Raw genomic sequence first — 72,089 nt, 5'->3', positions numbered from 1 at the left:
CTTCTCAGAATTCAGGTAGAAGAGGTATTCAGTCCTTAGGGGGGAAAAAAAAAAAGTCCAAAACATGAAATTTAATGGAATCCAAAGGGTGACAGAGACATGACAGTGAGCGTGCAAAAATGAATGATATTGTCCCAGGCCAGGACTGAGGGACAATGGCCAAGAGCCAGCAAGGAGCCACGCACAGCCTTGCAGGGCTGCTGCACCTCTTCTGGATATGGAGAGGGCTCCAGAGCAGCCACACCAGTACTGGAGATGGCTGTGAAAAGTGTGATTTAAGTTCTGGTACTCATTCCCTTTGTTTACCAATTAAACGAGGTGCAACAGCAAGGCATCATAAAAATACCAATGCTGAGACTCCTAATTTTTCTCCCAAGCAGGCATCTGGATTACCACATGTCTCTGCAGAGTGCAAAGCCACGCTGCCTGTGTGTGGGGACTGGGTAATCCCAATACAACTGGCTAGTGACCAGGAATGATGCGGGAATGATTAGAAAACATCTGCTCCCCTGTCATATCCTGCGCTATCTGCATTCCATCTGCTTTGGCTGGACATAACTTTTAGTATAAATGTCTTGTGAATCTGTCCCTTCGGGAGTAATTTTATTTTTAAAAGGATATGACAAGTGATGGAGAGAAAACAGCTAAATAAATCTGTTGTGGTGATTGCATTCCATATTACTAGCACTTGAACACTTTTGAGGGAAGACAATTCTTTGTTTAGTTACTTTACTGAATGAAATTATTTCTTCTGCTTGGGGAACAAAAATTTATTTATGTCCAATAATGTAAAAGGTCATTCTTCACTGAGCCTATAAACTGGATCATTGTTTTGGCAGCAGCTGCTGCTAAACTATTAATGTCATTGGTAACATGAGGAAATATACAAATAGAAATGTCTTCAAAAAGCTAGAAGAACTAGACATGGATGTAAATTAACGTGTGTGAACATGTAATCTTGTCTCCTGCACTCTAGGATTTATGTCCCAGTGTGCTCTGTGTCCAAGGGCAGCAATTTGATGTGAAGCTGGCAGGTCTGTTGTTCAAGTGTCAGCAGACCCTTGTGCTGGATCCTAGTGCTGGTCCAAGCCAGCCTGAGCAGCACCCCAGGATGCCCACCTTACAGTTTTTCAAATCCAGGGACTCTAACTTGTGCCTGCAAGAGTCCAGGACTTCCCAAACCCAGTCCGTGGGTGGGTCAGGAGTGTGGGGAATAGGGATGGACTGACACCACTGCAAGGCAATTCAAGGTGAGACAGGGGAATAAGCAGGAGGGGAAGAAGGGAGGTTAGAGGGCTGGCCTGGCCATGCTTATGGAGGTCTGGCTCTAAGGATGGAGTGGGGACAGCCCACCAGACATCAGGGAATGAGAGGGCTGCAGTGCCTCTTATTTTCCCAGCACAGCAGCTCATCTGCTGTGAGAATTTTAGCAACAGGCTGTGTTAATCCCCTTAGCGCCCTTCCTTTCCCTATCCTCTCCAAAATCACGTGTTTGTAAAGGACAGGCCCTGCACTGATCAAGTACTTTCCTGCCTCCCTTGCTGGCAGGTATTTGGGCACAGACATAGCCATGTAAACTTCCAGATTTCAGATTTTTACTCTGAGTTATCTGACTAATATTACAGAATATTATTCTGAAATAAACTGCTAGACTGTGTTTCTTCTTCAGTCAGGGAGAGGAAGATGAATCTATTTCAGATGTCTGGACTTCAAAGTTTTCCTTTGAGAAGTCTGGGCTGAGCCAGGATATGTACCTTAGCCCAAGGTGATTTCTAAAGAGCAATCCAGAAAAGCCATGGGATGTCTTCACTGTTAACTCTTGCCTTAGCCTGCATTATGCCTTCACAGTCAGTTTTTCTTTTTCAAATTCAGACCAAAAATATAGGCAGGCTGAAATAGGTACTTTTTAGAAAAAAGCTAAGTGAGAATATAAAATGAATAGGGATATTCTGTCCTAAACCTCATATTCAATCCAAACCAAAATTTCCCATTTGATAAATTTTAAAATGAAATATTTTCAAATAAAAAAGTTAATTGCTATAGAAAAGTGAACAAGGAATATTGCCATATTTTCAAAATTTCTGACGTATTTTTTAATTGGAAACTTTTCCTCAGCAGAACAAAACCCCTGAAACAATTTTACTCCCTGTGTAAACCTAAAATTTCTGAATTTACCAGGTTCACTAAAAATCCACTACAGTTCAGCATCCATTTAGAAGCATGTAACTCCTGTCAGGTCTTCATTTCTCTTTTAAGTGTCACCATCTGACACACACACACACTCAGTGCTATTGAGAACTGAAATTCAAGAGACCTACTTCAGCAGCTTACAAGTGATTATCCCAGGCTATCTATGCTCTTCAGAAGTCACACTTCCTCAGCTCCCTATCTCCCCAGCTGGGCTCTGGTGAGCCCCTTCAAACATCAGCTACGGGCACAAGCAGCAGCCCCAGCTGCCTGTGCTCTCACAGACAAGAAAACTTTTCTGAATCAACTTTGCTCCTCTCCATGTTATCAGGAAACAGGAATGTTTGTGATTATGTCTGGTGAAAACTAGTGCTGGAGGAATAGTAAGGAGTAGGCAGTCTGGGTTTGTGGCAGATAAGCACAAGGAGTTGTACTGATTAACCAGTGTTTATCCAAGTTATTCCAACTTCTACAGTGAGCAAAATGAAGCTGCAAATCTCTCAAGCCCAAGCTTCCTCCAGAGGTTTGTGACTGGTCTGGAAATGCCACAAACTGAGTTTTGGCCAAAGGCTAAAACAATAAAATCCATATAAAAATATTCTCACAAACCTCAGACTTTGCAGTTCAGAGGAGCACGGATGCAAGTTAGAGGACCCTGGTGTGCTAACGCCAGCCCTGTGCAGGAAAGCAACAGTAGATACTGAGAAAATACAGAGGAGAGAAGACAGAAAAATGAGCATTTTGAACCTTAGTTGACTTACAGGAGTAATTTCAGAAGGGGAGAACTTCAGGCTTGCCAAATTGCCTGGGACATCTGCACCAATATCCCAGACTCAGTTATATTCAGAACCAGGTGCTCCTAAGGAAGAGAGAAACTGCCCACTGGGGAAGCTGCTTACTAATTTACTTTATTAGCAATTTTCTGCCAACATGTTTTATAACTTTCCCCAAACTCTTGTTTATGAAGCTGCATTAATATAATTGTGAATATTCCCATGGCTTTGAGGAGCATCCTATTTTCCTCTGAACCTTTGTAATCTCCAGGCATCATGCAACATGTGGAGAAGCCATTCCTTTAGATACATTAAAATGTTTGACTCAACTCCACAGAATATCTCTGCACATCCAGGATATTCCTGTTAGGAGACACAGAAACAGAAGCTTTGTGATGATCTGGCTTCTATACAGCCCTGATAGTCCTGTCTACTTCCACAACATTCCTAGTTTTTTATCTCCACTGTAAAGAAAGTCCCGTTATTTTCAGTATCTTCTGCCCAACATGTTTTCCTATGCTGCAATCTCTCTTCCTGCCTCTAATCACACTTCTGATTCCAGAGCTTCCTTTTGGGATGGTGTCCCCACTGATACATGTGATAGCTTTATGCTATTGACTGGATTATTCTCCATCCTATCAATAGTGCTGAAAGGAGCAATCCAACAGGCTGTGCACATCAAGCAGCCCATTCTTGGCACTGCCTTGGCACTATCTGCTTGATAGCTCTCCTTTCACCATAAGGAAATACTCTTTGGCCTAGTGCTTTTCTGGTGGAACTATATGAGATAGGAGTACGAAGCCAGTGCAGCAAACACCCTGACACAGATAAAATTATAAACTAAATGAGTGCTTTCTTCTTTGGTAGTCTTGCTGTGTTCAGAAATGGTTCAGAAGGGCTTGGAGGAGACCTCAGAGACTGGGCACTTATGAGGGAGTCACTTTTTGTAACAAGAGTAACTTGTTTTAAGGCCAGCTCTGTATCCACACAACAGCTTTGGTCAGGAATGTGGTTTTTTTTACTTATGGATAGATGTGCAACCTTCAATGTGAATGAGATTATATAAAAATAAAGATGTCTTACTTTGGCACAGTGTATGCCCAGATGTCTACTGGAATGAGCAATCCAGCTTGAAGGTGCATTTCTACAAGGAGTACAAAGTACAAAGTACAAAGTACAGCAGCTGTGTGATATGTGTACTACTTCCATGTTCCCTTAAAGCAACATTGCTGCGTGTAGACAATTCCTGTGCTAATAAAGGTTTGGTTTGTTTCTGTGTTTGGGAAGGCAATGATGGACAGATGGATTGATTGCATGATGTTTGCAGTTCAAACTAGATTTTGGCTTTGGACAACAATGAATGTGAGCTTCCTTTTCCCCTGAATCCTCTCTACCCTGTATTTCTTTATTTTTTTATTTTACTTCTTCATGAGTGGGTTTGTTGTTTTTTTTTTAAACTGAAATACAAAACCTGAAACTTTTTATTTAAAATGCTTTTTTTAAAACCCACTTATTTTTTCTTTCATTTCCATGAATCTTCTTGAAAAATGGAAGAGAGGAAGAAGATTGTAAAATTTCTTTACGAAACCAACTGGTATTCTTATGAAAAAAAATTACTTCTCCCTCCAGATCTCATGGAATATTTCAAAAGCAACAGGCAAGGCAGAGATGGGGGAGCTCTGAAATCTTTTCTGATTGTTTAGCAAAGGAAAGGGCAGGTCCCAGATCACCTCATCCATACATCGTCTCTGCACGAGTCATCCCTGACCTGAACCTCATCAAACACGGGGACCAGAGGTGGGAGCACAGACCCTACCAAAGCTGAGTGGTCTCACTTGCAAATCACTGCATAACTTAACCCTTGCCTTCTGGGGTGACCTGCCAGAAATATATGAATAAGTAAAATAAAATTATTTGCAAGGGAAGAAGGAATATCCAAGCAGAGTTTTGCAGTAAGGAAAATAACAATCCTAGACTGAGAATTGCCATGCTGAAATCAGGCAAAAAAAGGATGAGGTTAGAAACTGGAAGCAGCATTTGCTTTCTAGCCTTGGCCGCAGCTTTTGCTGTGGATGGTGAAAACCCTGTGAAGGCTGTTCCCAGTGCCTGGAAAGTGGGCAAGGCACATGTAGAGGGCAAGGGTTTCCCTGCTGCAGGCAACTGTCTCCTTTCAGGCGTGCAGGAAGCCAGGGGTCCCTGCATGGGCAGCCCCTGCCGGTGGGGTACAGTCTCCGTGCCAGATGAGAGAAGAGGGTTGCAGAAGTTTTGTGTCACCCACCCGTTCACTCCACTACCTTCGTCTGGCTCTGCTGGAGGGGAAGGCTGCCCTTGGGCACCACAGGGACCACAACTGCTTTAAAGTCTGGTAAAAGGTAACTGTGTCACCACCTGCTTGATTTCCCCAGGTTGTAAAATGATATGTAAACAGTGCAGATTATTTCCATCTGCTGGGGCTGTGGGGAGCAGGAGGCCTTTATGTTTTATTTACAAGCCTGTGTACTGAGGGAGAACCAAACGGCTGGAGAAGTTCTCCATGAATGGAGATGTTGCTTTGAGTTATAGCTCATTCCCAGACAGATCCGTGTCCATTCTCACAAAGACTGCTTTTTTGCCTGAAAAGTTTTTCCTATCAGAAAATGTGGTTTCAAGTGAAAGTAGTATTTGTGATGAAGTAAGAGGGACCCGGCCATAGTGACAGATGTTTTTCAATATTCCAGGGAGATGAAATGAAGCAAAAAGAAAACTTGCCTCCACTTGAGCTTTGGAGCAAAATAAAGTTATTTTGTTTCAAAACATTCATTTGAGATGGAAAAAGCTGCTCTCATCAGTTTTGCTGTTGTTTTTTTCATCTTTGTTGAGAATGTCTCAAAAAATGCTGTTTCCATATCCCTAACTCAATTCTGAAATTCTTTCCCTTTAAAATGGTTCAGTAATTTGGTCTGCTGGTTTTGTTCAAACAGGAAGCAAATTGTAAAGCAATTACATCTCCTGCAAGAGAACTGGTCGTCCCCTTGGTCACAGCTAGCAGAAGGACACGTAGGTGGGTGGCCCGGGCTCTAAGACCCTCCACCTCAAGCTCTGCTGGGGTGCAGCTCTTAGCCCTCAGACAGAAAAGCTAAGAAATACACCACGTGTTTCATTTAGAAGGTTCAAGACAGCCCGGCTCAAAAGTGCTCATGGTGCTTAGCTCTTGCTCCTTTTCACAATAGGAACCAAACCAAGCTTCAAGCCCAGATTCAGTCCCGAGCTTCATTTCAGAACTGTTTGGAATTGACAGTTTGGTTTAGACCTGAATCTAATTTGTAACCTCACCTGCTTCATCAGAAATGCCTGCACGTCCCTGCAGCCCCAAGGCAGTCCGCTCCTTTCTGTGGCCAGCTAGGAAATCAAACTCAAGACCTTGTCAGGGCTTGATGAATGGGCTTGCTATGTGAAAGATGAAAAAGAGAAGGATCTGGAAGCATGGAAGCTGACAGACAGATGGAAGTTAACACCTGGAGGATGTGGGCAGGACCCTTGGTAACAGGAAGAGTTCTGTCACCTTCACTCCTGGGTTGACTAAGAAAAACTGTTGGAGCAGGTGTTGCAGGGGGGAGAAGCTGTCAAGGCACTGTGGGGAAGAAGTGGAGCCAACTGCAAGGGAAAGGAGACGTTGCTGTGGCTTCTTTGCAAGGGAGCCCAGCCCAGCCCCAGCAGAGGAACCGCGTCTGGTGGGAGAGCTGCACAAGGGAAGAGAGGGAAAGATCACCCTGAGAGCAGAGATGGATTTATCCACTGGCACAAAATAACTCCCAGTAACTCCCAGCTTTGCTTCTGCTCTCTTGCAAGCATGTTATGAAGTCTGGAAGCTCATTGAGCAGCTTAGCAGAGCAGGACCTTGGTCTTCTTTTTCTGGGCACTGTGGGGTGGTGACATTAATGTCTGCTTCCACTATCAGCTGTGATCTTGATGAGAAATGCTGCCAGTGACACTGGTGGTACCCTGCCTTTCACCAGCCATGCAGCAGTCTGGATTGCCTGTGTTCCTTACTAGTAAAAATCCTTCTGCCCCCTAACCTCTGCTCTGAGGCTATGCACAGCTCCATGGGAGGCTCCCCGTTTTGGGAAGAGACTCTGAGGAAGGAGAGAGCAGTCAGACTTCTGGTGCCATCCCTCTCAATCTGCACCTTCATCCCCATCATTTACCTGCCTCTGCCCCTTTAATACAATGAATAGAGTGAAGGAAAGGATGGAAAGGAGGAGAAAGCAACCTGGAAGGGACCGGTATGTGTTGCTTGGTTGAGCTGGTTTCACTGATTAGTTGGCTTGAGCAGTTTGGATGTCTGTCCTATGCTGTGGGAAAGTCTGTTGTGGCAGATGGAGGATGCAGTGCTCTGCAGTTGTGTTTCATACCATTCATCAGAAGGGAGCCACTCTGGTCAAAGTAAGTGTTACTGCTGGGGGTAAAGCCCAAACCATTTGTGCCTTCCAGCTTCCATTGCCCATTTCACCTGTGACACTGGATTATCCAGATGAGGTGTATCCTGAATTAGAGAAGCCTTGAAATTAGTCTGCAGCCTCTTGTATGTGCTTTTCTTACCTGAACCCTTCCCCATTAAGCACCAGTTTGAAGTCATTGGTAAAAGGTGTTTCCAGCACGTTATTTCACGGGCACTCCAATGAATATTGGCCAACCACCAGAGCTGGCTGCTAAAGGAACTGTGGCTTGTTTTCACCTGCTCCTTTCACAACCAGAATAAAATGAGAAAATGATTGCTCTGAAAGAAGCAGGCAGTGAAAACAGATGCAAGGCTGAAGTGCTAACTCCTCTGTCAAGTTAATTGTCTGCCTCTTGCAACTCAGTGCAGCTCAGTTTTGAAAGCTCTTATAGAAATCCAATTATGTGTTGGCTGTGGAATTTTTATTGATAAATAACTTACCAGAGCAATGCAAACTGAGGAGCAGGGAGGGTGGTGAAGGGGTGTTATTCCTACAGAACGAGTGGGGCCAGGGGGGAAGCTTAAATTCATGATTGATTTTTAGGCTTTCCAAACTACTCCCATGTGGATTTCACTAGTAAACCCTGCCCTGGCAATAAGCCATCAGGAATAAAAGCAGACCCAAGAAAAAGAAAGATATGTGCAGATGCAAGCTTTATGCTGAGCTTACAGAGAGAACCTGCTTCCTTGTGCAGTGAGTTATTCACTTAACAGGCCCCTGGTTACAGGATTTCTTTATGGAGGGCAGTACTAGGCAAAGCTATTACAGCCTCATATCGAGCAACTGTGAGCACTATGGCTCAGTCTTCATTTTGTACACTTTTAAAAGTCAGCCTACCTTCCAAACAGCATAGCTGAAATCTGAACCTCATTTTAATTCTGAATTTTGCAGTTTAGTTTCAGTAAAGATGTTGAAATCAGTAGGAATTGTGGATGCTCTGGGAACATATGCTCATCTCTAGGCCAGCAATGGATGGCCTAGATGGGAAAGAAAGGAAGTTATCCTGGGAAGGAAAAGAAAAGGATTTCATTGTAGAAAGTATTCAGGCTGCCTAAGAAGAGTAAAAGAAAGACATCAAATTAAATCACCAACTAGAAATGAAAAAGTAAGCCTAACTCTCATCATTTTATACCAAATAAAAAGTCACAGAAGATATGGCAATTTGGCAATGACTGGGTTTTTTTGGCTTTTGCTCCATTTCAGAATGAAGGTTAAACATGCCTTCTGCCCACCTACCTAATACAAGAACCTGTGGACTGGCTGGAGGCTATGGCCACTCTGAGTTAATTTCAGAGGCAATAAGCCACATAAAAAACATGTGCACAGGTTCTCCTGAGCATATTTATTTTCATTCCTTTTTGTTTCAGCCCTAGGAGAGTGTCTTTTTCTGTGATGGAGTAGACCTTGCTGAGATCAATTTGCATGAAAGACCTAGCAGATTGGATGATCACTGGGAATTGATCCAGATTTGGAGAGTCTGCAAATGAATGCTGGAAATTTTTCAAACACATCCAGACTTTTTAGCTGCTTTCCCTTTTGGTCTGACTGGTGGGAGCTGAAGAATGACCTCCTTTGAAGGATTTCTGCATTTCTTCTTTCATATCTGGCATACAGACAGAAAATAAGTAGTGCATGAAAATTAAAAGTAAAAAAATAACAAGGTTTTCCCAAGTTCAAGGTCTGGATTTAGTGTGAACCATAACTGGGTCATGCCCTGGGCTATTTGCATCCAAGTACTAGCCTTGAATTCATTTGGTGTTGGGGCAAAGGTCTGGGCTAGTTCTGAGCACTGCATTTACATTTAGTCTAATGACATTCTCCTGGCCTCACTGGCCTCATTAATTCTGAATGTGACATTGTGTCACCCATGAGCTGACATAAACCAAGAAAACTCTTAAATGGGCAGTAAACAGAAGAAGTGGGCTTGGATTTCACGTGCTGATAGGAAAGTGAGGGTCACCGTACCTGAACCCCTCCCCAGTCACTCCTAAGCCCCTTTTTTCTTTCTTTTCAGCCCTTGCAGCAGTGTGCAGTGAGGAGGAGGAGGGAGGGGGTTCAGCAGAGGTGTGCTGCTGGCAATGGAGGCTCAGGCATCAGTGGGGAAGAGCTCTTGATGGGTGTCCACACTGCCAAGGGGGCATGTGCAGCCACCCAGCCAGAGGTGTCCACCACAGGGCCTGCCAGAGAGCCACCGAGGCCACCAAGGCTGAGGAAGGCCATGCAGCCACTGCAGCCCTGGGCTGTGGATAGCAAGGCTCTCTGAGGAATTCCTGTGGTTAGCACTCATCTTCTGATGAAGCACTTTGATGGATGTTTATTTCTTGCTTTTATGGATTTTTTTCCCCTTCTTCCAAGAAAGTGATTATCCAAATTCCATTAAAAATACTACTTACTTTGAAAGTTCCTTTCCACAATTTCTTCCTGGTGAGGAAATGGACACTGAGGACTAACCAAGCAGGGTTAGTTTCTCTGAGTGAGAGGTTAAACTCTCACTGCTATTTACCCTTTTCCATTTTCTTTTTTTTAAACAGAATTATAAGATGAAAAAAATGATAAGATGATATTCATCAAAATGGACAGGAAAAACAAAGCAAAAATTTTAAAACTAGGTTTGTGCATTTAAAAGATACATCATTTTTGTGCCTTGCTTAGCTCAGCCTTGACAGAAGCGGCATCTCTTTGAAGCACTCATATGCTTTAGCATTCTTACATTAAGGTATTTATCCTTCTAATATCTTTGTGAGGTAAGGACATCCCGTCATCCTTCTTTTACCCAGGAGGTAAAGGGAAGGTCTGCAGAAAGACCCTGGGAGGCATCCTGATGTGTACCAGTGGCTGTGGAGTGAGTGTGTGCTGGACACTTGTTGGCACTGGCGGATGACACCATCACAACCTGCTGTATAAACTCAGCAGCCAAAGTGCAGCTGCTGGCAGAGGATGGGCACAGTCCTGCCCAGTCCGCAGGACCACACTGCAAGAAACATGACATCCATCAAGCTGGGACAGGGTCATGACTTACTGTTGCAGTATCTCACAGGTCTCTATTCCCTCCCTAACTGGGAGTACTGTTTGGATGGTTATACCTCTGCTGAACTGCTTCAGGTTGCACAGCTCATAGAGCACCTCACAGTGATGGGAGGCTCAAGGATCGCTCTCTGATCCTTGAGTGCAGATGTGTTTAAGCAATAATCAGCCTTCTTCCAGAGAGGAGTTGTGTTTCTGAGCACCGAGGAAAGCAGAGAGTCCCTTGCAGCTCATACATCATCTCTCGTCCTGGAGGTGAGTTGAAGGCATTCATATGAGGGCACTCGCTCCTCAGGTTTGTAATGATTCCTGACAGCTCAGCAGTGAAATACTTTCCAGAGTGGGAGTACAGATGTGGGGTGATGTGGATCTAATTTCTCACATAGCCCCAGTCGTGTAAATATGTGGATTAAAATACACAGGGTGATGAAGAGCAGATTACACAAATAGGAGGCTTGTAAGAGGTTTGCCTGTAAGGAAAGCAAGTCTAATAAAAGTGATAGGCAGAACAAAGCTGGCTACATATCAGCCACAGGCAAGGTGATTCTTAGCTCTCCCCCTGTAGAGTATCTTGTGATCTTTCTAAATGAACCAGAGGAGTGTAAAACACCTCAGACCCATGAGAGGGTGCTGAGGCTGTTCAGCCAGCAGCTGAGGACCTGGCCATTGTCCTACTCACAAGTGAAAGGATCTTCTGTGAATGACCATTCCTGAAGACACACTCTGCCCTAACTAGAGCAGTTACACATGCTGGATGTCCTCATTAGAGCAAACTTCAGCCTCAGAAACAATCATTCGGGGAAACTGAGGAGGTTGGTGGTGAAGGGACTAATCCATCACAGGAGGAGCAAAGTGGTCCAGTTGTTCAGTCTTGATAAACAGTAAGTGGTGAGATCAGGAAGAGGATATTGACTGAGAGTATGGATGGAAAGTAAATGGAGAGAGACTGGGTTTTTGGCAGTTGGTTTAGGAAACTTAGGGAAGGAATGAGATAATTGATTTAGAATTAACTGAACTGTAATAGAACAGTAGAAAAGGAGGAAAAAAAGGATAATCAGTACAGAACCATTTGTTTTTTCTCAAATTATTTTACTGATTCAATTACCTTTTAGACAAGGAAGGTTCCTTTAGAAGGAAAAAGGAAAGTATTTTACTTCTAAAATAGCAAACTGGAATGCTGGAGTACTTTTGAAGTTTGTTTTGTTTTTTTCATCTGAAACCGTTGACTGGATTCAACCAAGCATTTGCCTAATTTCAATCCCCCTGTGCTTTGGTGGTGTTCATTGAAACAAAGATAGCTGTCACCCTCCAGCATTGAGCGACAGATGTGGAGTGGTTGTTGTCAACACAGTCACCCCAGAGAAGAAGAAATCACAGACAGTGGCTGGGAGTGACACAGCAGAGCCCTGGCTGTAACACATCATGTCCCAAACCAATTGGCATCAACTATACAAGAGCAGGTGTGTAAGTACACGTCATATGCTATAACTCACTCTACAGCTCCTCTCTTCCTTTCTCTGCACAACAGTCCGAAATGGAAGGACAGTGTCAGGGAGATTAAGAGCCTTCAGAACAATTATGGCGAACCTGTAATTGAGGAAGGACAAAGGAACTGAAGGAAAAGCTGGGAAGCAATGCTATTTAACACACATGCAGGGCAGGTCAGAGCTGGAACTAGAATACAGTCTGGTGGGCCGTACTGATATTGTGCCTGAATCTAATTCTTCTGGTGTGAACTGCGTGAGGATGATTAGACAAACTTTAGAAACAATAGCTGAGGTAATCTTAGCTAAAATATTGCAATAACTCAGTAGTTCTCTGCCCACACAGGGTTCTACTAGAAGGTGGTACTTGATCCTTATACAAATATAAGCTATCTTAGAGCCTAGTAAGTCCATTTGCTATCAGTTAAGTACATATAGGTTTGTAAAATATTGGCCCCCTATAGCATCTATTTACTTCTAAACTAAGTGAGCCTTTAAAAAAAAATCTTTCCTGGATAACACAGTTCTTCAAATGCCTTATCAGGTAGGGCCTAACTCAGAAATATGATCTCCCTCAAGCAACTCTGTTTTTTTCTACAGCTTTATGCAGTACTGTGAGGAAAAGCAATGATGGAGCATCAGAGATCAGCTAAAGAGCCCTTTTCAGCAATGGGGAGCCGTTTGCTGTTGGCTGACGTGATGCTCTCTGCCTGTTTCGCAGCAAAACCTGGTGGTGATTTGCAGTTCCCCAGCCCTGCTTTATTGAACCCAGTCCCAGGTGGCCTCCCCACATGGTGTGCTGTGTAATCCCCAGCCACAGCCTTGATGCAATGTCTCTCAAGAAAGAAAACTATGTGAAGTACTGAATGACTGGCATGAATGAGATGCAACTGATGATCCCAAGCAAGCCATTTCACTTTCCTTTTTTCAAAGGGAAGATACTGCAAAAATCAATGTTTCCTCAAAAGGCTTTGATCTTCACACAGATCCGTTTTCGAATGAGTAAAAGCCTTAATTTCCAGCAGACCTCTAGCACAGCTCTGCCTGGGCGTTTGCAGTGTCCTCTATCCTCCCATTGGAAGGGCTTATCTACTTCTCATATGTCCCCTCCAAGGACTGAACTCTCTCAAATTTCTTTGCAGTGCCATTTCTTGATTAATATTATGGGTAGCACTAGGTAAGGGCTGATTTACATGCCAAGATCGATAGCAGATTTAATAAAATTCTCTATGCTTTTTAGCCAGAACACCAGGGGTGCAATTTTATTGGCCTGTTAGGTTGCTGGCTGCCTTTTACACACAGCTTTTATGCACATGTAAAATGGATTATGTGTATGACTATATACACATACAAATATACATATACAAGGACATTTATGTGTGTGTCAATACACATATGACTTTTATACACACATTTCACTTAGGAAAAGTGTTTGGGATAATTATGGCTTCCTGTTTCTTTACAACTGAAGGGGCAGCAAGTGTTGAAGCATGCAGTGGTGCTTGCATGCAGTGCTTGCATTTACACACATACATGCATATTTCAGATCTGCTTCTTGAGTTGGTTCATTTTCTTAATATTGATAGCATGCCAGCTGGCTGAGTCAAGAACAAATGGAACTGAAGCTACAGGGTGACTTGAAAGCCAAAATGCCAGACAAAAATGCAGTTAAGTTCAGTTCCTGTGCTGCCTGCACCTCACTCTCCCACTCTGTCTCTTCATCTCCTACTCATGGTGCAGCACTTGCTAACTGCTACCACTGCTCTGCATTTGCCAGAGCTGTCATGGTCTCACTGCTGCATGGGTCGTAGCTATGCAAGAGGGAAGATGGAAGGGGATTTTTGAGTCTCTTCATCCCAGCTTGGGTGTTTGGAGATGTTTGTTGCAAGAAACAGAGGCACCTGGGCCTGTGCTGAAACGAGCACAGAGACCCAGACCTGACCAGGGACAATCACCACCACCTGAAGCTGGATGGAAATCTCTTTTTTCATATCTAAAATGCTGCTCACCTTGGTCTGCTGTGTCCTTTACTCTGCAGTGTTTAGTTCAGGCACCTTGAATGGATGCTTGCACTTGTGAAAACAAAGAGAAGGTCTGGTCTCCATTTTTGTTCCCAGGACCCAACCATCTGCCTTTCATTTGCCTACCTGTTTGCACCCGGGCTCTTTCTGGCATGGCAGCACTTGCAAGCAGGTGATATTGCAAATAAATTTTAGCAGAACAACCAGGCACAGTGTTGCAATGCTGCTCTTTTTTTGCTGCTTGGGGGGAGGAGGGGGAAGAGAAGCCATAGTAAATATTCCTTGATTTCCAGCAAGTAGGAAACGGACTGTCCCCAGATAATGGGTTGTGCTGAGTGTGCTAGTTCCTGATTCATATCAAACTTAACAACCTCTTCATAACATAAGCATATGGGTAGTTCTTTGAAGGGAATGAGAGGTGTTGTTCCAACCCACTGGAAATATGTAGTGAAGATTTTAAGAGCTTGATAACTGTGTAGTGACTCAGCAAAGCAAGGAGTCTGACCAGCTTACCTTGCCTTCCAGCCAGTTGAACTGACTGTCACTCCTGCAGCATGCCACATTTGCAAGCATCACCTCCCCTGGGCAGGGAGCGGTCCAAAAGGAGCTGATGGGTAAATCTGTCATGGGAGAAGTCACTTGGATCATAGCTGCAAACTGACCTCTCTGAAGCAGAGTGGTTTGGACTCTTCACCAAGGGACCTTTGGTGATTTGTGTCTTCAGAGCTCTGAAGAATTCTGTGATTCTGTGAAACTTTTGCCAGACAGCCCTGGATGTTCCTACCTGGTTCTGGGACAGCTTCCAGGAGAAGACATCTCTGAGGGGAGCACAAGCTTCCACTGCCCTGAAGCACTGGGGCGTGCTGGTCACTGAAGGGGTCATCCAACACTTCATTTCTGTAAGAAATTTCCTCAATTACTTGCTCAAACAATACTTTAAAGTGATTTGTTTATGCAAGTTTGGACAATACATTAGAAAAGCAGATCCCATCCTCTCTAGAAACTCCTGAGTAGAGCAAGTAAGGGTAATTAAAAGTGATGAGGCAATGCAGAGAGACACAGTCTGCTGATGATGCAGCCCCTGAGAAAGAGGGTGAGAGCAAACCGTTTTTATACATGCCACATGGCTTCTGCTATCCATCTAGGCAAATCCCATCCTCTCTGAAGTGAAAGTCTTCCCTAAATGCAATCCACCAGCATCTACCTAGAAATTCCTCTTTTCTGTTTTAAAACTCTCCCTTATTAAAGAACCAAAAAAAACCCCAACCAAAACAGAACAAAAAAAAAAAAAAAAAAAAAACAAACCAAACCAAACCAAAAAAAACCAGCAAAGCCACACAACCTCCCCCATCACAATCTTCCACACATTGGAATATTTTGCTGCACAATCTGCTGAGAACGATTCAGTGCCCAGAACTACTCCCAGTGCTGCAGAGAAGGGAGATGACATCTATCTGTCCCTGGAGACCAGGCACATCTCTAGGCTTGAGAAATAGCAAATCTTTAATGGTTTGTTTGGTTACTCATCATGGTGTATTAATGTGGGTTTGTCTCATTAGCCTTCTCTGCATTTTACTCTGCAGGTCCCAAAGGTTGTTCCTCTGTGGAAGGACATTTGCCAAAGTCTGAGCAACTGGGACTGCAGGATGAAAGCTACTAATAATCTAATTTAATTCCTCCGAAAGCAAATGTTCAAAGAGTTAGGATCCACAGGTCCTAAGTAACAAGTAAAACAAAGTGATGAAAAATCCAAGGGGAGGATACTTGGCCAAGTTCTAGTCTTGGTTATACAGTATAATCCAAAATAAGTCCACAGGCTTTGTTCTCCATGTCATTAAATCCACATACCTGAAACCATTTTTTTCTAGATGGACAAAATCCCTAGCAGTCATTTGGAATTGATTCTACTTTTACAGATCCTTGTGTGTGTGATGAAAAAAAGTATGCAGTTGTGCTAGAAACAAGCTCTCTGTGTTAAAAAACCCACAAGAATTAGATCCATTTCTTATATAGATATAGCAGTTTCACAGATATATCTGATTCATGAGGCAGATAAAATAAATGAATATACTTTTCTCAGTTTTGAATAAAATTGCATTAAAAACCATTTCTTCACCTCTGATTGTAATGAAATGGGGGAAAACCCCCACTTACCAAGGACTAGCATTCCCATTCTGCACAGTATTTGCTTCTCTGGTGATCTGGATCCTGACTTGACAGACCAAGAAGGACTAGAGGTCATGGATGTACTATGCATATCTGAATATGGGCTCCTTCCAAAGCACACAGGATACCAGAAACCATCTCCACTACTTTTTTGATCGTAGATGCCCTTTCTTATTTCTAAGATGGACGAGACTTGGGATCTAGGTTTTGCCTTTTTCCTCTGATTAACATCTCTCCATTCTCTCAGTTCACCCACCAATTGAGACCCCAAATATTGTGCTGCTAGAACACCTCATCCTTCCGCTGTTCCCCTGACTCTTCTACCCTTTTTTTTCTGATGCAGTGTGCAGCTGCTAAAATTAAAAAAAAAAAAAGAAAAAGAAAGAAAAAAAGGGGTGTGGGGGAGAAAAAAGCTGCAGAAGTTTAATACAAAGCAGGCAGAATGACCAAAAATACCACATTCATAGATTCATATCTTGAGCCTAATTCAAAACCATCACAGAATAGCCCCTGAAGGGAAATGTACATAAAAGATTCATCCAGGTTGGCTGCTGCACATACTGCTTTCCATGGTTTTCAGGCACTGGATGTTCCAGAGCATTGTCCTTGGGCACTCTCATACCTTCACCTTCTAAGCACTAAGGCTCCCTGCCGCTAGGACTGATATCAGCAACACTGCAGGGATCCCTCAGTGCTTTGGTATGGCTGCAAGGAAAAATTGGTCTTCTGTTCCTCTTAAGTTCCTCTCTCCCAAACCACGGCTGTTAGAAATGATAAAAAAAATTATTTTTCCTGAGTACAGCTGATGTTTTGCCATTTGTTTCCATTACTAATTGGCTCAGGGGAAGTCAGTCATCATAACTTTTTTCAGGAAGACTATTTCCACAAAAATTATTTGATTTGGGAATATATTTAATTTCCAAAAGACAAAAACATCTACTTTTGAAGTTGCACTGCTGTATTACATTATTAGATCATATTTGAAATAGTGAAATCAAAACAAGCCATTTTACCTTATCAGAATTACAGGTTTCAATATTATGAAAATGAAACAACTGAGAACTATTGAGAGAGAACGAAGAAGTCAGCTTACAGCATTTGGACTTTCCCACTGAAGTTTAACCAACATGGCCATATTCCCATTGAATGTTTGGATTCCAAGAAAATCAGTCTGACAAAAAGAAATTGTATACAGATCTCTTTGCTAGAGAGCAGGCAAGAATAATCCTTCCTCTCCTTTATCTGCTACCTGCCCTCCCAGGGTACCGTGGGATTGCTGTTTGGGATGAGCCTGTGCAGATCCCCAGAATAAGCACATGCAGGTGCTGTGGGGCAAAGGTGGAGGAGTGGGACAGACCCCAGGAGTGATTTCTTCCTGTGAAGTATGTAGTTGACATGAACGTTGGGAAGCCCTCCAAGGTAAAGGAGGCACTTCAGAGCAACAGAGGAAGAAATAATGCTGGCAGGACTTGGGATTGTTGATCTGCTGATCAGTATCTGAGAATGATTCCCCAGCTAAGCCAAATAAGCTGAAGAGTGGCAAATAAAATAATAAACAGTAGCTAAGTGATAACTTGTCAGAAAATTTAGAGGTGATTGAGAATTTTCTGCCAAAGTATTTATGTAATTAAAAATAATTTCCATGAAATTGAAGTTTTCAGGGGAAGTTTGCAGAAATTTTTATACTATCTGCTGGGGGTCAAATAATAATGGAAAGATTTCAGACTAAATTGATCTGCTCAGTGCCTGCCCAAGCTCCCAGATTCTGCTTCATGCTCTCAGTATCTTTTATGAGCTAGGTGCTCTGGCGAAACTATAAACCCCATGAAACACCTTTGGCTGACATGTTCCAATAAGTCATAGATGGGCCATGACAGCATTGCAGTATAGGAGATGCAGGCTAGCCTGGGAAACCCAGGGTGGGGTGGATTGCTGGAACTACAACTCCTATCAGTCAGTATGACACATAGGCAAAGCCAGCTCTCTGTCAATTTAAGCAGAAAAAAATTACTTTGTCATTTCCTGACTGAATCCTTTCCAAACTGTCCATTCCATTAGAAAACATGATATTCAGACTTTTTCTGACCTGCTTTGGAATAAAAAAAATAGTCAGAGTATTGGGAATCTCTCCTTCTTTCTTCTGGATGCCAGTCCAGTTTTCAAGCAGCTCCACGTGCGGGCAGCACAGAGCCTGCACACAGCATGTGAGCCACACGATGCCCTGCTGCATATGCCTCTCTCTGGCAGTCCTTATCATGGAGTGATGATCCCCTTGTGGGTTTCAAAGAGAGGTAGAAATGGAGTGGAAACATTGTGCCATTTAGTTCTGTGCTCTGTGAGGATTTTCAGAAGAGTATACAGATTGTTCATTGCAATCAACTCCCCTTTATGCATTGACATTAAGGGAAACAGACACTAGAAATATTCATGTCATGAGCATTGTGCAGCTTTTATGTCTTCTCATCCAAGGCAACTAGATTGCTGAAGGCCAGATGGTAATGTGAGATACACTGCTGTAAATCATGAGCCTTTCACCAGTCACACAGTGCAGCAGGAGCAGAATCAGGCCCTCCCACCCAAAACACAGTATTGCTGGATATGTAGCTGGGGACATCCATTTGTTTGCAATTAGGTGCTGGCACTGGGAAAGCCCTGAAGTCACCATGGTCTCTGGGCCACAGATGAAGCTTTTGTTTTTGCACAGACAAAAGGCAGAGCAGGCCAAACCAGTGCAGAATGTGTGAGCAATGGGAAGCCTGATGAAAGGCCATAAAGAATGTCCAAAGTCAGCAACAAATAATATGGCAGCAGGAAAGAGAAATCTTATAGTAGTTAGAAGTGAGGAAGGAGCAAGGGCAAGAGGAGGAGAGGAAGGGAGGAGCGAGAATGGCTGGATGCCCAAAACAGTGATACACGGGGTGAGTGCTGCTAAAATGCACATGGGAACAAGCCACGGGGGGACTTTGTGGAGGGAGCTGCACAGCTCAGACCTGCTCATCTCCTGCTTGCAGAGCATCGCTCTCTGGGCTTTATCTCTTGTAACTGAATGACTGGGAAGCTTTGCTTTTCCTTGTCCCTTCTCCATTCTCTTTTTACAATACTCCACCCCTCCAAGGAACTGAAAACCTTTCTGTTAACCAAATCTTGCATATGGTGGAAGAGATGAATGTGAAATTAGATGATCTGTACTTCTTTATTTGCTTGACAAGCCATCCTGCATCTGGTGTGATGATTGTCCAACACACAATGAAGAGAGAGACTTGCATTTCTTGCAACATGTATGCTTGACTAAGAACCCAGCAGAGCAGATCCTCGACCATGAAATCTATCAGGTAGGGATTGTCTTTATCCTTCTGTGTTTGTGCAACTCCTGGACAACAGGATCCTGTCCAAAATATGGACTGAGAGAAAATCAGACTGGGAGATGAGATGAAAGAGGAGGGGAGTACAAGCTTGTACAACACATAAATTCTGGAAATGCTCCTTCTTGGCAAGACCAGATGACTGCTCTGGAGATCCCAAGGGGTGGGGAGGGTGGTACCAATACCTCAGTAACAGGGTTAGGGCACATTGCTTAGCAGGCAATAATGCAGGTAGGAGAATCACTGGAACAACCAGGCCGAGTAACTGAAAGTTACTATGAAGACCTTAATTTTGAACATGGACACATAGCATGATGGTAGTCATCCACTTGCTTTTGTGGCTGTAGAACAGGTCTACAGGGTCAGATACCTATTTGCATTCATAATATTTATATTTTAAAGAAAGAAGTATTTCCTCTCTTTTTTCTCGATTTCCAAATATTATGTGCAGAACTATTTTAATAGTGTTCTGCCCTGTGGAAAGGCTCTAATTTAGAAAATGCAGGCTAGGCTATGCAATGGGGCTTGGTATTTGCTCCTGTAAGTAGTCTTCCCTTTGCATAGGAAATGTACGGTATAGTCTGCAGTATTTTAAGTCTCTCTGTGGTGCTCAGAGGAAAAACAGATAGTGCGTGCTAGATACTAAACTTACATTGGCTTTACGTATTGGTGTGGTACTGCGAGTGGAAGGACTTGGTGATCTCTGTTTTGTTACACACTCTGAATCACATCCAGAGAGTCCTCTCTTCAGATTTGCTGTTTTTACAGGCAACATACAAATATGTTTCACGACAGCCAAAGTCTTCTTCCAAGCACTGCAATAAATCACATGGTATGCTAGGCAGCTGGAATTGATTGCTGATCTTTGGGATGGAAGAATCACACATGTTTTGGAGGTTTCAGTTAGCTACAGCAGCATTTTAAACCTCTGTCCTTCTGTTCTTAGGTTGTGCTCTTCCACCTCTCAACAGAGTGTGCTAGACTTCACCTTCCATTCCAGCCACGGTGGTCTGACTTGGGTTTGCTGAAAGCCTAAAGCACTACCCTGGTTCTACCAGCTCACAAAGCCAGTGTGTCAGGGTTTGGCTCTGTTTGCTGGCAGTGAGTGGGAAGCCAGCAATAAGAGGTGGTTGTTTTTCCTCAGCAGCTACCATGAGGAATGACTGGCTGTAGGAGGAGCTGGGAGCTGAGGACAGGCTGATGTGTCAAAGGGTGTTGCTGGTGCAGGCAGGGGAAGATAGATCAGACTTCACAGATGGGAATGAGCCCCACAGCATAAAAGACAAACAGCTCCGCAGCAGCAGTCATGCAGCTTTTCTCCAAGAGGACCCTGGATCCTGCTCTGATACAGTGACTGCAAAGGACAGAAGGGAAATGTCCTTCCGCCACTTTCAGAGACTGGAAATGGATGACTGGCCCTAGCCTGAGAGAACCAAGGATGAGGAAGCAGGAGGAAGGTGCTGATAACTGGCAGAGAATGGATTTAAATCAGGAAGATTTGCCCCTTAGGATAGGATAACTAGGTTTGAGAGGAAAGTCCCCCAAAGAGCCAGGGGAGAGAACAAACGAGAAATAAGGGTAAGAGGCAAAAGGGACAAATGAAGAAACTCCAGGAGTTCCTACAAGATCATCAGTGTGAGCTGTGTGATCCAGGGGGAACCATGTTAGCGGACCTCCCCTCCCAGAGCTGGGAGGTGCATGGACCTGGGAAAGGGCTGCAGACTTCTCTCACTGCCATGCCTCTGCCCCTGCAGCTGGAGGGCAACCTTTGTGACCAGAAATAGAATCCTTTTACCTCAAATCTGTCTCCTGTGTAACAGCAGGAGTCCTCCTCAGCCTTGGTCAAAATGGAGCTGGGATGGCTGATGATATGCGGGTGTTATTAATCACAGACCAGGTGAGGAATGCTCCCTTGGAACTGAGGTTTTCTGCATATGTATTTCTGAGGCCAGAGAGATCCTTAGCTCATCTTGTCTGACACTACTGGTAACAGAGGCAAGAGAACTTCACCCCATGTCCCCTGAGAGCCCAGTGAGCTGTGTATGGCTAACAACACAATGGCATTCAGCCCTGATCTGAAGGCATAGGAAGGATTAGGGCTTTCCTTCCCTCCTCTCTAGGGGAATGTGTTCCAAAGGCTAATCAGTTCCACACTTAAAAATCTGTTTTCAGTTTGAGTTTATCTGGCTTCAGCTTCTAGACCTTGGGTTTTTTGGTTTTGTTTTTTTAATTTTGCCTTTGCTAGTCTCAAATCTGCATATTTGTTTTGTCTGAAGGACTCTTGGGATGACTTGAGAGCAAGTAGCTTTTTAAAACAGGCAAATGCTCACTAGAAGCTAGGAGTGACCCTTACCATGTAGCATCCAAGGTAACATCCTCAGTGGTAACATCCCAGCTGGTCCTACAAAGCAGAGGCATTTACCATGTTGTCTTCTGACCTATACCATGCCAGGACCTAATAAATCCAGCCCATAATCAGTGTCAGGATGGCTGAGGCCATGAATGCAGCTGATTTCCTTCAGCTTGCTAATATTGGAAAGCTGCCTATGAAGAGAGCCAGATGTGCTAATAAGGTGGCTTCACCTCCAATTCCTAGGCAGTTTATGAATACAGTGATGTGATGCTTTGCTGAGGAAGTAAGAACCAAAACTTTCACATTCAAGAGAAAAGACCTGATGAAAGGCATGGCAAACGGCTCCATAGAACATGGAGTTTGTGCTTAATGTGTAATTTTGTAGCTAGTTACTCCCAATGCATTTCACAGTGCCCTGGGAATCTCTCACTAACCATCTGCACTCAGAATTACCTGCTGAGATTTTCATAGTCTCTTAGTAAATCATTGCTGGATTTGCAATGGGATCATCAGTCAAATGAGTTTCCTTTTTCCTTTTTTTTGCATGTCTTTTGCCTTGCGTCAATTTGGCCAAGAAATATTTATTGAGCAAGAAGCTTGGTAAGGCTCAAGTACTGTTTCTCTGTTAAACTATCCCTAAACTTTGCTCCAGCCAGAGCTGTACATACTGCTGGAATTCACTTGTGTTGTTGCTGTGGATGGATGGAGAAGGATGGGCATGTTGGAGAAGGTCAGTGTGGGGAACTCAGGGTGACCTCAGGAAACATATTTCCCCTTGCCATGAGAACTCAGAGATGGAGAAAGGCAGTGACAAGACAGTTTTCAACTCATAGTTTTAAACATGTAGTAAATTTCCTACAACATTTTCCAAGTTAGGATTATACCACCACATTCTCAGGTCAGTTCTACAAGCCTCCAAAACCATTCTTCACCTCCAAACTGAATATTGACCCTGCTGTGCCATGGGAAAAGCAGCCCCAAGGACAGTGTTTCTCACATTTGCTCTTTCGTCAAATGCATCCCTTGACACCCTTCAGGCTTTTCAGAGAAACCTTTATCCCTTCCTCAGTACAGATGATGATGACGTCCTTGTTGCTGGAGCAAAACCAGCTCACAGTTCTCAGTTCCACTGAAGTCAAAATGCTGCAGGGACAAGTTTGGGGAAAAGGAGTAAAATCAAATTTTGGGTTTCTGTCTAGGGAGCAAATGGTAGTGTTTCCCTTTGAAGATGGCCCATTTCAATCTGCTGGGCTGCTTCTCCCTGCAAGACCCATGGGCCCTTTGCCTCAAGTTCCCTGCAGAGTCTGAGCCATTGGGGCTATATGGAAGCATCCTTGAAACTGGACATTTACTTAAACTACCTCTGAACGTTTTTTTTCTGAGTGGAACTTGTAGCTGTTTGTATGTGAGGAAAAAAATTAGGAGTAAAAATTTAATTTGGATAGACATTTTTATTATGAAAATTTTAAGTGCATACACATTTATGGGAGAAATTACAACAATATAAATGTTTATTTTCCAAATTTTCTATGAAAGGAGTAATTTCAAAAGCATAATATAGCTCCTCCATAAAAGCTGCCTTAAAGAAACACAAATACAAAACCCTTTTCACATTATTTGGGAAGATATTTCTTTTTGCTTAATAAAAATATAAAGTACAGTATTTACCACATTGTGACAATTCTGACAAAACTGAGTTGTTAAGGAGTGGAAGATGGGAGGTTCATGCAGCCCTTTCATCATGATACATGTTTTCTTCTCTGTGGCCACCAGGGTTTCATCTTTTCAGACAAGGTTTGTCTTGGTGGGATATTGGTAAAGAAAAAAAATCAGATTTTAGGTGACGAGTTCACAAAAAATCCTGGCTACTATAAATCACATCACTCAAAACTACTTGCCAGAGAAAAGGAGGACCCTTTAGAGGCTAGCAAATGGAAAATGGCCACAAAGAATTCTATAGGAACTGCATTTTCAACAGAAAGTGTATATTTAACTTCAAATATAGCCTTCATTGCAAAATAAACAGTCACCATTTCTAAAACACCTTAGTTAAAAACACATCAGAAAGTCACCCTTCATCCTTCCTCAAGCAGAATTCAGATAACATATTCATACATACAAGTATAAAGCTAGTATAAATAAAAAATTTACACAGCAATAAATACCATCTAGTCTTAAAAAATAATCCAACCTTGGGATTTGACAGCTGCACGTTGAAAATACCCTCATGATGATTTCACATTTATGGAAGCTGCTTTTTCAGCACAGTTCAGTGCCATCTCTTCTCCATCCTCTTCACATGTGGTCCCTATCTCACTCCCATCTCCTCACGCTTCCTTTCCCTGATTCTGTCTTTGGTCAACAGTTAAAGGCAGAAAGGAAAACCAAGTTCTCTCCCCAAGCGAGACTCTGCTAGTGCTGCTTCTCAGCCTGCTCCAGTCACGGTGCAGGGAAGAAATGACATGTGGTGCACTGGGGCAGCCCAGTAACTGATTTCTCCAGTGTGAAGGGCATGGCTGTTCTTCCCAATGCATCATGCAAATAATGTCAGGCACAGAGCAAAGTTTCCCACTCAAGGTTGAATTTTGGTCTAAAGCAAGAGAAAGCTTTTAGCAGATTCTCATTTAAGTCTCTGGCCAGGTCTGTGCCACGCTGTGCTCAACCTCGCCCAGGTGAGAGAGGGACATGGTGCTGGCCCCCGAGAGCCAGCCCCATGCCCTGAGTGGTCTCAGCTATGTAAGTAGTGAAGTGTCACCAGCGCAGAGGTGTCAGGGCCCAGGTCACTGTGTGGGTCTCAAGAAATGCCAGGGGCAGATGGCCCACAAGGCACCCAAACAATCATCACCTGGCTGTAAATGTTTCCCAGTCTTGCACAGAGTGCCTTTCATTCCTGCTGCTACTCATGCACTTCTCCCAGGAGCTGATGCCCTTCATTTAGCACAGTCTGCCCCTGCAGCACTCACTGGTTTGCACCCAAAAAGAAGGTTGACAGGTGACCCCCTTTCCTGGTGTATCTCCTCTACCTGGCTACACTGTCCAGAGCTGGGACCCTGGGGTTTGGCTGGGGTGCTTCAGCACTGCCCATCTCAATGCTCCTGTAAAACCAGTCTGTTTGCCCAGGTTGTAATGTGGAGTTGGCATGTTCCCAGGGACCTTTCCCTGACGGTGCTGACCCCAGATGCACTCCCTGTTAACAAGGACTGCAGCAGAGCACTGGCAAAGCTGTACAGTCACATCTACCCACTCATCTTCTCACCAGAAAGCCAATGTTTCCCCCAGAAAAAAATGGTCATGGCCCCTATTATCATTAGCAAGATATGCTGCTGAATCAAAATCAGAGAATTATTTAAGTCTCCATTTACTCCAATGGGAATGAATCAGACCTCAAGCTGTCCTTTGATAGGAATTATGTGTGAAGAACGCACCTTCCTGGCTGAGAAGTTCTGTGTCTATGTCAAAACCAAGATTCTTGCACACTTTCCCTGCAGTCATTCTTGGCCGTGACACACACAAGTCTGCCTCTCACAAACCACTAGCAATTGCAGGTGCATATGTGGGACAGGAGATGGACCCTATGATATAAAGTATAGTTCCAGGGAGGATACTAGAAACTCTGGTTTTCTCATAAAATTTCTTTCTGTCTTTAGCCTTTAAAGAGAGGATCTGATCCTACTCATACTAAATCAACACTCCAATTCTCGTCAAATACAGTGGTACCAGACCTTTCAAAACAGAGACAAAAAATACTTAAGCACCAGGTTGGTATGATGACAAGAGAAGGAATGTCAAAATCACACACACAAACATTTTAGGCACAGCAGTTGGTTTCTGCTTTAAAGCAAATGAGGTGATTTGATCCCAGCTGAAGGACTCTCTGCAATAGCCCTGTTTTGCAGAGAGGAAAATACTTACAAGATTTTTACCTGAATCCACATGGAAATAAGGTAGTCCCTGGCTAGCCAAAGTGACGCTTTGGCATTAAAGATGCCTACCACAAAAAAGGAGTGCTTAGTGAAACACTTCTTTGTGTTCGCAGGGAAGAGGGAAGATTCCTTTTGAAGCAACCAGCTCACTAAAAAAGACAATCTTACAACATTTTTTGTTTACAATACAGACAGATACACACAAACACAAGCATTGTGCGGCACTAATGTGCTTCCCCCCAGATCCCAGTGCACACCATAACATCATTATCAGTGCTGCAGGTGTCTTTCCATACACTATATAACAGATATTGTGTATACAGGCAGGAATCAGGAAAAAGAAACTTCTGGCTTAGAGAGGGGATTGGTGCAAGGAGTGGTGCCTGTCCCCAGCTGTACTTTGCAAAGGAAATTCCAGAGGCTATCCTGTTCACCAGCAAACGAGGCCATGACTGCTGGTGAACAGTGAGTGTTGGCCTTCATTTCCACACCCAAGAAATACCACTCCTTCCAAAAACTGGACAGACCCTCTCTTGCCCCAGGCATCTCTTTTTTTCCAAAGATACATCCAGATATCCTCTTCTGCGTATTTCCAGAGCAATCAAAGGTGTGACTGCCCTCAGGGAGGTGTGACTGTTCAGTAGCAGACCTACAGCATCATTGGTGAAGGGTGAATGCATCTCAGCCTACTTCAGTGCAAAGCCAGCCAGGCAAGCTGAAGTCACCTCCTGTGGATGGGTGGGAAGAGATACCTGGTGCATGGCAGCATATCTGACTTCTCCGGTGACTTGCAACATGGTCATGTGCTTAGAGCTTTAATAACCCATTCCTTCTTTTTTTGCTAAATTTGTCATCAGAAACACAGGAACATAGGAAATGCCAGATGACATCAGATTGCTGTTGTGGTTCCTAACACACACAACTACTACAAACCAAGTACTAGCACCTTACAATACCAAACGTGTATTGGCTCAGCTGCTCACAGCTGTGACCGAAGTTTCTGATCTTCAGAGAAGGGTTTTAGCCCTGCAGCCCTGAGTTTAATCCCTCACCCCAAATGCCACCCAGGGTAATGCTGTCTACTTTTATCGGATGCTTTTTTAGCCTTCCTATGTTCTTGGCCTCTATGACTTCTGGAGGCAAGGAGTTCCTCCACTACTTACACACAACATCATTGCACTGTACAGTTCATGTCCTTCTTGGTTTAAAACTCCAGGAGACTTGCATGAACCAAAAGAAAGTTAAATAAAGCAGGACCTCTACATAACAAAGGTAATAAAATATTATATAACATAGGGTTAGTTTAAATTGGTATCTGCCCCCAGTGCTAGGTAATAAACCAACCTGTAAAAAACATATTTTTTTTCAAATAGTTACATCTTAACTATATAAAAATAGCACTGTGAAAGCAAGTCAATTTGTGCAAGGGGGGAAAAAAACCCAAATGAGAAAAAAAAAAAAACCTTTGGAAATGTGTGAAGCGTTGCTTTTGTGCTGCATGATAACAGTAAAATATATTCATTCCCTAATACTGGTTATCTGCTCTCTGGGTCCTACAGTAAGAAATCCTGTAGACGGCTTACAATGCTTGCCTCTTACATCTTGAACCTCCTGTTGATGAAGAACAGAGTGAAACACTATTAAGGTTTATTTCAGTTGCAAGAGCTTTGATATCAGGCCTAGTCAAACAGCAAATCTGTGTTTGGACTAATGCAAAGGCATTTCTTTTGTAGCCCCTCCAACTAGTATTTGCTGAACATTTTGGGAGAAGTTCTCCACAAAGAGCTACTGGGACTCAACAGGGCAAACCCAGCAACGGGTGTTATTTTGGGCGGGCTGTGCTCATAACAGTTAGTAAGGTGTTCAGAACTAACATAGGAGGAAGGCTGGCTAGAAAGCTTATTCTGGACTTGAAAGCCAGAGCAGAGAATTATCAGTGGGCAAAGAAACTCAGCAAAAAAAAACAGCAGGGAAAGGAGGGATTAATCATTTGTGAGCAGCCCCAGTAGTGGAACAAGTGGCACTGGGAATGCCTCCTCTACCTGCCCCTAGCCCACAAGTGATGGAGATCACAAGTTGCAGCTCCAGAGAATGCCAGGTCTCTGTGAGGACTAAAGAACATAGAAGGCAGCCTGTGCTCTCCTCTTGTTGGTGTCTGGCTTCCACCATGAGGTGGCTGGACAGCAGAGGCACACAGTGTGCTGCCCATCCAGGAGTCATCCCCATGGGACTGCTCTGGGACCCTCCCTCTGTAAATGGCTGGGGAGCACAGCAGAGCTTGTGGTGACAGCTGCCCAGTGAAGGTGGGGTGACAGGGAGGGCAGGCAGCCACATGCTGCACAGTAAATGCGTGAGGCCTGAGGTGCTGAGGTTGGGAGCTCAGGGTGGGATGCACACCTCAGTGTGAGTCTCCCAGTCTCAGTGTGAGCATGGCACCCAGGAGAGTGTGGGTTAGGCAAGTTGTACAAGTGTCTTGTGCACTCAGAACAAGGAGGCAGTTTGTATCGGTGGCCTCCAGGTTTTCTGTGAAGTGACCCCTACTCCTGCTCCAGGCTGATCAACCTTTTGCAATCTAGATGAGGTCACTAAGGCTGAGTTACAAGTGTCAGAGGGTAAACACCAGGTATTCAAAAACTCTGATGTCCCAATATGTCTTGTCAAACATCCCTTTCAATGTCTGCTGGACAACTAAGTCTGTGTGACCACAGCCAGAGACAGTTGTGGCTACTCCTACTAAAAGTAGTCTCAGAAACTCATCCGGGTACAAAAAGGATGAGTAAGCCATGAGGAAAATTTTCCCCTTTGAAGATATCTTTTCCAATATCCCACAGCAGTAACCCTACTTCTTTTGGTGCGTAAAAGCAGGACAAACCACCTTGGTGATATAATGAAAACAACTGGGACATCCAGAGCACTGGTATATATAATACCATTCTCTGGGACTTGCCTAGCATCAACTCATGCACCAAATCATGTTGTCACCCTGCGGTGCTGCTTTTGTCATTAAAAAACACCAGTGGCAAATTCACAGTTATTATTTATATTTAAACTCTGTCAGTTTGATACTGGACCTAAAAGAAACAGAGCTCCCAAACCTTTACCCTGTTTTTGACTTTGACTTTTCCGTGTTATTTTGGCCTCTTTGTGTGTCCATTTTCCCATTGTAAAATGGGAAAATTTTCCCACATCTGTTGTGGCTAAAATTTCCCCTTGTTTCTCAGAGTTTTATCTATATAATATTCCTTCGTAGGAGGGGTAGATATGTTATTCTCAACAAATATAAGGGGAAATGGAGGTCTGGATAAGCTAATATATTTGCCCAAGATCCCATATGATGGTCAATGGAAGAGCAGGGATTTGAACCTGAAGTATCCCAGCTCAGAAACTAATGCTTCCTACCATTCTTTCTCCCTGGAGACTTTAGTGATGTTGCACGGGAAGGGCAGAGGGGGCCCCGTTTCTTCTGTTGCTTTTTTTTATGAGTGCGATGACGTGGTCTAAATTAAAAGAAAAATACAAAAAAGACTGCCATAAATTATCCATATACAAAGGCCTTATTCACATTTATCCTATGGTCCTTTCGTATCTTGCTGACGGGGTGCAAATGATGATAATATCCCCTTTCATATACCCTCTGCCTCATAGGAATGCTAGGCAAATGAAAGTGCCCTGGTGGCAGGACATTTGAAAACTCTAAGGCCAGAACAACCCTTTTACCCAAAATGCCTAACCCTCCCCAAATGCATCAGCAAGAACCAATGGCTACTCTAAGGGGATTTGTGGGCATTCAGTACCTTAAAACAAGGCTATAAAGACAGTCACCCACATTGTCCCCCTCCAAGTGGGACCTTCACCCCACACACACTTGGTGGAGTTCTGGGAGGTTGTTGTTCTGGCATCTTGGACTTCAGCCCTTATTTACAAATGAGGTCAGAAATTAGGAAGAGCTGCCACACTGGGGTTTACCAACACAATGTAGGAAGGCAGCAGCACTGAGAGTTTCCATTCCTTTCTCCTAGCAAAGGTTTTTCCCATGTGACTTTATTATCTTCTCGAAATCCATCAGTTCTCTGTGCCTACAGTAGTGGCTGAGTTTAATGGATTCCAGCATCTTAGACTGAGGGAAGTTCTGCAGTGGGACTATATTAACATGACAGTGGACAAGATGGTCTCTGTTTATTTTGAGCTCTGTTAACTCTGTAAGGACCTGATTTTGCATTATCCTTTTACAAAAGGAGAAGGGAAAGGGAGTCAATGTACTGTAAATGATGACTAGGATTGCCTGGAAGTGATAGAGGATTTGTTAGCTATTTCAAGAAAGGACTGATTTGCCCCTTGTCTATAAAATGAATGAATGTTGAATGATGTTGGCCACAGCAGCTGTTCAATGATTTTTAAAGCCAGTTAAGGAATTTGAATTCTTGACAGCCTGAATGTATTTTACTGATGTCTCATGAGTGTGTATATTACATGGAGATGTGATGAATATAAAGCAATAATAAAGCCTAAGCAGAATTAGTGAGCAAAATAATTCCCTACTAGAAACTATCTCTGGTTTCACAATTAACTTTATTGGATTACTATTCTAGGAACTTTTCCTTGCTCTTAGCTTCAGATTATAACACTGAAGATATTCTCATATTGAAGTGATGGTATAGATTAAGATGTCTTCACAGTTTGGATTCTACTTAAACAATTACAAGAGCCCTTTCTACAAAACGTATTGATTTTATTCCAGAAAAATAAATTCCCATGTACAATTGGGTTTTCATAACATGAAACAATTAGCCATTTTATTGCTAGTGCATATAGGGTAATGTCACATTTAATACAATTTCAGTACAAGTGAAAAAATATAATATATGGCTGATTGAAACTGATAGCTACATTAACATTTATAGATCTATATAGATTCATTTTACAAGCTGTTAGTAGTTTAGAGGGATATCGGTGTCTTAAACTACCAACATTCATATGGCTCCAATTCAAATATATGAATTATTTGATGCGCTATAAATATATTCCAAAGTACATTTCAGAAGAAGTCAAAGCTGTGCACTAAAATATATCGAAAACATGCCTTGTGAAAATGCTACAGACAGAGCCCTGACTGTCTGTGGAGCATGAAAATGCCACTGGTGCTAGCATTACTAGTTGGAAAATGAAAACAATGCAATGATTACAGGATTAGGTGATGGAGAAATATGTTTTCTGTCATTTCATAGAGCTGGGACCAAATTCTCTTTTGTTACTCAGTGTAAACCAGGATGAAATACACCAAATTAGCAGAATTGCATTAGGTAAACAAAACCCAGAATCTGGCTGGAGATCAGGCAGACTCATTGGTTTCAGTAGAGCTGGCCCCACAACTTCACTAGTGGAAGTGAGAACAGATCGTGTTCCAGCTGAGTTGTTCCCCTAAGTCAGACAGGCACACAATCACATTTGCCCAACCATACACATTTCTAAAGTGCCTCCTAAGTTTCAGGTTGGGGATGACAGCAAACAGAAGCTCAAGCAGGAGCTTGAGGACTTTCCCAACTTGTAAAACAGAGTAGCTCAAGTCCCTAGGATAGTCAGCATGAGCCACATCCTACTCTTAGGTTCAGTTGTATCTAAACTCAAAGCCATCCTGGCAGCATTAACCTGGATTACTTCTACAGAGAATTTGTCCAAAGGACAAAAGGGCTGAGTGGTGGCAGCATAGAAGGCACTGAGCATTGGATGAGATGGGAAGAGCTGTCAGGGCTGGAATCACAGTTAGCTGGCTTCTTTCCTTCTTCCTCCTCACTCTTGGCCCCAGTGTGGTGATTAAAGGGACACGTGGAGGGATCTCTCTACTTCTGTTAGTGTTTTTCCCCCTTGCTTACTGTAAAAACACAGGGTGTGTGTGGGGGAGGATGACAAAGAATTTTATTTTTTTTTTAACTCTACCCCTTGTTTGGCAGATGCATTTACAAAGCAAACAGTGGAGGGCATTCAGCTACCTGTGCCTCACATCTGCCCTAGGGCCATACCTTCCCCAATAATGCATTGCTTTTGCGAATTACTGGATTCCAGCCCTGCCTTCACCCCACAGATGCAGGGGGGACAAGGTTTAGCAGGGTTACAGCGCAGTTACTGAGGGGTGGGAATGTGGTGGGCAAGGGTGAGAGGGATACTGAGTGCACAGGTAGGCTTGCTAGCCAAAATGTTGCTGCTGAATCAACAGCAGCCCTGCTAGATTAAGAGCAAGGAAATGCTTTGTACCATCACCTGTCTCATCTTCTAAACCTGGAAGGCTGGAGCCCTCCCTTGCAGCTCAACACGGAAATTTGCTCTGTGCTGCTCTTTCTTGATGTAAAATTGAACAAATATGGACTGAGCCCACCTCAAAGTAGACATGATCAACCACTTTCAAGGGTAATAAAAACAGATTTAAAGAGTCTGAATTTGCCAAGTTTGGCTGGTTTGCCTCTGGCCTTATGGGAAAGCCTTATTCGTGTCAGCACATCTCGCCTCGGCCGACATTATTAGCACTCCACACTGGCCAGCAGAGAGACAATTTTTAGTGCCCTAGGCCTCAGCTGCCTGTGCAACCAGAGTCCTGGTATAACATGGAGAAGGGGCTCCAAAGACACTGGAACGATATAGATTCTGAAGGAATTGTAGTTTGGCTTGGGGAGGAGGGGGCATAAAGGAAGAATTTTCTTTGGGAGAACGGCTTTTTTTTAAAAAGAGGATGAGTTTGGGACCCCAGAACATATTCATTGGCATTGATTTTGCCTCAAACCCTGTCAAAATTCTTAGTTTAACATCTAGGATATACTAGAAGCTGTTGTTTTAATACAAATTAGGTCAATTCCAAACCCTTCTTCAAAACAATATCTGATTTCACAAGTACTTTGTCCACATGGTAAAAGCCAGCCCTTAATGTTCTACCCTTTAATAACTCAGGATGTTAGCTGTTAAGTCCATTTGTGTCTTGCCTTACTTGTTTAAAGCCTTCTCCAGATATTCCTGGATCCACTTTAACTTGGGATCAATGCATACTTGCTTGCTGTTGCTCTTGAGCCTTGCACTGCCAAAGAAGAAAAGTCAGAGTGAGTCTGATTGCAACACTCCTCAGCCCACATCCACCACCCATCCCTGGGTGCCTTATTTTCCTTGGGTGCCAGTGCTGCTCTCGGTTAACCCACCCTCAAGATACCTTTTATAAATATCACTGGTTTGGAAGCACTGGTACCACCTGTCTCCTTCGATGCTGGCTCTTGTGGTCTCTAGTGGGAATCATCTGAGAGTGGGACAAATACAGAATTTGAATTTAAGATTTCCAATTCATATCTGGGCTGTCCAGTGCCAACAACAGGAAAAATTTCATTTGGAAATACTGACATGGTAAATTTAGGTAATTTTTGTAAGGAATTGATTAAGAACAGCTTTCAGACTCAATCCAAAACTGAAGTTTCACAGGTTTTGAGGACAGACATGAAACCATACCTCTTGAGTTTTCTGAAAGAAAGGGTCTGGTCACCTGTTAGCTTTTTGTATTACACTAAGACTGAACTAACAGGTTGCAATCAGGAAGACAACTGTAAGTATCATAGTGCCAGAGGCAGGTTTCGCCTCATGTATTCGCTCAGCACTAGAAACAAAGGCAGAAACTTTCTGAGGGGGTTCTCCTGGATGTCCAAGCTGCACTACCCACACCAGACTGTTTAGCTAATTTGAATTCAGCCTTGAATTTGTGCTTATCTGCACCTTTCATTCAGAAGCAGGACAAATAGCTTTTCACCAGCAGGTCTCGCCCTCCAGGGATCTCAGGGCCTCTTGAGTGTTGTTATCTCCTGCCTTCCCTGCAGCACCCTGCCTCTGCCCCAGCTGCTCAAAAATTTCCCCTTTAAACAGCCTGCCTGCCATGGAAAAGTGCAAAGAACAGCAATTTTATGGAAATGCCCATACGAATAAGTTCAGTACTTGTTTAAACATTTTTCTGGATGGGAGCCAAAATGTTCCTCACTTTATAAAATGAAATCTGCAGAATATAAAACTATGGCATAAGAAATAACAGGTCAAAAAGGCTCCTTGGTCTGAAGTTATGCAACAACACAGTTGTAACATAAACACATCGAAGATCCGTTTTGCAATCCCTGCGCCAATAAAGAGATGAATGGGCTTAATTCATATTTCCCTTACAGCAGTGCCAAGCTGGAGCATTTCCAGTGAAGTGATACCAACAGAGTGCAAGAATGGATTTGCTGATGTTAGCAATGCCTGGGAATTCTTGGCCTCACAGGACACAGAATCAAAAGCACACGTAACCAGTCTTCAGCCACATACAACACAACTCCTCTCACCTAATATTACCTCTCACCTAATATTAAGACATTGACTTCTTTAGACATTTATTTCTGAGCCTGTCAGCCTCTGCTCCCTGTGCAGTCACAGAAGAGATGTAGGCAACTGTATGGAGTGTTTAACTTGGACTGGTTTAGGTGTCTACTTAATGCAATTAATTGCATGCTAAAAATGCTTATTTCCCTGCACTGAAAAGCAAGGAATTTAGTGTGGGCTTTGTAGAAGTACACATTGACAGAGGAGTTCCCTGGATTTGGAGAGATGACTTCCAATAGAATGAAAGACAAAAGCCTGCTCTTAAGACTCAATTCCTCAACCAAAAAGGAAAATGTATTTGTGCAAAAAACAAAACAAACAAACAAAAAACCAAAAAAACCACACAAAAAACCCCAAACAAAACCCAAAAAAAACCAAAACAAAACAAAAGAAAAACAAAAAAACCACACACAAAACAACAAAAAAAAACCACAAAAACACACACCAAAAAAACAAAAACAAACAAACAATCCCCCCCAAACAAAAACAAAACAACCAAAAACAAACCACAAAATATTTCCTGGCAACTATATGTGTCACTTAGATTCTCTATTCCTGAAAACAGTAGCTTTTTATTTATTTACACCTTCACTGTATAATGCTTAAAACCATCAAGATGAGAAATTCATATGTTAGTTTTGATTATACTTTTCCTATTTTGATAAAGACCTAGTTCAAACTCATGATGTTTCAAGAGTATTTGGAGGGAGGTTTTTAAGAAGTACCTTACTTTTTAAAGTAACAAAAAGATGGTAAACTACAGGTTCACGTGTTCTGTGTACCACAGACAAACACATTTTGGGGCAGGAACGGACAAGAACATGAGATGTTTCTGTTTCTGTATTTCGTGCTCTTATCTGTCTTTATTGACTATAATCCTACATTAATTAGGAGATAAGTATATACTCTATCCTCTCTTAAATGCTGTCATTTTCTTGAAATTACTCCAAAAAAATTCAAAATCCTCTACAAAGCCTTAGCACAGGGACCCTTATGACATCCACTGACAGTCCCAGAGCACAAATCCATGCACTCTTGCATTTTGGATGCTTGCCTCCAAAATTGTTTATAGGTAGAGATTGGAGTTAGTCACAGCTGGTTTTGCCATTTCTGTGAAAGGAAATTATTTCTCAGCTGAGGCTTACATTTTTCTCACTGTCCTCCACCAAATCCTAAGGCAGAAGTACACATGATAAAATGTGTATGATATACCCAGAGTGGTTTAAAACAGAAAAAAATCATAAATAAAAACTGTTTCATGAATGGATACACACTCATACACATTCCTGAGAAATCTCATGCAAAGCACACCAGTTTTCTGAGTGAAGAAATGTTTTGGATGACAAAAATGGATATTTACAGCATTTGAGTAGCAAGAGGAAGGGCTCAGCACATGGGTCAAAGACTGCACTAGTAATGGGACTGCACAGACACCAAATCTAGTCACTGAAACCCTCTTACAGAGATCAAGAGAAGTAAGGCTCTCATGCAATGAAAAGATGAATGTTATTTCTCTTCTTCTGAAGATTTTGAATTCTGGGAGGGGAGGAAGGGGGTCACCCATGAACCAAAAAACCTTTCCTAAAACACACATACACATGCACACATGAATCTACAAAACCAAACAGAAAACCCCTCATTTTTCCTGAAAACCAGGGTTTCTTTTTCAGCAAAAATGAAGAGGTTATTTTCCATTGGGAAGCCATAATTTCTGTCCAGCTTGAATTTACTGAGACAGTCACTGTTAAGTGTTCCTAGATCAGGCCATCACATGTTTAGAGTCTGTGCCTCCTGTGGAGGATACATGAAACACAGGAATTCCTTCTGCTTGTTTAGCTCCACTCTATGGTGAAGTGAAAAATTAGAAGACTCAGACCCCACTGTAAAGTCTTTACCCCAAGGTGTGAAGCTCCACACTGAAGGCAATGGACAGCCTGTCTGACATTGCTGCTCACATACCCACGGGGGAACAGGACATGGGATCACAGAGTCACAGGGAAATCACAGAGGTAGAACACAGCTGAGAAACATCCAGCTGGGCTCCTTTATGTGGGGTAAAGCAGAGTCCAGCTGTATCTGACATATGGGGTGAAGAGATGAATTCGGAATCATGGGATGAGACAGACTGAAACACAACTACCAGAGCAGGCACCAGCTCTGTGACACTTCTTTTTGACACCCGAGATTTGCACCCAGATGAAAAAAGACTTACACAATCTGAAGTGAGCAGTTAGGTGTGGAGAGGATTTTGAGGTGCTTAATGTTGGCTCTTGCCACGTTGCTCTCGTAGAATCGACAGGGACATCGGTAAGTCAGGCTGACGGGTTTCTCTGCGAGACAAAGGGAGGGAAAGGACACGTTACTCCCTCTTGCTCCCGGTCAGCAGCACAGATACACAGAAAAGGGCCGACAGAAAGGAACTCCCTCCAAATATGCAGGTGAAAAAACAGCAGTAGAAAAGAGTAACTTTGGGAGAGCATTTGCTCACAGCTCAGAGCACAATCCCTTTAGCCCAGTGTCCAGCCTTTCAATAACGGTGCGTGGGATTTTGAAAGACAAAAGAAGTGGGAAAGAAAATGAAGATAAGTAAAGTAGAAGAGATTAGAATAAGGAGCCGCTCCATTGTGCAGGGATGCTCCTGGTAATTAGACAAGATAAAGGCCAAAAGAGGGGGCACTTGTCCCCAGTGTTGTTCTACTCAAACGATTTTGACCCGAGGCCAAATTAGAAGGTAGCCAGAAGAAAGCGATGAATTCCAAAGAGTTCAGATCAAAACAGATCGGCTCAGGTGCAGGCTTTTCACAGGGGACTTACTGGCTACAGAAAAACCCCGGTTTTGCAGGCGTTCCCAGGGCCCAGCTGACCTTTCCTCACTGCTGCCAGCTCTGACTCTCAACCGAGGTACAGGCACAAGAAGGTGAGGCTCAGAGATGTGAGATCCAAGCGGTTTTACAGAAGAGATTTTGAGTCTTTTGAATTTCCAGCCTGTGGCTAAATAACGGCAATCGAGGAGACAGTTATCAGGCAGGGCGCCCTAAATACACTATTCAGGGGCCACCGGACTGGAGGAGAGTTCTGTCACTGGCATCATTAGGGACAGAATTAGGTTTAACGCCCTAGGCTAAAAATCAGCCATGTATATGCATGCATATACATGAGAAAACCAGCCTGGAGCCCACTACAGCCTCTGCTCTCCGATTTGTCCATGGGAGAACTTGATTACTGGCAACAAAGTGCACATGAGTAAGGTACTCTAAATTTCAAAGCTCCAAGTGCAATAAAATACAAACACAGAAGTCTTGCCTGGAACTCTAGGAGGAGATGACTAAGATTTTAAACAATTTCCAAGTGGAGCAGTTTTCAGTCTCTGAGAGGAATTAAATTCATATACCTAACCCTGGAGGTCTGGCTCATGCTGTAGATGGTCAGATCTATATCTGACAGGGTTTGAGATACCACATGGCAATCTGGGGCCCTGTTTGTTTAGCCACACAGGATTACTTGCAGCATCCAAATCCAGTTCCCTTAAAGGCAGATGGGGAGCTAAGGCTTGGAATATCTAAACAGCTGTCTAGGAAGGTGAGAAAAGAGACAGCTTTCAAAGGGTAACTGATCTACATATATCACACATTTATCAATGTCTGTCTCTAGCACACATAACCATAGACAACAGGGTGAAATTTTCCTGTCCTCAGAAGGGAAACCTTTTTTCCAAGTGCCTCTACCAAGCGATAAACCAGAATCAGATGCCATATGAGTGAAATTAATCAGTGGGAGTAGAGCTCCTCTAGATTCACACCAGAATCTGGGTTAAGAAAATTGAAGGACTTTTCTATCAGTGATCCCATCTAGGAGTTAATAAAAGGGAGGAGAAGCTCCCATCTGCAAGGGAAGGAGGGCTACTGGGTGAACCTCGAGAACATGCCTTAGACTGGCTAGTGCTAATGTGAAAGGGAGTGAGGAAGACACTAGGATTTTCCACTGCAAATCTGTGCCTGATAGCTACACATCTGTGAGCTTGTATTGGAAAGGGAGGCTGAAACAATACAGTCATACAACACCACTCAGCACAGCTGCAGTGACACTGTCTCTGCAAGCTTGTACCAACTAAGTTTAAGCAAGCTTTAACTTAAACAACATGCAAGAGATGAACTGTTCAGATCTATGAATTGATAATGTAATCCTGCCCTCTCTGAGACTCGAGGCGGGATTTTCAATCCCATACCACTTGAAATCAGGAGCAGAGAAAGTTTAACCATGACTAACATGTCTGTAAGTCCTAAAGTTGTTTCTGGCCCAAGAAAAGGCATCCAGCACAGCAAGGAAGAGGAGAAGTCCTAGCATTCAGTGTTCAGTGACAAATCCCCCCCAGTACAAGAAACCCTTTGCTTGGTGATGATCAGCAACAGGCACTGAGCACCAGGGAGCATCAGCACAGGCACCGATCAGCTCAGCTCTCTGTACCACTAAGAGGGAACTAGTATCTCCTGCCACTGCCCCTTGGTTCACTGTGCTCTCAAGGCTGAAAAAACAGGGAAAACTAGTGCATGTGGCATCTCCCAAGACATGAACCCCTATCTTCCTAAAGTAAGAGGGGGAAGGGGCCATTTGGGGGCCATAATTTAGGAAGGAGACATTTCTACTCTTGCTTTGAGGCTGACAAACACATTCCCTATTTCATTTCAAAATTTGAAACATATTGTTCCATGCACATTAGGGCTGGTTAAGCTGATTAATTATTCTACACATGTCATCATCATCATCATCATCATCATGGCTAGGCTTCGAGAAGGAAGATTTGGGAAGGACTCTACCCACATTTGCTACAAGCCGACTACCCTAAACATCCTAAACATCTACACGTGTACTGCAAGTGTTAATGCTCTGGGAGGTCTCTGATGTCTAACAAACACTGAGCACAAGCTGAAGCTGTTCTCACAGTGGGGCAAATTAATATAGTCTGTTAATTGCTCTGTTAGATGAAAACATCGGTTTTCATGCAACTGATGGTACATAAAGCTTTTGAGACCTTTATCTGTCTGGCACATTTAGTTAAAATGGTAGAATACAGTCAAAAGTTACAGGAAAACCAGATGCTAGTCAGACATCTCAATGTCATTCCTTCAGCCTAATTTTACTTAGATGAGAAGAAAAAAAGAACCTCTTTTGACCTTGACTAGAAGAGTTTGAAAGGGTTTTGGGTTTGGGCTTTTCAAAAAATAATAAATAGTTTTATTGCTTTCTAACCCAAATTCGAGTTTTGCTGCCTCTGAACACCCACCTTTACTGGCAAATTCTTTCTAGAAAGCACACACAAAACCCTCTCACAGAGTGGCAACTTGTCAATGTTGGATGATACCTATTTCACCCCATAGGGATCTGCTTCTGTTCACCCACACTGAAACTGGACAGTAAGGGAAGAAGTGAGTTGCCAGTTCTGCAAAGTTACTGATAGTAACTTGCTGTGTGGGCTAGGAAGCTCTGGATGGTTGAATAGAGAGGGAAGCTATATCCAGACAAGCAGGCTGGATGTGAACAGACAAAACATTTGATGGAAGCATCATTTTACTTCTGTTCAGTTTAGGATGCATCTGTCATTATCAGGAGATGGATGGTAACTTTTTAAGTCTAGAACAGCTACATTTCCCTGGAAAGCAAAGCTGGGATAGACAGATAGAACTTTACCAGGTGACTAGGACGAATTCAGAGCTCACCTGCCTTCCAGTACCAGGAAGCCCTGCAAGACCTCATCTGGATCAGGGTTGAGAGCACTATACGACATGCAAAGAAACAGGCAAAAAAACTTAACTCTCTTATCGCTGCAAGACGGTGGGGGTCACTGTCCTTACGTTAGTTTCTCTCCAGCTCTTTTCCTTACTCAGGTAGCCATGTCCCCACACGCTTACCCCCTATAAAGATACCCGCTGTCGCTCGCTGCCAGCAAGGGAGTGCAGCCGCGCTAGGAGCGAACCGAGGTGCAGCCGGGCAGCTCTGTGAGCCCCCAACCCTGAGCCAAGCGCTGCCAGAGGGAAGGAGGAGAGGGAGAGCTCCTGAGCCCCCCGGTTCCCTACTCCCATGCCTCTAGACCTGCACTCTCCGCGGCTGGCACTGCCACTCGTGGTCCCCCGGGTCTGCCTTCGCTGCCTGCCGCTCGCCTCCCAGTCTGCAGCCCCAGGGTGGTGGATCCCGGCGAACGCGGCGCGGGCCGGAGCCCACCTGGCCGGGCCGGCTCGCTGGACAGTGCCCTCCGCGTTCCACCGGGACGGGGCTGTTGCGAGGACAGTATTGTGGAAAGGCATCAGGGAAATATTCGGGAGCAATTAACTCTCTCAGGCTAAACAAAGAGGGCACCGGAGGGCATCCTCGGCCGCCCTGGGTCGGGAACACCCAAGTTTCGGTCGACAGAATGGGAGAATAGGACGGGAGCGAAAGTTTGAAAAAGCGCCTATTATCCAGCCAGCGAGGTTTCGATGAACGGACAAGTGGTGGCAAATCTCTGCCAGGCGAGAAGCCAGACGCAAGAAGAACGTCCGGGAGATGCCCAGAGGTTGCGGGCAGGACCCTCGCCCCTCCACGCGTGGGGAGTGCAGCTGCCCCGCGCGGTCCCCGCTCCCCCGGAGCCCCAGGGTACAGGGCTCCCCGCGGGATGCGGGGCAAGAAGCACGGGTTGCCGCGCTCTCCGGGGCTGTCCGAACCCGGCGGCTCCCACAGAGTGCAGCCGGCAAACAAGCCGGGAAGCTGCCGCTGTGGCCGGGCTTTGGGGTACACACGCGGGACCGCGAGGACTGGCGTGGGGCGATCGGGCTGTGAGACGGCGCTGCGGTGCGGGAAGGATGACTGCGGGGGCCGCTGCCTTCGAGACCAAAAGCAGTGCCGGCCGCCAGCCCGCGACCCCCCAGACCCCTCGTCACTGAAGATCCCTGCGCCCCCCGAAACCTCCCCGTGCACCCGCGCCGGGGGCGCGGTAAATTCCTGCCGAGTGACCGCTTTGGCTCAGCTCTGCACTGATTGAGGGAAGATAGATCACGACAGAGGACAGAAAAGGAATTGAACAACCGCCTGTTTCTAATTTCTTGTAACTTTAAGGGTTGGGTTTTTCTAAAGGGAAAGTCGATATGCATATTTTGCGGCCAAACCACCTCCCTGCAGACCGAGCGCTGCTGAAAGTCTTACCCCAGACGATTTCAATCTGGGGCGAGTTTGGCAGAGAGGACCGCTTTGGCCAGCTTTTTGAAAAAAGCCAGGGAGGGATGGAGGGGAGGGAGGGATGGGAGCCTGCCCGCTTCCAGCTCACCACAGCCATCGCTCGGGCTCGCCAGACGCGCACGTCTGAGCCGCGGCCGGAGCCCGAGCCGGGACAGCGGGCCGGCTGCGGGGAGTGTGGGGAAGAGCGGGGATTTCCGCGGGACCATCGCTCCTGGCCGGGCTGCCGGCAGGAGCGATGCCAGCGGCAAGTAGGCGGGAGAGCGGCGCGGCCCCGCAGCTCACTTACCCTCTGAGAGGGAGATGACGGCCAGGGCGAAGGCGAGCAGCGCCAGGGCGCGGAGGTCCATGCTGGAGCGGTTGGCGGACGCGGGCAGGCGCTGGTCTGCTCGTCCCGGCGGTCGCGGCGCTCTGCCGGCGGCCCCTCCGCCCCTCCCGCTATAGAGGGGCCGGGACCGCCGGGAGGGGGGAGGGGAGCCAGGGGGAGTAGCTAGTCTATGATTTATTGCCCGTGGCATGTTATTACATCCTTCCTCCGCTAAAAAATGCTTGGAAAGGAACCAAAAGAGCGAGGGCTTCTCGCTCCGCTCCGGCAGCCCCCCTCCCCAGACACAGCGCTTTGCCCCCGCAGCCCTGCGCCCCGAGCCCCCCCGGGACTGCAGTGGCAGAGCGCTCCCCGGGGGTCCCCCCCGCCCGACGGCTCGGGTCTGCGGCGGGGGGACGGGGTCGCCATCACCCCAACCAGCCCTAGCCGGGAGAAGAAAGTTTCCTCACCAAACTGTGCCAGCCCCGGCCCTTTTTGGGCACCCTGGCCCCGCTGTTCTTGAACCAGAGCTGCTCGAGCCGGGGAAGCGGGGGGTGACGCGTCCCTTAAGCGTTCACACCAGGGAGAGGAGAAAGCTTCCTCTTCACTCTGGTGGGCGCGAATCTAGATTTACACTGGTGGCCTGGGCACAGGATCCAGCGCCTTATACCAAGTATCCTCCCAGAAGTTTCTGTGGGCATTTCGAGGTAAAAAAGAGAGAAACAGGTTTTCAGTTTTTGCCTGCACGTGTTTGGCCCCAAACGTCACCTCTTCCCCGTATTAACTGAACTCAGCTGTACATTTGCTGCCAACATTCCACCTCTTTTGTATTGCAGATGCCATTGCCCTCCTTGGCACCTCCGCTGAAAGCCCTGGTAGCCCTGAAGAGCCCGGAGGCCCAGGGGTGTCACTTGCCCTCAGCTATTACAGCATTGTCAAGTGTAATCGACTTAAGCATGTCCTCGCTGTCTGCAGCCCAAGCCCACGGGGCCCTGTTTGTTGCTATTAAATACTTTAAATAAACATCGAGGCTTTGATTGAACTTGGGCTCCTCGTCTGCTTTTAAAACAGGCACCTTCAGTTGGGACAGTGCGGAGGCAAGTGGGTACAGTTAATCCTAGTGTGGAACTGTTTAAAGGACAAGTTCACAATGCCACCAAAGACAGCAGCAGAGTTGTTGTATATCCTGGTTAACTGCAAACTCTCCCAACCATAGCCTGTGAGGCTGGAAACAAGAGCCCAGATATTGTACCTGTGCTAACCTGTGGTTGTTTTACTGAGATTATTTCTAGAGGCCAGGGGAAATACTTGCAGTGACACTGGGTGACTAACAGGAACCCTCCCTGACACATACGCATCCAGCTCCTTAAACCTAGTTAATTGTATTTCTTAGTCTCTGCTTACCAAGGAGTTCTGATTTTGTTTAGACTGATCTCGTTCCCACCTCCGCCCCTTTCTTTTACCTGAACTAGCACAGTAGTGCAGGAACCTGATGCACTGAAAGGGCCAATGCTTGTAACTAGTGCTGTGAGTCTGGCTCCTGCTGCCGTGACAGCTGTGACACTCTGCAGGGACAGGAGAAGCTAATCGTAATTGCAAACACTGCTAGGAGTGCTGCTGTCCCACCAGTGCTACCACTGGCACATGGGGACACCCACACTGCACTTAGTAGATACACTGTTACGTCCACACTACACTTAGAGACTCAATTATTTAGAGTAATAACACTTAAAAGTAATCGCCTGTCTGCTGTTGCTATTGCCACAGAGAAAAAACAGCTCAAGGACCTAATTAGACTGGATGAATGTGGAACGAGATCAGAGTCAAATCTGAGTAGCAGTCTCCCCCTCAGACATGCAGACGTGTTGCAACTGAAGGTGAAAACTGTTTGGATCCTAGGAAATGTCTGGACAGACCTTCAGAGCTGATTCGAGGAGTCGCAGCACGCAGATAAAACGGCTCTCCTACACCTCTGGAGAGCTGAGTGCTCCAGCATCAAAGAGGGTCCACACCCTTCTCCTTAGGGCAGGAGGATGCCTCTGTCCCCCTGCACCTCGGCTGTCCTTCCCCTCTGCCACTGCCACCTCCGCATGGGAGACCAAGTCTCCCGAGGAGAAGGAGACAGGAGTACCGGGATACCTCACTCGGCACCATCCCTCCATAGCCTTTCCGACTCTTCCAAGCCGGCCTGGGAGGGGGGAGCCTGGCGGGGCTGGGAGGTGGAGGGTCCAGGTGTTGGGTAAAGTCCCCGGGAGCTTGGCACGGGCAGAGAGGCCACCCCGCCGTGCTGGACCGCCCCGCATCGACGGCTGCCGGGAGAACCGCTGGTATTTCGTGCTCCGTGTCCTTCCTCCTCACGCGTGCACACACCCGCACGGACCCGCAGGTGTGTTCTCCACCACGCAGAAATCAAGACACCAAAGCAGGCTTCGGGGTCATTTTGCCAGGGTGATTTTCCCGGAGCAGCACAGGACGTGCCCCGCCGGTACCCTCAAGCGGAGGGGAATTGTTTGGGTCAGAGCGCAGCCGAGCCCGCGGAGCGGAGCGCGGAGAGGGGCTGCGGGGACAGCGAGGGCGGGGAGCCCGCACCGACCCACAGCTCTGCACCAGGGCTGCCTTCGCGGCTTCATCGGTGTCATCCTGCTCTCGGGGTGAAGAAGAGATCTCCGTACAATAACCGAGCTCATCTGAATGAACTCCGAGCGATTTTCATGAACGACGATTTTGGTTTTTAATTCCCGTCAAGCACAAATTGCTGCTTGCAGTACAACAATTCTGATCTTAAGATTTAACCAGCAACAAAATAACAAAACAAAACAAAGAAAACACCCCCCCCCCTCAGTGGGGGTCTCATGGTTTACCCCTCACCCCAAACTACAACTATGAACTCAGGGAAATCTGAACGAATTGTACATTTAAAAGGAAAGTCAAATGACTTGCTAAGTGTTAAATTCCTTGAAAAGTTCGTTTCGACTTAATGTTAACTCCCACAGAATTGACCAGTATTTATCTGGATGCTCAAAAAATCCAGGCTACACCCCTTGATGATCTGGGTGACTGAATATCTCTCCCTCTTTCTCCCTCTCTCTCCCTCTCTCTCTCTCTCCATTCCACCCCCCCCAACCAGCTGCAGCCAGAACTCCCTAATAGCCAGTAAATTTAATCTTTTATCTGAATGCTAACAAAGAAAGGATGAATTCAGAAACCTTAAACAGACCCACTGTTGATTTCAACACAGCTTGAGACAGCCTTTTTTAATAATACAATATTCCAAATTTTTAGTGTGCTCGTATCAAATTACATTTCCTCTTAAATGAGAAGATGGCAACATTTCTGTTGCTTAGAATTTTAGACTGGCATAACCCAGCAATGAAATCATTATTATCTGATGTTGTTTTAAATCCCCAAAGACTATTTCTAAAACAAGTTATTTCTGGCCAATACAACACAGCTTGTTAAGAAAATTTTTGGTGAGTCAAGAATTAAACTGAATGTCTTCAGGTTGGGAAAACAGTACCCTTGTTTTCATCTTTTTCTCACTAATGCTATTTGATCGTGATCTTCCTTAATATTTCCTGGACTTATTATCTGTAAATAAATCCCACAGTGTTCACACAGAATCTATGTTTAAGTGGAGTTAAGATTAACAGCACACCTCAGCCCTTTCAAGTAACATACATTACATTATTTCAGGTTCTAGACTTAAGGATAAATACATTAAGAATTCTATATATATTAGGCTGTTGGACTGCACAGTTAAGATACAAAATTGACCTTATCTCTGGTTGTAACTTCATCTACTAGCCCACATGATAATAACTACAGTAGTTTAGCATCCCTGTCTCTAGATGCAGCTCTGTTTCTTTCTCAAGATTAAGTCTTTAAAGCATGCTTAAACTGCTTATTTCCACATAGTATGACACTCTGATGGGAAGGAAATGAAGCTAAAATGTTAAAATCAATATTAACTATTGCATGGTATCCTTAGCATGCAAAGTTAGGAGTACTTGGAGATTTTAGGTGTTTCAATATTTTTATGTATTTATATTCTTTTGTAACTAAACTCTGAAATTCTTTGGTTTATCATATTGAAAAAAAAAATAACCAAGGCATCCATATAAAATTCTTTCTTCAGTTACTGGCTATATGCCCTTAATTTCCCTCCATCTTACTGTAATTCTTGTTTTGCTTAAGAAATCTTCTTTTTTTTAATAGCAGCCTTATTCTTGCAACATTCCTCCATGATGGTTTTTTTCCCCTCAAGACTACTTATCAGGTGAAGGCTTGAAGGCTTCGCCATCTTGCTGCACATCCAAGCAGCTGCTACAAAAGGACAACTCAAGTGTGATTTGAAGATATTTCAAATATCTTCAAATATCTTCAAACAGATATTTCCCGTCTGACTTCCCTGTTTCAAGTGCTAAGACTATTTTCCCTCCCTACTGCCATGTCAGGGTTCTAAACTCATCCATCACATGTGTAGTGAACAGGACTTTTAGTATTAAGCATTTGCAACAAATCAATAATAAGAGAAGTCACTTGTTGGATTTGTCTGCAGAAAGAAAAAAATTTTCCCCAAATAACCAGATTTCAGATAGAATTGCAAGAGATCTGTTCTCATCGCAGTAAAATAGCCGCCAACATTCAGGTACACAGAGATATCCATAATGTATTTTGGCCCTGAAAGATTCCTCGGAGGGCAGAGGGAGAGATCAAATAGAGGTCAAGTGAGTAACTGTTTATAGATGGTTAACTAGAATGACAGAGAACTGTGGTAGCCGCTTTTCCAACAGTGTTTAAAAGTTTAAGCTTGCTTCCCTGGGAGTTTTGCATGTGATTTCAATGGATGTGAAACTGGCCCTTAAGGGCAGAATCCTTCTCTTCTTTTATCCCAGCAGAGCACATCCCAAGTTGTTCTAACCTTTCATGAAGAAACTAAAAACGTGATAAATTTTCCTTGGGTTTAAGTTTTGTTATGAACATAGCTCTTGGCCCTCACTGTGAGGAGTTTCCTGAAAGCTTGGGGTAAAACAGAGCCAAGTTTGCCGTGTTCTGTCTCTCCCCTTGAGCACCAAGCTGACGCCGGGGAGGGGATTTTATTCCAAGAGTGTTTCAAACTGTGTGGCTTTGCTTGGGTTTCGCTTGGACTGTTCAGGTTCACTGAGCTTGCAGGCCACTTCGAGGAACCTAGACCTCAGCAATAAAGGTTCACAATTCCCAGCAAGGAGAGGTGTCTGGGAGGTCTGGCCAGGGCCAAGCTCAGCTCTGTCTTTGTACTTCCTCCATGGGAAAATGAAACACGGACAACCAGAGCATCAGAACTGAAACGACCTGAGTCCGCAGGGAAAAGATTGAGCCCAAAGGCCAGGTCAGAATGGTCAGGGGTCCTTACAGCACCCAGCTCATTTCTTTCGGGCTTTCTTTAGACTAATCAAATATGAGTTGCATGTCTCTTGGAAATTTTTTCTATTATTTGCTTTTAATTTAAGATAGGCATGAATAAAATACCATAACCCAAATATCTACAGACTTTGGGGATTTTCAGACTCTGAAACAAACTTTCCAGCTGCATTCTCCCTCAGCAAAGACCAGGGGCCTCATGGTTTTGTCTATATTAACAACTTGTATGGTGCAATAAGAACAGATCTACAGAGGAAAACAGTAATTCCATTCCATTTTAAGGGTTTTTTCTTTAGCCTAGCTGTAGTCTCATCCCAAGGACTGAATCTCCATTTAGCAAGTGGAGTACATGCCCTTCAGGAGTTCATTTTATGACTTTGTTTCATCCTGAAGCAATCTCATTCACACATTTAGAAACAGCTCTGCGGTGCACAGTAAATAGGGATAGGGCATCACATCTCTGATGCTAATTAAAACCCAAATGTAGGTGCAACCTCAGAGCCACGGAAGCCGGGTCCGTACCCTCCCCGCACCCCGGGGTACCAGCCCGCATCTCCTCGGGCTGCAGGCGCGGGTGGGCGCAGCCGCTTTCGGTGTCCTGGGGTGCCCTCTAGTGACTAGAGACCGGGCCCAGGCTGGGAAGCAAACACCATGGAAAGCCTTTCCTCACACTTTTTTTTGCATTTCGCTTTCGGTTTTTAAAAATCTTCTTTTGTATTTTTCTTTTTTTATCTTTTGTTTGTTTGATTTTGGTTTTGGGGTTTTTTTTCTTTTTCTTTTTTTTTTCTTCTCTTTTTCTTCCCCTTTTTCTCTCCCTTTTTCTTTTCCTTTCCTTTTTTCTTCCTCTTCTTCTTTCTCTTTCCCCTTTTCACTTCCTTTTCATTTTTGTTTTCACTTTCATTTTTTTTTCTTTTTCTTAACCCTCCTCATTCTGCAAATATTCAGGAAAAAAACATGAAAATTGAAATTTTTTTAAAATTATTTTTTATAATTTAAAACTTCAATTATTTTAGTGTTGCTTTGAAAAAGTCCTATCGTCAATTAAAACCATGAATACAGCCATTTTAGAAAAGAGTAACCACTAAGTCACATCACACAAAAGACCAGAGTAATTGGTAAGATAAAAAACAAGCAAGAAAAAAAAGAATCATGTGGGAGGGAAAGGATAGTGTGCTGTGTGCTCAAAGCCAGGTAACAGTGCCTGGGCAGCATATTCATGGAATACACAGAGTGCTGATGGGACAGATAATGTAAACTAAATCTAGTTTTCATTTAGAGATTTGTTCTCTGGGCTATGGGTAGCTGTATTAATCTCACATGGAAGTGAGATCCAGCAAACAGCTTGTTTGTGGTGATGGAAACATTTCATTTGCTGGAACTGTTCTGACATTCGTTGTCTAAAGTTGACAGATGGCAAAAATGTTTAGTTTGCAATAAACAATCATTAACATCACTTAACATACACATCACTCACATGACAAGAACATGTGTCTTACAGGTCCAGGCCTAACTTGGGCCTGGAAATTGGGACACACTAAATGCCATCATTTGCTCTCTTGCTGGAGTGGTGTTTTACTCGTAGCTTTACTGGATCTTACAACCAATAGCTGATTGCATAACTGAGCTTTTCAAAGTCAGCTCCTAAACCTTTCCTCACTCAGAGGGAAACACTTGGACAGAAACAAGTCCCCAAAGTACACGCCCTCCCCAGTATGCTAGCAGAATATCAGCTAGTCATTTTTCGTCTTTGGACTAGCTCTAGTCTTGTGGCTTGTAGTTACTTTTCCTAATTTCTGTTTCAGAATTTGAGCTTGAATATATATATCAGGAGATTATCACCATACATACTAAGGGACTAAGACCAGCTGGTACTCCCACAATATCTTTCAACCTAATGGATCCACAGCTGCTTTTAAAACTTCAGCCATCCAAAAGGGCATCGAAGAGTCATTCAGTTATAGGATCTGGAGAAGTACAGTAAAGCCATCTAGCCCTTTTTTTCTCACAGTGCAGGGTTATTTCTGATTAAACATTTATTGCTATTGTGTTCAATTGGTGCTTAAAAGTTTTTAGAGATTCAGCTTCTATTTCTTCCATCAGGAGGCTTTTCTGTAGTCCAATATGCCTTACCATCAGAAATCTTTTCTTCCTAATGTCTCTATTTTTAATTCCTTCCTTCTGGAGAGTAAAAATTCTACTTATACTAATTTACAACTTTACAATATTCCTTTCTGGAGATAGTTTCTATTTACTCTTTGATCTACACAACCAAATGACAAAGGCCCATATTATTTCATTGTCCTATATCATGAGTCCCAAAAGTGTTGCCCTTGTTGTATCTCAGTTCACAAACATGAACTGACATTTGCTGATGTGCAGGCGGTTTTATATTTTTTAGCATCTGTGGCTTTGTTAGCTCACTAAAAGCAGTTTGCATACTTTTTTCAACATGACAAAGACCATATAGGAAAGGGATTCATGCAAACTGAATTTCATGTCAAGTTCAGCCATGATTTTGATTGACCTGACTGGAACACAGTTGCCCAAACAGTAAACATTTGACAGAAGCATCTGAGAAGGCCTTGTAATCTCATTTTTTGGAGTTCCTCAAAATTACTGATCTCAGAAAAATCAGTATATTCATGACTATGTGTCTGCAGGAATTGGTTCCTCAAAACTTGCCTCGTTCAATAAAAAACACTGAGATTAAACAAGGCAATTTAGAAGAAAATCTGTCAGACAGTTCTGCATTTCTTCTAATTTACAGTGACTGCTCACATTTTCAGGAAAAAAGAACTTGCTCAAAATGCTTGTTATGTATTTAAACCCCCACCTTTTTGTTTTGTGACATGTACATTAAGCTAAGCTCTAAGAACGTGACATACATTAAGCTAAGCTCTAAGAGCCTCAGTCTTCCACTAGGGAATAAAGTAGGTATTTAAATTTGGCATAGTCACCCTGTTCACACATGCATACAATCAGTTCCCCAGCATCTGCAGCACAGTTTACTTAGAGCTTTTTTGCATGTGCTAATTTAGCATGTACACAAAGCTCTGACAGTACATCCCAGGTGGAGGGCTCGATCCTTGGCCCCACTCCCACTCCAGAGAGCAAATACAGCACAGAGGTGTCAACATCTGTTAAGAGCTTCACAGCTGGAAACTCCCCACGTGCAATGAAGTGCCCAGTGCAAGGCTGGCCGGTGCTTTCCCCTCATCCTGCCCTGCTGCAGCTCCCTCGGTGGTGAGCGTTTGGGAGCAGCTCTGCTGTTGGACCTGAGCTCAGTGCATTACAGAGGGGGAGGACTTCATTGACACAGCACAACCACCTAACATGCACTACGACATTTACAGATGTAAAGAATACAGAGAAAGATGCATGAGAGCAGTACAAAGGCCACATTATTTCAGATCAGAGGTGTATGTATGTAGTCCAAAATCCCCTCTCCAGCTATGGTCAAAGAGCAGATACTCAAGGGTGGAGGCATGGCTGAAGCTTCTCTCAGCGTGCCCTCTCGGCATATGGCCCAGAGTCTGGGCTCAGCTCCAAGAAGGATGTGAAGCTCCTAACATCCCACTGATTTCAGCAGTTTCAAGCAGGTCTCGCATCATTTGATTTTAGCAGGGAATCAGAAACTTCAGTAGAAAGAAAAAAATATGTATATAGAGTCTAGTTTTTTAAAATTTTTGCATCATTCTCCATGAAAAACAAAATCCAGCTTCCTTCCCCACCCCACCCTGATTATAAAGGGCTTTTTTTAGCTCCTGCAATATCTGAAAAACTGCAGTTGGAATTTATAGAATAGTAAATGTCTGCCCCGAAGACAAAGTCAAGAACACCTGGAAAAAAGAATAATATTGGACCTTCCTTTCCCAGCAGGAGCTGATGGCAGTATCCCTGTGCAATAAAGTATCTATCAATAACTTCATTGGAAAAGTGAAAATGGTAGAGCTGCTAGGACAACATGGACCAGAAAGACAAGGAATTCAGAGCAAAGAGAGACTTTAGGCTTGAAAGATCGGTCCTAGATTACTAAATCCGAGAGGTTAGAGGTTACAAGGGTGTTTCTCCCTATGTCCAGCTGGTAGATTACAGCCAACTAGTTTTTCTTGTAAAGAAGAACAAAATTAATTTCTGTAGTGTGCCCATCTAAGGGCATAAATGATCGTTTTTTGCAATCCATTTTCCCAGAACAACACCACAGGAAACATCCCCTGCTCCCATAACTGAGGAAAGGAGAAGGAATGTGCCTGGACCAAGCCACTCTGCACGAGAGGCCAGTATCTGATGTGCTGGCTCGTAAATGACACCAGAAGATTCTCTCCGGATTTACAGCCTCATTGGTTCTGTGGGGGCTGTAGTTTTCCCTTTTACATTTCTTGGAGGTGTTGCAGGCACTCTCAAACAGGAGATCTGATGTGGAAACAAAAGCCTTTCAGATCTCCCACAGAAGGTAGCTTTTTCCTCCCAAGCAAACACCCTGACCAGGTGGACTGCCTGCAGCTGGGATGCAGGAGCAAGAGTAAGTTGTTTAAAGGTCATAAAACCCCTTGGGCTTAGCTTTTATTTGTGGAAGGAAAACCCAGGTGGCAGATGCTTCTCTGCACTCCTCCCAACACGTGCCAGTGAGAGCAAACCTGCCTGAGAGTTGTCTGCAATACAGGTGAAGCAGAAATCAGCTGTGTTGGCTGTATGAAATACACATCTATGGAGACAGTGCTCTTTATAAGGATGTCTTAGCACCTCATAGATTTTATGTAAGGGGGGTCAGTTCCCTGAATGGCGACATCAAGTCACCGTAGGTCTGCCTGCGGGGTGCCTGCCTGGCCTCCAGCTGCCATCTCAGAAATACTTGCGCCTATAAGCTTCTTATCACCTGGCAGGCATGCTGCATATTCGAGCTCCTACAAACAACATTAAAAGCCTGTATCTAGGCATCCAAATCCCACATAGAGTATTCTATCCTGGCTTTTTATTCCCATTTTAAGGATGGGGGAACCAAGGCAGAGTGTTATTCTGGACAATGGCTGCAAGAGTGTCCTTTCATTTGTCCTGAAGCAGCGTCTGCGAGGACAAACCTTGCTTGCTGCAGATGAATGCTGCCAGCTCCAGCTGACTTCAGTGCCTGGTGTGAGAGTTCTGCTCTTTGGAAAACAGCTGCTCAAGGACCACTATGGCACTAAGAGCTATTTATGGAATTTGGGATTACACAGGAAGTCTGTACTAAAGGCAAGGCTAAGCCCAGGCTCTCAAGCAGCGCAGATTACTGCCATAGCTGCGGTGATCCTCAGCTACAATGGCTCCTTGTGAAAGCTGAGAGACTTGCAGATGTTGCCAGAGATCATTAATATTCTCTGTCTTCCATTTACCTTCTCCAAGTCATGGAACCAACCCCAAGTCCCTCATGGGACATGGGACAAACATCCATACAGCACAAGCATGCTCTTGCACACTGCTCTGAATTGCCCTTGGCATGCCTGTGCTGCCTGTAATCCCCATGCACACACACACACACTTATACATGCAGCTCAGCCAACACCACTTACTGCTCTGCACCTTCAGCTCTGCCTAAGACCAACTTCATTTACTTGCACACTTGGGGCAAATGGGTATGGGATGTTGCAATAATCTATGCAGCTTAAAGCCAATGGCCCTGGGAAAGTATCACATGTGTCTATGGGGAAGTGTAGAGTTTCTGGCACATACATATGCAAGGCAGCAGCAACATAAACAACAGGCATGAAGCACATGGCACAGCATCTTCTGTCCTGACTGACAGAATGACAGTTGTGCTGGAGCATTGATTGAGAAAAAGAGGAATGATATGGCTGATCTGTATTGCCCCTGCTTTGCCATCTGGCACCTTGGGAGAAAATTGCTAGGAAGAGAGCAGCACTAAAAAGCAGCAAACACAGTTCCAGGCATGGAGAGTTCAAGGCTATCAGATCCTTGGTGGCCTGGGACTGCTGCTTGTAGAAGGGTCAGTACAGAAAGGATTAACTCACTGGCGAAGTGCCCAGTGAGTGTAGGGCTTCCTTCCAAAACCTCCCAGCCTGAAGGACTTTATTCAGCCCTAACTGCAGATGCTACAAAACAAGAGGAATAGGAATTTACCAAACATTTACTCTACTAGGGCTATGAGGCTGGAAGAGAGAGGGGGATGCTTGTTCTCATCAGGGAAAACCACCTAAAGCAGCAAAGTAGGACGATGCTGACAAGCAGGGGCACAAGCAGATGAACAAGAACTACCTGGTACTTGGACTAGGACCTGACTCAGAGATACCAGCTTTCTTAATGTCCACTGTCTGCAAGCCCAGAGGTTGCTTAAGGCATGCTCAGTAGCTGGCCCTTCTGCCTAGTCTCCCCAGTTTTTATCTGTGTCACCCTCTCATCCTCCTTCCCACGACTTTGCTCAACTCACACGCTTATACTTAGTTCATTTCCACATTTTTTTAATTTATGCTCCTCCAGCTCCCTACTTCTCCCTGCCTTTTCCTTCCTTTTCTCTCTTCATTTTTCTACCTCTCCTTTTTCTCATCCTGTCCTTCCCAAGTGCTCCACTCTACTGGAAGCACCTGATAGAAGAGTGCACCTCACACAGCCTATTACAGATGTGTAAGCACTAGCAATGTCCTTGGGCATGTAGAATCTGTATCTTGACGAGATATCACACAAGACATCCCACAAAATCCTTCCTGAGCAATGGCCCTGCATGCAGGAAGGAGGGCTCAGAAATATCTGCTATCCATGTCCTCTGCTCTTTGAGTGTGTCTCTGATCCATCAGATGGTACTTTCAGCGTCCCTGTGCTCTGTGACTAATACCAGATCCTCTCACATGTTTTCATTTTATTTCTAAGAGCTATAAAGCTGTGGAGCTTAAAAAGTACATCAAGGTTTGAGGACTCCAAGATTACACAATACAAGGAAGGATCTTCTGGTCTGAGTCCAGACTCCATAATCACACAAATAATCCTCTTATTGCACACCTCTTTCACCCAGTCTGCTGACAGAGTCTTTCAAGGTCTGAATGTTTGAAAAGTTAAGGACTTTCTCTTAAATTGCAGCCTCAATTTATTCTTTATCCATTTATCCCTAACTTGTTCTTGCATGATACAGTCTACGGTGTAATGAATCTCTTTTCCTTTACTTACAGACAATACTTTCAGTTAGTCTTTTTGGGAGTTTTTTCAGATTTAGTTATGACAAACCTTTTGGTGGTTTCATGTCCAGTGCAGTTAGTACAGAAGTCACAAGCAGGACTGTCAGCTCCAGTCTCATCATACAATCTTCAGTGTCATCCTTCATCTATTTCCACTTGAATGGGGTTATCTAGCTGGTGCCATCTCACTCTGGAAGGTTACACTCCATTTAGATGTATTGAGTAAATTCTCAGCTCCACTGATACTCCATCTTCTAACAGCAAGGGTAAAAGGGCACAGGATTGTTTATGTTGGTTTCAGGCTCAATCATAATGTAGGGTTTTGTCTGAGTGGAACTGCAGAATTGGAGCAGCTGCCAGAATTCAGGAAAACTGCAGGATTCCCTTCAGATCAAAGGCACACACTTTCTTCTTTATTCCCACAACCAATGCTAAGGAACTCTGTTGTGTGCTTCAAGAAAAAAATGTCATGTTTTCCTCCCTCATCTCTTTTTTCATTGGATCTGATTGAAAATTTCTCATCAAAGCTTTTTCAGTAGACATTTGAGCTCTTGATGAAGAGAAAAAACGTCTCAGTGCCCTTGGAAACATTCAATTTTTCACTAAGTAAACAAACCAAATTATTTTTAGATCAGAACAGCAGAGACAAGGGAGAAAAGGAGGATACTAGGTCACAGTGGAAAGACAGTATGTTTTGTGTCAAAATGGAATATTTTTCAACCAGTAGTACAAGCTCATCAGAAGTTCTTTAAATTCAACTTCTGAAAATCTCCAACATCAACCCAAAAACTGTTGAAAAATAAAAATCTGTGTCTGCTTGCCAGTCTGTTGACTCCATTGATACAAGTCATGAGACAGGCTTTTGAGTGGGGACTGGTGTCTGAAGCAGATACATGCTTTTACTTGTGTTACAGAGTTAAAATTTTGTTTCAAAGAATCTCAATTCGATCCCGCTTCTTGACATCTTATGGATTTTTAGGAAGCTGTCAGATGGCCATTTATGCAATATCTATCAGAGCAGGTTAGGAGAAAGCTTGTTCCTCTTCAAAAAGACTCTGATTTGAGGAGAAATCTTCCTCTTATTAAGCACAGTGAACATCAGAATATTGCACTCAGAAGCTGACAGTCTGTGCAGTGCATAAGCCTTCTTCCTCTTCAAACCTCTGGAATTATCTGGCATCTGGACAATCTGTTTTCAGAAGTAAGGGGTCTTGAGCCCTTATAAACAGAGATCCAAGTGTTGCTGGAGCAGAAGCAAGAGTGATCTGCAGCTGAGCAGATCCAGCAGCAAGAAGACACTTAAACCTGCCTAGGCAATCCTGGCATCCAGCAGCAGGCAGTACTCATGGCTGGACTCTAGGTGTCAGAGATACAGATACACTCATGCTGCACACTGGAGGGGCACAGTTAAAACACTTGTGTATTTTTGTGAAAGCCATCCAGAGGATATGAGTGCCACCAAATCCCAGTGACATGAATAAGAACTGTAGTTCAGCTTCCCGTCTTGGATTCAGCTTGGTACAAGTTTTGAAGAGAGAAATAACCTGGAGAACAAAGGCAGGTGAATTCTGTATGGGAATGTAACACAGATCTCTTGCCAGGGTTTTGAGGCAGATGAGACTCTTTTGGAGGAGTTTAATTTTGATGTCAGGCTGCTCTCCTTTTCAAGAGCCAGTGATGAATTTTGCACCACTGAGTTATGCTGTCCTATGTGACTGTAGCTCTGTTTATTTTGAAATCTTGCTGTGCTGGAGGGAATTTACAAGCCAGCAATATTTCTACTTTATGGCACTTCCTTCATCCACATTCCTTCGTCTGGTCATTTACACGGGCTGGGCCCACGAGGAGAGGTCAGGGGGGCACTCAAGTGGTATCTAGAGGCTTAGAATGGAAACATGTTTTCTCACGCAAAAATAAATAAGGGAGAAATGTTTTCATTGCAGAAAAGGAGCAAAGGCTGGGATCGCCTCAGAGAGCTACCAGGGAACAGCAGGCTGCCCAGCCAAGGCAATTAACAGCATTTAACAACAGGCACACACTGTACATAACATGTCTATTCTAGTGACACCTTCTTTGGCTTTGGCACATGTGTAAGTTTGGTTGCTTTGAATACTCAGCAGCTGAAATGCAAAGCTGAGATGCAGTTACATCTGAATGAACAGCTAAGGAACTGAGGGGCAGGTACGTGTCTCCTCTGTGCTGCACCTGAATGTAAAACAGTCACTTCCTGTGGACCACAGATGAGGATTTTACATTTGAAGAGGCAATAGATAAAAAAAATTAAATTCTCCATGCCAGTTTTCTCTGTATATACTCTCTCTACACTGAGAAGTGGCAGATGACCCATTCCTTGACAGAAACATTTAAGGTCAGGTTGGACAGGATTCTGAGAAACTTGATCTAATTGAAGGTGTCCCTGCTTATTTCAGGGGGTTTGGACTAGGACCTTTAAAGGTCCCTTCCAACCCAAACTGTTCTAAGATTCTATGATGCCCCATCTCAGGAGCTGATAGAGAATCTCAGCTTGGAATACTGTTCATGTAGAGTTGCCCAGAATCTTTATCTCATCTAATTTCTTCATTTAAGTCTGCAACAAAATGAAAAAGACATTTGTGAATTTTAGGTATATAACCCCCCAGCCAATCCCACTGAAAGATCAATCGACCACCCAAGCCTGAAAGATCTACAAGAGTGGCACAGTCTTACTAAAATACCAAGAGCACCCAAAAGAGCAGTGTGACCAGCATCAAAGCTAGGGTAGTTCTGGTTAGGTTGCAGTTTCCAGCTGGGTCAGCAGGGTGACACACAGTGGTGTACAGGACTGAGCTCAACTGATGTGATTTGGCTGTGTATACCTGCACTGTATATCTGACCCTCAGTCCAGAGGACCTCCCTCCTTCACATGCATGCAGACCACCACCTGCAGTGGAAGGTCACAGCTACTTTAATTCTTTCCATACATTTGTTACGAGTCCTGTTGGTCTTGCTTCTGCCTTCCCACCCCAATATGACTGTACTTCTGCTTTAGATTACACAGGCAATTCCCACACAGGCAGTTTGTTAAATGTCCTTGCAATGACAGACAGTACCTTAGAAAGGCACAAAGTGCTGATTTATCTGAGGTTACTAGCTACAGCACGTGGTTTAAATCAGATCCTCATCCATGAACAGTGATACAAGGGAGAACTCTACTTAATGGTAGTGAAGGGAGCACATCTCCCTTCCTTAATCACACACAGATTTCCAGTTGGATAGAGGCTTGGCTGCCTATTTGTCCTTTATTACATAAACCATAAACACACGCTCGTATACCCAGAACTTGTCCACTCTAATCATCTATTAAGAATTCCAGATTCCTTCTGCGCTATCCAAAGATCTTCTTTATTATCATATCCTTTCCTAAAAATTTATACAAGCTAACTTCTGTTCTCATCCTATTCTCATCTTTTCCCAACTGTACTGAAAAGTTCAGGTTCCTAAAGAAGCTGGTTTTGAGGCTCTGTGTAGATGTCCTTAACTGGGTAAGTACAGCATTGTCACTTGCAGAGATTTAACCATTCAGCAGATTTGATTCTCTGACATTCTCTTCTACTTTCATACTAAAACAGCTCATGTGAATTGAACACTCTTCATCAGCTCCAGTGAAAAGCCAACCAGATCAGCTTATGCCATCTCAGAGCAGCATGAAATACATGTAGAGCACTCATATAGCTCCATTTCACAGCTGGATAGTCATGAGATAATCTCCTCTCACTGAAAGAGGTTCAAGAAAAAATGGTTGAACAAAAGTGTTACCTTAAATTGTTATGGCATTTTAACAGCTATGTCAAAACCTAAATCAGATGGGACATTTACAAAGGTATAAAGCAGAATTAAGTGCTTGTTTCTCAGTGGCTCTCATGAGGAGTTGGACATCTCATAGATATTTGTGGCTTTGAAGAGAGAATCCAAATACTGGAAATTTGGGTCTTGCCTAAAATATCCTTACAAAGTTTTTTTTGGCAAAGCCAGTTCTACCAGAAAGATTAAAGAAAAGCTTGTAAAATTCCATTTACCATCGGATGTAACTCAGACATGACATTTGTAATGTCATCAGAGCAGGATTGCTGACGTGAACAAGAGTGTTGGCAGCGACTTCCATGGGACCAGGATTGGCTCCAGTTTTCACATTTCCTAGGCATTCTTTGCTAAATGCTATTTTATATAAAGATGCATTTGTTTGGACTCCAGATGTTCAAGTAACCTCCTGTCGTATTTTGTCTGCATCCCAGCTCTCCCATCTGTGATCTGAAGTGTTATGAGGTAAAAGTGGAAGGATTTATTTTGATCTCACTTCCATCTGTTTTACACTCCACTGACTCCCCTCTTGATTTGTACCAGTGTTTGAGAGCAGGGCTAAAGTGCAGTTCTGCACTGCTCTTACCAGTGTAAACCCAGAAGGCCAGGACATTCACTCTGAACTGACCTTTAGCAATTATTTGCAGAGTTATTTGGGATAAACAGTTGTGATCCAGGAAATCAGCAAACCCCGTGCAGGCACTTGTTCAGGGAGAACATCTGCTATGAAACACTTCAATTGTTACCAATGCTTAACAGATGGGCACTGCTGACGCTAATGATTGTGAAATATGAACTTTACAATGTTTCTGAGCAACCCATGGCAACTTTACTACAGCACATCCAGCGCTGACATCTCTTTATGTACTTATCAGAGTGCTCTGAAGGCACTCCTGACTTGGAAGCTCTGGGGATTTTGCATCAGTGCCAGCCTTGGTTATAAAATAGGAAATTTATAAACACTTCTCCTAATGGCTGGATTATAACCAAACCGACAACCTGATTTGGGCTAGAATGGCCCACAGTCATTGATGGCAAAGGCTCCCTTTGGGTGTCAGAATAGATGTGGGGTTGGAGATCTTCCCCCTCCAGTTCCTAAGAAATACGTTTCTGTTCCAGGGCTTGTCTGCACTGTAATTTTCCATGACTGGTGCAGACAGTGGATGTCTGAGGGCAAAGAACCATTCTCAGTAGATCAGAACCAGCCAAAACGTAGCATCAGGAATGTCTGTGTGGGCACTCAAAATCAAATTAGAGTTTGCACCAGCTTACATAGCACAGGCATTAGTCTAACGCTGCTGAGCAAGTAAAGATGCATCTGCAGGCAGCTAAAGACTCATGTTTCCAGTATTTAATTCTGTAAAAACTTTGTGTTGCAGAATCCCAGCTGGAGGCAGCAGGATCACCAGCATAGGAAACAGGGAGACTTGAGTTCCAAATGGGTGAAAGGTATCCTACAACCATACAGAAAAAAAGCAAAACAAATCAAAAAATCCCACTGTCCAAGAAATTCAGAATGACAAAAACCTTCTGCTTCCATCTTCTCTGTGTCTTGGCAGAAATAGCCAACAGATCCAAGGCATTGGGGGATGGGTTTTTTATCTCCTTATGCTGCAAGAAAAAATCCTCAGAGCACTCTGTTGGAAAGAAATCATTAACACAGGAAACAAGAATTAACAGACTGCAATCATCTTTGTTACAAATGAGATGGACCCAGTTTGTCTCCCAGCTGCATCACTGGAAATCCACCAAGGGAAGCTTTTTGGACATAAAGATTCTCCAGGGCTTGGAGCACAAACCATGTCACAGAGATTACAGGAAGTTTCCTGCAACATAGCGCTAACAGTTTTTACAGGAGACCTGAAAATTTCCATGCCTGGTCCAGAACAGAATCCCCTGATGCTCAGCTATCCTGTTCCTCCCCAGGTCTGGCTGCTGGACCAATCCTAACACAGCCAGCAGCCCAAGGTGATATCACTTGCCAAGTATGAAGTTTGGGATTGAAATGCCTCATCCTTTCTCATTTTACTTGCCAGCACTATCCCTAAGCTCTAGTCAGGGCCTCTTATTTGCCTGAGAACTAAATTTAACCAAATAGTAATAAAGATACTTTGCATGCTCATCTGACACTAAGAGAGAAGAATTGGTGGACAGATTATTGGCATGTGGAATGATCTCTTTTCAGACTTTCTCTAATACTGTGGCTATTAAACTAGAAGATCATTAATAATACACCATTTAGCTTGTTTTTGAAGGGTGGAGGAAGGACTGAGAATATATGGACGAAGAGAGTGAGGGGAAGAAGCTGGAACTTTTTCTTCTGGTAGCAGGCAGGGAGACAAACCCCAGCTGTGCATGTAGCACACTTTGATGTATTCGTAAGGCGTTGAGATAACACAGTCATTTCCAAATGTATTTGCTCACGGTGGTAGTCCAGCCAGCTGGCATGTCTGTGCTCCAAGCTGGGAAAGATCCCTGGTCAGCAAAAGAAGATTATACTGGAACTGGGGCTGTGAGGAAGCCTGGCTGCTTGTTTCTGCTATAGCTAGTATCTCCTGGTGAAAATAGAATGCTTTTAAATTTTGCTTTTATGACAGCAGACCCTGGTATGGGTTTGAAGGATGTAATAGTCTGCTGCTATTTTTTTCCCCGTGCACTGAGAGGAAAATGAAAGCTGAGATGCTTTAGGCTCACTTAAGCAGAAAATGCAAATCTTCAGATTTCTCTTTTTTTGAGCTCTTTTTTGTTATCGCAAGAAAGATACCCCCTCACCTCTGAACTGAAGTTGTGTATCAAAGGGAAGAGATTTTTAATAATAGCAAACAGGCGATAAGAGTTCAAGTTTCCGCCCTCCCACTGAGTGAGGAATTAATTCCGGGAAAGCCCGTCCAAAACCCTTCCAAATCTTCAAAACCTCTCCAAGTCTGCAATATTGGACTTAAAACCGCTGTACAAATGAGGGCTGTTCAGAACCTGGCCTCTCCACACTGTTACTGCATCACAATCCATTTAGCTCACACCATTTTACTGCAGCCCAATAACCCATGTCAGCTGAAGCAGGACTGGCAGTAATCCTAGCTGTCCCTAGTAATGAAGGAGAGATGTTGGTGTAACCTGAAACCCATGAAGGCACCCGGGATGTTACCACTCCATAAAGATACTCACTTAATGACATAGCTCTTGATTTCTCTGGCTAATTGGTTGTATTTGTGGACTTTTACATGAATGTTGTGCCAAGGCACAGAAGGGTCTTGTAAAATGACAATGTTCACCCTTGGGACAAGTAAAGGTACTGGTTCTCACCTGACAGATGCAACAATCTCTACCACATTCTCAGTTTTCACATCTTCCCTCACACTCCGTCTGAATTGTCCTGATGCAACTGAAAGCTATGTATTAAATAACCTATAACTTCATAACTTTTTTGACAAAATGCTCCTTGACTTTGATCAAGAAGAAATACCCTCCAGTTACTCCAGCGGAAGTTTAGATTGGATATTAGAAAAACATTTCTTCACCAAAAGGGTTGTCAAGCATTGGAGCAGGCTGCCCAGGGGAGAGGTGGGCACACATCTTTACAGCATTGAGAAGACTGTACTTGGCAGGATCAGCCCAGTCACATGGGCCTGGTGCTCAGCAGCAGCTTTCCTCATCACGCTCATAGCACAGCGGCCACTCCAAATTCATTCAGCAACCTCAAACCCAGGAGGAGAGCACCAAGGGGATTCTGTAATTATCTGCTAAAGCCTCAAGCTCTCAGCAGACACCACCTGCTATGGCAAGTCCTGCCATGTTCAAAAAGCCCATTTTGCTCCCCACCAGTTTTAATGCTTTTACTATACTCTAGTGCTCTTCTTAGATACAGCAACTGGTGCCACCGCAGGTTGTCAGGGGAGAGCCCTGCAGTGGGAATGGATGCTGCTTTCTTTAAAAATCACTTCCATGAAAGATTGCCCTGGAAAGGAAGTTTTGCCTTTGGCTCAAGATCCCCTGTGCCTGTACAAGTCATCTCAGCAGACAGAGAGTGCCCCAAAAATAGAAATAATGGGACCAGTGACAGGGCCTTCATCTAGCAGGCATGACTGATGCTGCCAGAGTGGCGGGCTCTTCCCCTGCAGCATGAGAACACGGCGTGTCTCATGGGAAACTGCAGACCTGTAACCCTGATGTGCGAGTGCCCGCCCTTACGAATGGGTTGTGACGGGCTGACACAGCTTCACAGCTTCTCTCCTGACTGCTGCCCTTTCATACCTCATTTTTCATGTTTATTCTGAGGTACATATTTTGGCTGGGTGGGAGAACATGTTTCTTCAGAATTTTTTTCTTTCTAGTAATCAGTGATTAGTTCCTATTCCTCCTGTAGGCCAAGTTCAAAGACTGATGTACAAGATAGTGTAAGGTGGACTTAATTATATTCTTATCACCTATCTACAACCCCAGGCAGATAAGCAACCACTCATTATACCGCTAGGGCAGAGCAAAGCATCATTTCAACTACAAAACCTGTCTGTGACTGGTATCTTTTTGCATGCTTCACTTATTTTTTATTTTTACTCTTTACTTCTCTGTAAGTGAAGAGTACTCAGGTGATGAATTACACTGAGCTATGAATGATACCACTCTTAGCCTTAACTTCATAAAAAATTCAGGTCAAATTCACAGGTAGTACAAAGGAGTCAAAGTGGAAGTCATAACGGAAGAGTTCAGAGCCACTTTCTACCATGTCATGCACGATCAGGAGCCTGAAGGAAAGTGTGATATGCACAAATCTGAACTCCCTCTATGACCTTCCTTTACCACGTAAATCTTAATAGACAAGGCAAGACAATGCCTTTTCATACAAAGGCTTTGCAATTGTTATACTGCTGCCATAAACTATGGATGAAATTATTCAGAATGGAATAATCATTTGGTTTGCTGCCTTCAGTCACATAAAGACAAAATATCCTGACCATTAGGCATCATCATATAGGAAAAAGTAGTAAGACAGTCCTCTCCTCACAACAAATATCATGGTTGTAGCATTGCTGATTTTGCACTGTTTGCATTGTATTCACCCCAGAGACTTCCCAAATGGTCCTGCTAAGGCCTGCACTCTCAGAGTAGGCAGTTCCAAACTGTATAGGACTGTCAAGATTAAGTCAATTCTAACTTCTGCAGCTCCTTCTCATGCCACCCAGAAGAATCCCTGCTGCTTAAGGTCAGTCAAATATAGTCTTTTTTTTTTGGGCTGCATTGGTCTGTGAGCAGTAATACTGTTTATAGCTGTGCAGGTAAGAAAGGGTTAAACAAGCATTACGTTTAGAGCACCTAAAAGGGTCAAGGGGTTATTTCCTTCATGTGTAACCATTTGACCAGGTGCAACTGTGGAATTTTCCCTTCCTCAAAAGCCTCAAGGTATAGATTACTTCCCAGAGGTGCATAATTAATTTAATGGGCCAATCCTCTGTGGATATGGCAAAACTTAGAAATATTGAGCACACAGTGGCTGGAGAGACTGCAGAGATTTGTTTGGCAAATACCATCATCAGCCCTAGCCTCACTTTTACATGTATCATCATTTAGGATTAGAGAGGAAACGGAAAGGGAAAAGTCTCTGTCTGAATCCTAGTTAAGTGGGCAAGTTCAGCATTGATTTCCATGAGTTATTTCTGAATTACCCTTTTTAAAGCAACTTCTTTTTCCCTTGGCACTTCAGTGATCCAATCCCAAGATATATGATAAAAATGCACCAGCTCTGAGAGTCCTGGAACTTTTTTTCAGATTTCTATCAGAAGCAGCTCACATCTTTAAAGCATGCTAGTGAATCTTATTGCTTATGAATGACTGAGGGAAAACAAACAAACAAACAAATTATACAATAGATATTACTTTTGGTTTTTTTGTTTGTTCTTTATTATCGACACATTAGACCTGAAAGGATTTTTGACTTAGAGATATTTTTCCAATTTATTTCTGTGTAAGGAAAGTCATACACACCTCACAGAGCCAAAGGGAAAATTCCTCTTTTCTTCAAGAGCACCAGGATGGTACGTCAGAAATGTTAATTTTGGATAAGAATTTCAAGATCAGGCAAGCAGAGCACACCAGCCCAGAGATTCAAAGACTTCACTGTTTGAAGACTCCACTAGACACAGACTGTAAGGCCTAATACATATTTTTGCAAGATTCTGAGTGGTACTGAGGTAATGTGGACAGTCAATATTTCCTACATGCTACTCAAAACAAAGAGTCAAAGCTCCAATTTAACTTAACTGTTGGTGAATTAAAGACCTACACCCCACTTAGCCTGAGATTCAACCAGTCAAAGTTAAGATGTCTAAAAATGAGGCACTGAGTAGAACCCTGTTTTCCTTAATTGCCTGTATCTGTGTGGTAGCAGCTGATGGAGGCTATCACAGCTCTAGAAAGTGATTTATTTCACTTAGGTTGACTCTTGGCCCTGTCAGTCTCTCTCTACATCAACTGAGAATAAAAACCAGACTGAGTAGGAGCTTGACTGTTACCTGCATGATTAGATAAAAGTATTTTTGTTCTACTAACTTGGAAAACATTGCCCCTGTTCCACCCTAGAATGTCATGGACATTTCAGAACTGACGGCATCACATCAGAAGACACTGACTTTTAGAGTCTAGCTGAAATTAGGGTGGACTTAAGTTTTGGCATATATTTAGATTTTGTGTTTGGTTTTTTTGCTTTTTATTACTAGTGGTTTAACTCAACACCTGAGAAGCCCTGAATGAAAAAAAAGGTCTTTGTTAAAATTTTAACACCCTTGCCACTTCAGTTTAGAGTCAGGAGAGCTCTCACTATGCATGTAATTGTTTTTCCATAGTAAAATGCTCTTTGCTGAAGGATAATTGATATGAAGCTTAAAATTCTAGCACCAAAATCCAAAAAACGTTAATAACTTCTCTAAGTATTTGTATGGGCCTCTGATTCCATCCTCTGGAGTCTCATCATGTTCTTCAGGGGTGGGCTAGTAAATTGTTTTCTTGGCTGTCTCACTGGCCAAGTTCACCCACACACATCTCATGTTTCAAGGAGTCTGATCCCATAGGTTCTTGTAATGTAACCAGTTTCTTTCCTGCAAATACGAAACGAGCACATGATACCATTTCATTTCTGATGTTAGATCACAGGCAATTCACTGGCCTCTGAACTGATGGGGAAGAGCCACCAGGCACTCAGTCTACACAGGCAGAGAATATTAATCATTATGTAAATGTGTGTCTGTATTCACAGACCAAACTGTGACTGTATCAGTTAAGAGCTGAAGAAAAGCAAAGACTGCTTACCAGTATCACCAGCTGAAACTGCCCATAAATGCAAGATTTGGCTTGTTATTAGGAATTTCTCTCCCGATTAGTCTATTCCTCAAAACCACCAAAAATATGAAGGTATTTCTACCCACCAATCCACCAACCAATGTCTTCATTCCCTTCACAAATGAGGTGGGCTGAAGGAACCCCTCAGCCTTCATCCTACTGATCCCCTGCCCTTGCTTACTGTGCAGTGCATGAAACAAATTCAAACTCTTACAGCTTCCCTCATCCTCTGCCATTTGGGCTGCATTACAGTCTCCTCAGATATTCACAGGAGTACAGTCACTTTTTAGTCCAGAAAGTCCTACCAGATACACTTGCTTATACAACCAGGCTAAGCCCCAAAACTCCTTGCTCCTGCAACAGAGACCTCCCACATGAGTTTAGTGATACTAAGAATGTGTGATGGGCACTAATATTTCCTTAGATGTCCTTGGCCCACCATGTCTTTACAATGTTTATGGTTTTTTCTCCTAATCAAAAGATCTAAGGGAAGTTCAGTGGAATAAGGTACCAAACCTGCTATTGGGGGAAAGGGAAGATTCTGTTAAATAATACCCGTTTTAGCTAGGTAACACTTCAGTGAGTTGTATATTGATATTTTTCAGTATCTGCCCAAATCAGGTGTAACTGCAATCTTTCTTCCTTTGCTAACCCCTACATCCTACAGAGGACTAGAGCAGTAGGAATGGGCCAACAAAAATCCCAGTGCTGGGAGCTTGGTGGTACCAGGACACCTGCTCCCTCCCAGGATCTGCTGTGGAGGGTTTCAGGTTGAGGATGACAGGTATGTTCTGGTGTGCAAATTCTGTCTACAATGCTGAGATGATTCTGAGCTACGTGTTAGTCTAGAAGACACGTTCAGCCAGGCTGCCTTAACTTTGGCCTTTGCTGCAGCACAGTTTTCTCCAGCTCCTGGAGTGGTCTGAGGCTGGGAAGGCACAAAAGTGGTATAAAGTCACTGTCCCGCAATCTTTCCCAGGGATAGGAGTCCTGTGCTGTATCATCTGGAGACCCATCACATAACCTCACCCCATCAGCCCAGACCTAAAGACAGGTCCCTAAAGGCACACCTGTCTCTTTGTTTGCAGTCTGTTCAAAGCTGTGGGAGCAGGGGGACAGTGCACAGGCACATACTGCTCAGTACACCTGACCAATGTTTCCCTCTGAAGGATGGACCTCAACTTCAATAAAACTAATCAAGAAGTGGAGGAAGCAGTAGATGTTAACAAGCCACTCATTTTGTAATCCTTTAGGGGTGACTTTGGTGGAGCTGCAAAATTGATGTGTAGCAGTGCTCTACTGAGCTGGGAGCTGCTTAGCTTGACAAAGTGATCTAGGGAAGGTGTGGAGACACTGCAGTTATTAACAGATATTGAAAGCCTGCATGCAAGTACCATGGAGGACAGACAAATTCACTGAGGTGCCAGAAGGACAGATAAGAAGGGATAGAGAAAGGAAAGTAACAAAAGAGCATGGCTATCAGGAGTAATTTTGCTGATATTACTCAGAGAAATGATCCCCTCCCTGCTTCAAAAATGTAAAACTAGACTGGATAAAATAGTAAAAAAATACATACAGTAGAAAAAGCAATCTGGACTCAACTTCCAAGGGTGGACTAAGAGTGATTCCAGGAAGACTTTGTCTATCATCTCCATGCTTGTCTCAAATTTCAGGCTCTCCTGGGAGCGTTCATTCAAATTTATGCAAAGTTGAATTAAATAACATTGGTCTACTGTGTATTTTACTATAAATTCCATTCAGAATAAAATGAAAATATATTTCTAAAGACCCATAAGATTTTGTCAAATGAACAAAATCAAGTGGGACTTCCTGCCTAGATATCTTTGTTTTGAGATTATCCAAAGGCTCTTTCTTGACAGAGATTCCCCAGATTATTATCATTGTTGTTTCCTGTAATAAAAAAAATTCCTCAAAAGTTAGTTTGAATGAATGCTGAATCTGTGTTTCTCCAGCCAAGGAGCCCTTCCCAAAATCACTAGAGGCTATTTGCCACTGTTTTATGTTAGTCTGTCACTGATAGATTGACTGAATGCTCAACTGTGTCCGCTGCCAAAGATCAATGGCTTCCTCCAGAAAGAAAAGGCCTGGGGGGAAGTGGAATGCCTGGACCAAACAGCTTCCTGGTCTCCCATGCAGTTTATGGGTCTGATAATCTTCTTGCTTATCTAAGGGCAACACCAGGGTTCATCCCCATCCACATGGAGTAGAGATATGCAAGACAGTGTCTCTATCAGTGCAGGGGCCAGTGATATCTTAAAAATCACATGAACTATCTTTTTTTAGTTTCCCTGACATTTTATTATCAGAAGAACATAAGGTAAAATAAGACAAGAAAGACAACACTGTGACAGACTTCTTTATGCAGCAAGTGATGGGCAAACTCTGCAAAATTTAGACATTATTTGGTCTGGATCAATAACTGAAATACATTGAAGTTCACTTGTGAGCCACTCTATATAAGAGAGAGCTATTGACAACCTGTAGAGTCATAAGAAAAGCTGCTAAGACCATCAGGAGTCTAGAGCACATGAAACATGAGGAGAGGCTGAAGGAACCAGGTTTTTCTAACCCGGGGAAGGCAGGCAAGAGTGGGGAGGAACTGATTGCATCTCCTACTTCCTGAAAGGTCTTGTAGCAAAGATAGAACCAGACTCTGCAGAGGTGTATAGTGAAAGGACAGGTCACAACAGAGACAGGATAATTCCAAATGGGTGTATGGAAGACAACCATCACTGGGAGAGGACTTGGAACAACATGACAAGAGAAGACAAGGAGAATATCCATCCCTGGAGATTTTCAGAACTTTCTTGGATGAGATCTTGAGCAACCTAACTGTAGGTTGAAGTTGGGCCTTTTTTGAGCAGATAGACTAGATTAGCTTCTGAGGTGCCTTCAGATCTAAATTCTTCTGTGGTCCTACAATTGCATTTATAGTGCTTGAACCTATTGAGTCAGGGTGAAAATGCCACTGACAGACACTATTTTGCTAGCATGACTTCTGGCTCTATCTGGAAGAACAGAGCTTGAATTTGATTCTAGAAATGGCTGAGTTTAATGTATGCATTGATCTGCCAATAGCTGTGTCCAACATATAATACAAGGTCAAGCAGATTTATTGTAGCATTTTAATCTTCACCGAGTTCAGAACACCTGAAGCAGTAGCAAATCATCCTCCAAACTCTCACGAAAACCTTGTAGTGGCTCAGAAAGATTCAAATCCACTTCAGATTTTAGATTAATGTTCAGACTGGATCTTGTTTCTTGTTAGGAATTAATCTAAAACTGGAATAGTGGCCTTCTGTTTGGCCTTTACTCCCATACTGACTTTAACTCAGTGCTCTTCCATTGAATCCAATGAGTTCACTACTGATAAACCTAAGGATAAATGGGAGGAGCATTTACAGACCTCTGCAAGAACAACATGGTGAGTTCTGGCTGCTCCTTTGTGCTGCTTTACCCTCATGATTCATCCCCCCAAGCTAACAGACTTGTCCCACTGTGGGTAGCTGTATTATTCCCTTCTCCCTCCAAAAAGAGAAGTAGGACACGCAAAGGAAGAAACAGGAGAGTGCTTCACTTACTTTGGGATCCATTCCTAGCTATATATCCATCTGTGGTTAGTTATGGAGTCACAGAAGCTAGAAGAAGAAAAAAAATAAGAAATGTTTCTCTTCCATGACAATGAGGTAGATGGTTTCTATCATTCCTCCTCCACTTTCCCCCAACCCCTTTCTCTTCTGTCTACCAACTTCTCCCCTCTTTTACTGAGGCAAATCCTTTATACTCTCACTGGTGAGCCTAATATATGCCACAGGAAGGAAAGTTAACTCAAATACTAGAAACACTCCAGGACAGAAAGAAGAAATTGACTTTAACACAGCAGTTGCTATTAACTAAAACTGAACATCTAATCATATTTCTGTGGATAGAGGGCCAGATTCAGTTTCTTAGAGATAGCAGTGTGGAAAACTGCCCTATTTTAGCTGGAGATAGAATCTTTCTCTTCTCAATTGTGCCAGGCACTAGAAAAAGGTTAGAGTGACCTGCCTGAGGGATGACTCTCCTTCCTATCACACAAACAACTCCTAGTCTGCACAGAACACTGCTCTTGTGCTGCTGGAGCCTTAAAGGTGACACAGATCATCACTAAAAAGCAGGAAGTCATATAATTTGTTGAGGAAAACTGCAGGAATGAGTTTGGGCCATTATCTCTAACTATCATGTTTGCACATGACCTCTGCAGAGCTGCATGTCTGAATGGCACTGCCAGATGAGGAGCTAGGAGTTTAGGCAGCACAACTCAGACAGACTGACTTCAATGGAGTGATGCTGGACAACATCAGATGAGGATACAATATTTGACATGTGTCCCTCTATAAAGGAAAAGGATTTCTTGGCATATATCCTACCTTCAATATTTAAAATTTGAAAATAGCCTTTATTGCTTTTTAATTGGGATGAAGGAGGGAGTATGTTTTCTTTGGATCTTACTTCAAAGCAGATGATCAGTGTTGCTGAAAATAAAGAGCCTTGTTTAGGCCTCTTCTGATCTTACCCGCTAAGCAAAATAAACTCAGATGGGAGCATCCCCCTCCATTCATGCTCTCAATGCATATAATTTCCCTTGAAGGTTTATTTGAAAAATAAGAAATGCCAGGCTTCAGTTTGCATTGAGCAATTGCCTGTTCTCAGGAGATTCAAGTATCAGAAACCCTCACCAACCAGTCCTTTTGGCTCCACACAGTCAAAACAGAAAGACAATAGTCAAGAGTCCTTGTCTTGGAGCTGTTTCTTTCTACATATTCATGTGTTACAAGAAACCACCTTGAAAGACCACTAGTTAAATACAGGGCATAGTATACAAAAGCTCTCATATGAATCCTCCCCCTTCTTCAACCCAATGTTTCTCCTGCCTAAAGGAGAAAAGAAATTAATTGATGGAGAGCTGAAATTATTACCTTTTCCTGGCCTTCACATCTGCATCAACTTTATTTAATGCAAGCAGATGGAAGATGGGAATAATACTGCATTATAACACTGATAGGGAGCTTTCAAATTTGTTGTTCCTTAGTTGTTTTCTTGAATTAGGAATACAGCATTCAAGCTGAGAAGACCACTGCCTGCCCTCTACCCTGCCCCTGAACATGAAAAACTGGATCCTCCAGGGTATGTTCTGTCTCCTCCAGATTAAAACTTAAGATCAAGCGCCTAACCGTGTCCCAAAAGTACTACACAATACAGACACCAAACAAGAACAGGAGCATATCTGATGACTAGAATGTTTGCTGTACTTCTGAAGAGCCATTTAACTGCTTGCTCAGCAGAACTGGTTCCCTGTAGTGAACACTTTCCTTTTCAATGACAGGGCAACCTGCTTCAAGAGTCACCTGGATTCATCACATAAAGATGGGGGGGACTTAAAGATAAATTTCAACTTAATAGTCTACCACAGGACTGTAATAACTGGGCCCCAGACATAGCCAGAAATTACCAGAAAATGTATGCACATTAGCAGTTTCATAACAAGGAAAAAGTTCTATAGTCCTCCATTGCCTCCTGTTGCAGTGCAGCCGAGTTCTCAGTACAGATTTCTGTGTCACTCTGTACTTCTGTGTCAATATGTACTTCACTTTAGCAGACACCAAGGACCATGTGTATCAGAGAGTGCTAATGAACTTCTCAGTCTAACAGGGTATGTTGTTAAATTACAACACAGAGTCTAGGAATGCATTATGACCATTTAGAAAGTGTTACTGATGCACTTTTTTTAAATGCTAGAATTTCAAAACCTGAAAATACTTGGCTGGAAATCATAACAGCTCTGTCACAGGGGCCCTGTGGGACCTTCTGGGAGCTGTATTTCATGTGCTTCACACTCCTGTTGTCCCCTGGGCATGATGCTAGGTTGGGCTAGATCTCCTGTGATGCATGACGTTCTCTCTTCTTGTTCTCTTCTCAGGCCTTGAGATTGAAGCAAGAAGCAATAGATGACATATATCTTGAGTTCAGTAAGGCTTATGACACTGTCCCAGGTGACATTTTCAGAAACAGGGAGGAAAACAGTCTAAATGAAGCTTTTCATAACTTTATGCCAAAATTATATATATAAAAAAGTTAGAGATCAGTTATAAATTGCTTAGACTTACCCTAGAAAGATATATGGCATGAGATTACTCAAGGGTCTATTCTGGCTCTGGCACTACTCTTTGTTTCTGTTAATGATTTTGGCAATACAAGACAGATTACCCTTTCAAATCCTAAATACAATACCAAAGTAGTGAGATGGAACAGGGGGAATAAAGACTGGATGTTGTATTTAAGTTAAAAAAAACCCAAACAACTGAACACCAAAACTTGACCAATTTAAACAATTATTAGAATGGAAATTTGTGGCTTGCCTGGTTACAATTCAGTACTGAGAAAGGTCAAATACTGTACTTAGGAAGAAATAACCAACTGAACAAAAGTCAAGACATGGTGAACGACCAAGAAAACAAAAGGTCTACAGCAAGTGTTCTGGGGACTGCAGTGGATAAAAATCTGAAAGTCAGCCAACACTCCCACCCTGCTGTGAGAAAATCCAACATGAAGCAAACAGAAATGCCTTATGAAAGACTGCAAAGAAGTCTTCCAGTCTGTTCAGTAGTGGCAAGGTCTTAACTGGAATACAGACTGCAGTGTCAGGCACTGA

The 72,089-nt window shown here is 43.6% G+C and overlaps 1 protein-coding gene across 2 annotated transcripts; it reads right to left on the bottom strand.

Annotated features, from left to right (window-relative positions):
• Positions 1 to 23,287: 23,287 nt before the first annotated feature.
• On the bottom strand, positions 23,288 to 41,750 carry CXCL12 (C-X-C motif chemokine ligand 12). Of its 2 annotated transcripts, XM_017804090.1 has the most exons (5): positions 41,637 to 41,750; positions 36,357 to 36,474; positions 32,745 to 32,831; positions 29,171 to 29,268; positions 23,288 to 27,382 (listed from the first exon to the last, which is right to left on the bottom strand). In XM_017804090.1, the coding sequence occupies exons 1-5, from the start codon at positions 41,695 to 41,697 to the stop codon at positions 27,351 to 27,353; spliced, it is 396 nt and encodes a 131-aa protein (XP_017659579.1). In that variant the 5' UTR covers positions 41,698 to 41,750; the 3' UTR covers positions 23,288 to 27,350. The 2 variants fall into 2 exon arrangements, with proteins under 2 accessions (XP_017659579.1, XP_017659580.1); XM_017804091.1 differs by lacking the exon at positions 29,171 to 29,268.
• Between the last annotated feature and the right edge of the window lie 30,339 nt (positions 41,751 to 72,089).

Source organism: Lepidothrix coronata, unplaced genomic scaffold, assembly GCF_001604755.1.
Source record: "Lepidothrix coronata isolate B3197 unplaced genomic scaffold, Lepidothrix_coronata-1.0 Scaffold8, whole genome shotgun sequence".
NCBI classification, from domain to species: Eukaryota; Metazoa; Chordata; class Aves; order Passeriformes; family Pipridae; genus Lepidothrix; species Lepidothrix coronata.
Note: the sequence above shows the minus strand (reverse complement) of the source record. Positions and strands in the feature narration are given on the sequence as shown.

Coding starts and splice junctions, on each gene's coding strand:
- CXCL12 (XM_017804090.1), bottom strand. CDS start 41,697: ATGGACCTCCGCGCCCTGGCGCTGCTCGCCTTCGCCCTGGCCGTCATC. Junction 36,475..41,636: donor CGTCATCTCCCTCTCAGAGG/GTAAGTGAGCTG, acceptor TTTGTCTCGCAG/AGAAACCCGTCAGCCTGACT. Junction 32,832..36,356: donor AACTGCTCACTTCAGATTGT/GTAAGTCTTTTT, acceptor CTTCTTTGGCAG/TGCAAGGCTCAAGAGCAACA.